The sequence below is a fragment of the Cibotium barometz genome, chromosome 54, assembly GCF_041138505.1.
Source record: "Cibotium barometz isolate CiBa-2024 chromosome 54, ASM4113850v1, whole genome shotgun sequence".
In the NCBI taxonomy this organism is placed as follows: Eukaryota; Viridiplantae; Streptophyta; class Polypodiopsida; order Cyatheales; family Cibotiaceae; genus Cibotium; species Cibotium barometz.
Window position 1 is genome coordinate 34767465 of NC_141099.1, and position 72089 is coordinate 34839553.

Below are 72089 nucleotides of genomic sequence, written 5' to 3' on the forward strand. Positions count from 1 at the left end.
TGCCTTTGTACTCGACAAAGCATATGTTCGCTCTGCTTCTTACTGCTCCAACTCACATCAGAACTCCCAAATGAGTGAAAAGATGCAGGGGGGAAGAGAGCTTGAGCTCTTGCAAGCACACACACACTCACAAAACCCTAATAGAGAACACACAAGGTGAGAGGCTGGAAATCTTCTTCTTCACTCAACACTCAACACACCATATACAAAGATAAGAGTACACATAATATGAAAAGTACTCAACCAATACATACACGGGTTCTCTAGTGTGAACCCAACTAAATGAGCTGGCGCTATAACTATGCCAGTCTCTAGAATGGCTGTCACACAGCCTATCATCCCACTGGCCGCATATCACCCATGATCTCACCAACCATGCTAGTGGTGTAAGTGTGGGGCCTATCCCCCAGGCGGGTCATCAGTGTCCACCGCCTCACTAGACGAGCTCGATATCTCAACACTCCCCCTTGAGCTCAACTCCATCTCATGTACACCAAGCGAAGCCCTGAATCTGCGAAGCTTCTTTGTACCCAATGCTTTGGTGAAGATGTCAGCTACCTGATCCTCTGTGCTGACATAAACAAGGTCAAGGTCTCCTGCCAAGACCTTCTCTCTGACGAAGTAATAGTGGACCTCTATATGCTTTGTACGAGCATGAAAGACTGGGTTCCTGGCCAATTGTATACTGCTAATGTTGTGAGAGGCTGGAAATCTTCTTCTTCTTCACTCAACACTCAACACACCATATACAAAGATAAGAGTACACATAATATGAAAAGTACTCAACCAATACATACACGGGTTCTCTATAGTGTGAACCCAACTAAATGAGCTCGCGCTATAACTATGCCAGTCTCTAGAATGGCTGTCACACAGCCTGTCATCCCACTGGCCACATATCACCCATGATCTCACCAACCATGCCAGTGGTGTAAGTGTGGGGCCTATCCCCCAGGCGGGTCATCAGTGTCCCATCGCCTCACTAGACGAGCTCGATATCTCAACAATGAGAACATAAAACCACTAGTAGATCTCGTGTCTACAGCAATACTACCAACCCAATCGACATCTGTGTACCCATGCAATTGTATCTCTCTACCAGCCTCATCGACAAGTCCATAATCAACTATGGACTTTATATACCTCAGAGGATACGTCGTTTAGCTGCATCAAAGTGTGGCTTCCTAGGGGCCTACATAAACTGACTCACAAGTCCAACAACATAGCTCAAGTCTCGCCTTGTAGGGTATATGCATGAATAGGTGGTACACTACCTACCAGATTTCAGGGTTGGGAGAGCTGGGAGGTAGCTCAGTTGGTAGCCATAGGAGTGTTGGGAATTTTAAAAGATTTCAATAAGTTTTTTATTTTATTCAAAGGAGTGGGGGCACTACCTTTGCATGTCTCACAACCATCATGAGGAGTGCCCGTTGGTTGCAGCAGCAGAGCAGGGGCCCTCGTCTGGGGGGGAAGCCTGCCCAGCATGGAAATTTGAGGAGTGCCCGCGTCGGTTGCAGCAGCAGGGGCCCTCGTCTGGGGGGGAAGCATGCTAGCGTGGAAATGCTAGAAGCTTGAGAGCAACAACAAAGCAGTCGAGAGGGAGGTCAGACAACAGGACACACAGAGGAAATGCTGCAGGCAGAACTTCCTCTCCCACTTCTTCTCCTGCTTCCTCAGGCTTTGAATCTTCTCCAGAGCCATCCCCAACTAGGAAATCTCGCAGGGTGCTAGCTTCCTCCTCTCCTTCCTCAGCTGCAGCCAAAGGAGCTATAAGAAAGGGGCATAATCCTCTTTCACCCAAATCACCTACTACACCAAGCAAGAAGTTCAACATGCAGCTGGGCTCAGATGCCACTCCAAGCACAGAGGTGAGCATCTTTACACATGTTGTTGTGCAGCCAATTTTTTTTCAGGTGCCTGGCTTGTGTGAATTTTTCTAGAGGTGTGTTGCACATGCATGCTAGGGGGTATAGGGTATTACCATGTTGTTTCAGGGGGTAATGGAGTGAGTGTCCTCACAATGTCATCCATGAAACAATGTCCCTATTGAATACCTTACAAAATAAATTTTTTGCTTCAATGATGACTCCTCACTTGTCGTGTATTGCAATAAGTGTGTTGCATACCAAAACATCCCTAGAAAAATTCAAGTTGTGGGCAAGAGTGCTTTATTGAGTTTTAGTAACACTACATTGCATATTGCATGCTGACAACACACTAGAGAATACATTTTCTACACCTTTGATACTCCCACACTTTCTATACATGCACACAAGCATTGTTAACATAAGCATACTTGTTGCCTCATGCATATATATGCATTGTTAACATAAGCATACTTGTTGCCTCATGCATATATATGGAAGGTGCATGTCCAAAGCAAGCAGGTCATACATGAAAATATGTTAGCAAAATGTGTTGGACGGATTCTAGTTGTGCTATGGAATGTTGCAGGGCAAATCGCGTTGGTACCCTCCATATGTCCAGTTTGAAAGAAAGTCAGTTTTCTGTATGACCAAAGCCCAAGCACATGAAGTCTACGGTCTTTCAGATTCTAGAGTGGATGCGCGAACATTGGGTGAGGCTAATTTTACAGATGCAGATTGGCTATCATGTTTTGATGAGGTGCCAAGAAGGGGCAGTAAAGTAAAATGCAGGACTTTGAAGCTAGAGTTGTGGCCTAGGTTCTACACCCTTTTTACTTCGGTATATCAGGAACCTCCCAGCAACTATGGGATGGAGGTGACCAAGGCATTTGCAAGAGGTTTTTTGCATGAGTGTACAAAAGGGCCAGTCAATTGGGCTTTATTTTCTGAGAGCATGATAGCAGCTATGGATGCAAAGAAGCTACAAGCAAAGAAGCACCGATGGTCTATTTTCCATGCTTCCTCTGCACCGCATACCTCCAGGTTTGAACAAGTGAAGCCTCTTGAGCAATCGGAGACAGTACAAAATATGCATGTGGACTCAGAGGCAATTGCTGTGTTGGATGGAATAATTGAGGTGCTTGAAAGGAAATATGCTCATGCCCTGTCAGAGCTCAACGAAGCTGCGAGAAAAGTTAAGAAGTAAAAAGCGGATATGCATCGAGATGAAGGGGCACAGCTCCTGGGGTTAGTAGTTTGAAAAGACAGTTGGAAGATGCACAATCTGAGTTGCAAAAGGTTGAAAATGCGTCACACCCAGCAGATGCTGGGAAGTTACAGGAGCTGAGGATGAAAGTGGACAGATTGTCACTGACCATCCAAACTGTGGATGGAGTTGTTATGGGTACTGCTCTTGCTAGTGCGGGCTGTGAAAGTCAAGAGTTTTTAGAAAATGCAAAACAAATAGAGATGCATGTGCGTGCTAAGGTGGATTTTGTGAAAGACATGCAGGCGCAAGAAGGAACAAAGTGTTCCTATCCTTGCCAACACCTAAATTACCACATGCAGATCTGGGCTTATCGGATGCGCACAATATTTGTTCTGCTTGTGGATTGGTCATGTATGATGCAGATGGTCTTTGCATGTTTATACTTCCTTGTGGTCATGCTTATCATATTTATTGTTTTGCTCACCTTGCTACAAGAAAAGAGATTTGCATGGCTATGGGATGCACGTAAATGATCTCGCCTGCTACAAGGTCTTTGATGATGCTTGGCCACATTGATGCCCCCGGTTATGCAAGGGAGTCACAAAGCACAGTACCCTCCATGCTTCCAAACACTGCTGCCAGATCGTGCTTTTCGCACAGTACGTAGCATACCGTTATGCTCTCTAACCCTTGTCTTCATTACTGTTTTTTTTTGTGTGCCTTTTTGTAAGGTGGGTGAGGGTAAGATGCATGTGGATAAATGGTACCACCTAGAGTTGTCATCTATAGCATGGCAGCTGATTCTGGTAGCAAGGTAGCTATCTTATGCTGCTTGGGAGCTACTTAGATTCGTGGTAGCTACCTGGTAGCTACCTGGAAAGGCTGTCAGCTACCCTTAAAACCTGATAGCTACCCTTTCAAGCCTGATAGCTACTCTTTGAAGACTGGTGTTAACCCTTGAAAGCTTGGTAGCTACCTTCAAAGCCTATCAGCTACCCTTAATATCCTAAAAGTTACATTTGGAATCGTGGTAGTTACCTGGTAGCTACCTTCTAGCTTTTCAGCTACCTTCCAGCTTTTCAGCTACCCTTAAAATCCTGAGAGCTTCCCCACCATGGAAGCCTGAGAGCTTCCCCATGGAAGCCTGGTAGGTACCTGGTAACTATCCTTGAAGCCTCTCATCCTTAAAAGTACCCTTTGAAGCCTGGTAGCTACCTTAGGAAGCCTAACAGCTACCATTGGAAGCTTGGTAGCTACCAAGGGATGCCTAAAAGCTACCAAGATATGCTTGAGTCTTCCATGGTAAAAGCTACCAAGGGATACGAAGATGTTAAGGCATGCTGAAAGCTACCAAGGCCTCCAAGGCAAGCTGGGAGGTTTGAAGGGAAGTATGATAGCTTCTAGTATGTAACTTTTGTAGCTGGAATCGGTAGAGCTTGTGCTAAGTTGTGGGGGTTTACTTTCAATTTGGTATGGTTTACTGTCTACTAAGGTGGGAAAATATTTTCTAATGATTGAATTTATTGCAGATAATGAGGATGCCAAAAATATTCAGCCAATGGATGAAGTTTTTTCAACACCAGGTTGTAATGTAGAAAATATACAGTTGGACACGGAACTTGAGACCGTGGTAGATTTCCGTGGAAAAAACAAGGAACCTGATCCAAAGGATGACACTATCAAGGAGAAAGAACTTGTGGACTTGGGTGTAGAAAGTCCTGTAGATAATGACATGGACAAGGAGAATCATCAAGAAGAGAGTCCTTCACTGCTACAAGCCTTTAAAATGTTGAAAAGGGGAAGAAAGAGGAAAACGAAAGGTTGTGTTCACTTTTATAATTGAATGTAGACTAATATGTTTTCACTTGCTAATGACTGTTTTCCATGCAGGAGGATCTTCTAGCCAGCATCCTCCAACTTCAAGCAATAAGGACCTAGATAAAGCTTCCAATATAATAGATGATCAACCGGACAAGGAGGAACCTACCAATATCTCTGAAGGATCGGGACGAAAAGGTGCTACTGCCAAAGTCAGAAAAAGATTGCAACGCTAAATTCTGCTAGTTCTCCCCATGAATGCATGTCAATCCCCTTTTTTGGGTTTGTCCCATCAATAGCCATTCTGGCTCTGTAGCCATTCTGGCTCTGTAGCCAAATTGTTGACATTTTCTATTTAATGAATGAAAAGAGTCCGACTATTTTGTTTCTTATATATCTCTCATTGTTATGTATTTCATGAAGTTCTTTTCCAATGTATGAAATTTATCATTGCAGACACTGTCAGTGTGGATGGACTAGCTGAAATATCTGGCAATGTCCTCACAAGCCAGAATGGTGATACACTGCAAGATAGTGATAAAGTGCATGATGGTGTAAATAAAGTCCAGGATGGTGATAAAAAGCAGGATGGTGGTGATAAAGTGCAGCATGATGGTGAAAAAGTGCAGGATGGGTGGTGATAAAGTGCAGGATGGTGATAAAAAGCAGGATGGTGGTGATAAAGTGTAGGATGATGGTGAAAAAAGTGCAAGATGGTGGTGATAAAGTGCAGGATGGTGATAAAAAGCAGGATGGTGGTGATAAAGTGCAGGATGATGGTGAAAAAGTGCAGGATGGTGGTGATAAAGTGCAGGATGGTGGTGAAAAAGTGCAGGATGGTGGTGATAAAGTGCAGGATGGTGAAAAAGTGCAAGATGTTGATACAGTGCAGGATGGTGATAAAGTCACAGAGGAGGATAATGATGTCTGGGAAAAGGCCGGTTTTTTAAGTTTTGTCCAGACATCATGCCTTGCAGCCATAGTACAGAATGCAAGGAAAACACGGGATTGTGGTGTTCCTGTGAACAATGCTGCTGACATGCTAAGACAGATTAAAGCACAGGCTGTTAGTTTTTATGATGCATTTCAGGGGAAAAGTGAGGTAAAAGGGTTAGTCAACTGCCCAACCACTGTAGTGATGGGATCCAATTAAGAATTTGGTTAGGTTTTGTCCCGGGTACCAAGGAAAAGAGTTCCAAGGCCCCCTAGCCGGAAGTTCATGCAAAAATAAAACTAGTCACACCACTTACACACCCAATATGAAATTGCCTTTTCACAGATTCAACCAGTTTTAAAACAATCCTTTAATAAAACCATAGTATCATTGATCACCATCTTCCAATTTATCCAATTGATTCTTAATTTCCCATCATTCCTTCATCAGAGTATCTATGGCATCATTGGCAATTAGAACGCTCAGGGGCCGTTTCGATAGTTCCTAGCCCATAATACTCGGCAATATAATCACTTATCAAGATGGACTCTCGTTGAAGATCAGCAAGATCAACCAACAGATCCATATAAAGAGCCATGGACTCATCCATTGAAGACCAGCAAGGTCAATCAACCAGATCCATGCCCGATTTTAGAAAACAACTCTTACTCCTTGTTCCAATATCTTCCTCGACGCACGCGTGGGTATCCTGGGCGACCCAGAGCCCGAGCACCGTATGGTCAGCACCCTCTAGGATCCTTCGCAGGTGACCTAGCGCTTCACTCATAGGCCGCTTCCTTGGCCCCTCATCCACCGTACCGAAAGCTCACCATTTTAATCGCACCTCATCACTTCAGATTCCTTCACATCACATATCATATATTCACATCTATACATATATCCACATCCACATCCACATTCACATCCATATATCCACATCTACATCCATACATCTATTTTCACATCCACATCTACATGCACATTCATGCATCCTCATCCATACATCCACATCTACATGCACATTCACATCCATACATCCACATCTATATGCGTACATTCACATCTACATGCATACATCCACATCTCTATGCATACATCCACATCCACATTCACATTCACCTCCATACATCTACATCTACATGCATACATCCACCTCCACATTCACATCCACATCTATACATCTACATCTACATGCATACATCCACCTCCACATTCACATTCACATCTATACATCTACATCTACATGCATACATCCACATCTCCATTCACATCCACATCTATACATCTACATCTATACATCCACATCACATCCACATCTATACATCTACATCTACATGCATCCATCCACATCTCCATTTACATCCACATCCATACATCTACTTCCACATGCATACATCCACATCTCCATGCATCCTCATCTATACATCCACATCTACATGCACATTCACATCCATACATCCACATCTATATGCGTACATTCACATCTACATGCATACATCCACATCTCTATGCATACATCCACATCCACATTCACATTCACCTCCATACATCTGAGATACATCTACATCTACATGCATACATCCACCTCCACATTCACATCCACATCTATACATCTACATCTACATGCATCCATCCACATCTCCATTTACATCCACATCTATACATCTACTTCTACATGCATACATCCACATCTCCATGCATACATCCACATCTCCATGCATACATCCACATCTATACATCTACTTCTACATGCATACATCCACATCTCCATGCATACATCCACCTCCACATTCACATTCACATCTATACATCTACATCTACATGCATACATCCACCTCCACATTCACATCCGATCTTTACATCTACATCTACATGCATACATCCACATCTCCATGCATACATCCACATCCACATTCACACTCACATCCATACATCTACATCTACATGCATACATCCACATCTCCATGCATACATTCACATCCACATTCACGTTCACATCCATACATCTACGTCTACATGCATACATCCACCTCCACATTCACATCCACATCTATACATCTACATCTACATGCATACATCCACATCTCCATTCACATCCACATCTATACATCTACATCTACATGCATACATCCACATCTCCATGCATACATCCACATCCACATTCACACTCACATCCATACATCTACATCTACATACACACATCCACATCTCTATGCATAATAAAATTCTTTTAATTCATCTAGGATGATAGTTCCTAGAATATGGTAGGAAATCCTCTTTTCATGCTTTGAATGAAATTATTTTATGTGTATATTTTTATAAAATTTTGCCATAGCTCCGCTACTATAACTAATAGATCTCAATTATTTTAAAAGATAGGTTAACTTTAAGGGAATGATTAGAATGATCCCTAATTGGATCATTAACCCTTAATGGATTAAATAAAAAATAATCATAAACTAAAAGCATAAAAAAAACTATTAATTTATTCTCAAGCATAGATTAATCTTGGATTAAGAAAAACCTTTATAAAAAGCTTCATTTGGATTGAGAATGGGTCATGAGTATGACCATTTCTTAAGTGAGAGAGAGAAAAAACCATTAGAATTAAACATAAATGGAAATTTATGTAATTCTTTACTATCATTAATTAATTAACTTCAATAGCATTTCAAAAACCATACCAATTAAGCTTCTCAAGCTTGAGAGGGGTTGAGAAGAGAGAATCATTGAGAAATTATAGAAAAGATCAAAATTCACTATACTTATCTTATAATTTGCTTGATTCTTTGTTCACGGTAGAGGCCCCCAACCAATCAATTGGTTTAGTATGTTGATGGAGCCACCAATGGGGATTGAAGAAAGAAAGAGTATCAAAAACTAGTGAATTATTAAAGAATTCACAGTTCTTGGCTTAGGTGGAGTAGAGTAACAATGCATAAGACACTATATTTTTTTCAACAAGGGGAGGTTATTATTTATAGGAAAATTTGAGCTCCTAACCAAACAAACTGATTCTAGAATTTTCCAAGTCAGTTTGGTTGAATTTGGACTAGATTTGGACCTAGTTTGGTTACTTTTTGATTCGGTTTGGTTCCATTTTGATTTGGTTTGGTTCAAGAGAGATGAGAGATAAAAATATCACATTATTTTTGAGTTTAAAACTCATTCAAGCATGTGAATTATGCACCTCCTTTAAAGAATTCCCCTTCCTTACATATGTGTCAAAATGGAATGATTATACCCAAAATATCTCATATTTTTAATATTGCTCATAGTTTTTTACTAATAAACCTTGTACATTTTCAACTCTTCATCTTATGTGAGCATTTAATCATTTTTGGATACCCAAAATATCTCATATTTTTAATATTTCTCATAGTTTTTTACTAATAAACCTTGTACATTTTCAACTCTTCATCTTATGTGAGCATTTACTCATTTTTGGGTATCTGCTTTTACAAATTGGATTTATCTCCTCCCTACACATGGATTGATGCTATTGGCCCATAGGAACCTTAATTGGACCATAATCCAAAGATTTCTGAAAATCTAGACCCTTAGACTAAGGTTCTTTATACCTATTTCCAATTAATTCCAATTGCACATTGGAAAATTCTTTTTGAATTTCTGTTTCATGGGAACTCATTTTAATAAGATGAGATAATTTTCTATCCAAAAATATTAAAAATTTGAATATTCTCTCTCTAGAATATTTTCGCTCTCTAGGTTAAGACAGTTATAAACAAGGTCTTTATATTTCTGAAGAGGGATTGATTACAAGGGAAGATACTAGACATCAAAAAGGGGTTGGGGGAGGAATCTTACATTCTACCCCACTTTAAAAAATGCGAGATGTCCTCATCTCGTAAACTGGGATAATTTCGCAAGATGCACGAATATGAGACTTAGAGAAAAATTTTAATAAAGATTAACCACCAAGAAAAGTCTTAAAGAGAGCAAGATTCAAAATAGGAACAAGATTTAAACTTTATTCATTCTCGAAACTTATACAGTAAAGATAGAAGAACCCTTTACACTTCCATAAGCCCGTCCATCATATGGTCACAAAAGCAGCACTCACAAGCTGCACAAGTATAGGGTAACTCATCTATGGGAATGATTCTGCTGGTTATTGCCGCACCTATCTCAGTGGTATGAGGTGATCTAACAAAAGGACCTCTGAGAGGCAAGCCAAAAATGGGGTAAAGGCATATCTTCTGATGATGAAGAAAACACGCCAGTAAGAAGACCCGCTCAGAAAACCCAAGATGCCTTGATCTCATGACGCAGTAGTATCAGGGACCCAAACCTAAGGCTTCAATAACCATGGCCAAGCGGACATTGTTACGAAAGTGCTGCTGACCCCAGGGTGTTACCCTAGTTATGTCTTGATAGGTTCGCCATTTGGTCTGCGCTATAGAAGTTCCCAAGTGAGGGAAAAGTGAGCGCTCATACTGTTCTATAAAATCTTTCTTCACAGACTCTCTTGCATCTTGAAGGTGAGAAATCATCATGGATAAAACTAATTCCTGTTGCCAAGCCATGAAGGAGATTAAGAAGAAGGGAGATCGATGGAAGTAAGATTACTGTGAGCGACAGGTAAAAGTTACGACTTATATAAAGAAAGGAGCTAGCGTAACTTAGAAGCCAACGGTATCTTGCCACTGAAGTTTTACCGTCTTTCCTTGATTTGGGTTTGGCACATAGTTCTATGAAATACATTAAGAACTTTGAGATGAGGAGGTAAAAGAAGCTTGTAGGCTAAGTCACCTACTTTCATTGAATTCAGATATAAGGCCCACAATATCTGGGAGATAACTTCTTATACTCTCCAAGAGATAAAGAACTTCTTTTGGGTCGTACTCGAATGAAAACCAAAACCTTGGTATCCAAAACACCGATTTTTACTTCTGAACTCATTGTTCTGAATCCTTAAAACAGGCGTGACTCCTGAGAAGTATTCTAGGGAGAGGGTCTTCCTTTTTTTAAATAGAATCTTTCTTTTATTTTAGAGAGGGAATAATTATAAGATCAGAAAGGGAGATTCTTACTCTTGTATACCTCGAAGGCTGGGGGAATCTTACATTCTACCCCACTTAAAAAAGTGCGAGATGTCCTCATCTCGCAAGGTAGAGGACAACTCTTTTTCTTAAGATCCAATTTTATTCTGGGGTTCCTTATATTCTGGTCAACCCAACAGAATACTGGGATAAATATCCCTTATATAAAACTCATAATTAAATAACAATTCATTCAGATCTTATCATTCATATCTTTAGCATGATAATGGTCCATTAGACCGAAAAATTTCCTTCTGAACATTCCTTCACGGGAATTTCAGTTAAGCTAGTCCTCAATTTGTCATCCCTTAACTTGATCTACCGAGTCAAGTGTTAACAGTAGCAATCTGACAACACAATCTACTAATCTCATAGGGATTTGCTGAATTCATTATCATCATTCCAGTTATATGAATATCATCACAGGGACTCATCCCATTAATCCTCATTGAGTTTTGTTCAGATTTTTATATTTCAACTAATTTCAGAAATCATCATTTTTCAATCAAAATTTTCAATCAGAATCCAAATCAATTCATCAATTCTCAAACAGAATTAAAAATCATATCAATCACATTCGAAATCATCATCTGGATAGCATTAACGCTTATAATTTCAAGTCTTAGATTTACTCGTATATACTGTCAGTAAAGAGCTGCAGTATACTCTCGGTATATACGGGTAATCATAGCCCTTGGAATTATAAGGTAAATACCATCATGTCTAGGCCTCAAGCAAGTCAGCGTTGTATATAATTGCGGTACTTCCATTTGAAGACCCAATTACCAAATTACGAATTTCAGTTTGAATATCAAATTGTATGAATTATATCACACAATTACAACCTTTTTGTGCTTCTTGATAAATTTTTGACATATTTGGTTTCTCAGTTGATCTTTATTAGCCAAATTTTTGACATATTTGGTTTCTCAGTTGATCTTTATTAGCCAAAGGCTCTGATACCAACTGTAAGATCCCTGTTCCCACCGAGCAACGGATTCAAGATACTGGCAGTGGAAGTAGCACTTCTCGCGTGGGATAGGGGTCCCACATTCGGGGCCTCGTCCACGGATATCCGGACAAAAGACTAATCCACCGGTTTTTCCAAAACCGAACCCGGAAAAACTTTCCTTATCCGGAAAGCACGGGCGATTCCACCAGGATAACTCTTTACTCTAACGTAGTCAAGACCATTACTGATCAAGTTAATCCGATTGTACCTATAAAGATACTCGGTCAGATCAAGGAAGAAACTTGCACTTGGATCATTGGGATCAACGCTTTTTTCCCCATCAAAGAGGCACAGCCGTTGATTCTTATCCATAGAACAATTACTATCCGGGATTTACTTTATCTAACGTAATAACAGAAATTGAGTCTCGATTTACGGATCCATCAGTCCAGCCTAACCCCATCCAGTCCCATGGGTTAGCCAACCGCCCAAGCCAACCGCCCAACCACTGTCGTGATGGGATCCAATTAAGAATTTGGTTAGGTTTTGTCCCGGGTACCAAGGAAAAGAGTTCCAAGGCCCCCTAGCCAAAAGTTCATGCAAAAATAAAACTAGTCACACCACTTACACACCCAATATGAAATTGCCTTTTCACAGATTCAACCAGTTTTAAAACAATCCTTTAATAAAACCATAGTATCATTGATCACCATCTTCCAATTTATCCAATTGATTCTTAATTTCCCATCATTCCTTCATCAGAGTATCTATGGCATCATTGGCAACTAGAACGCTCACGGGGCATTTCGATAGTTCCTAGCCCATAATACTCGGCAATATAATCACTTATCAAGATGGACTCTCGTTGAAGATCAGCAAGATCAACCAACAGATCCATATAAAGATCCATGGACTCATCCATTGAAGACCAGCAAGGTCAATCAACCAGATCCATGCCCGATTTCAGAAAAACAACTCTTACTCCTTGTTCCAATATCTTCCTCCACGCACGCGTGGGTATCCTGGGCGACCTTGAGCCCGAGCACCGTATGGTCAGCACCCTCTAGAATCCTTCGCAGGTGACCTAGCGCTTCACTCATAGGCCGCTTCCTTGGCCCCTCATCCACCGTACCGGAAGCTCACCATTTTAATCGCACCGAGGCTGGTCAAGACGTCGGCCGACCTTGCTACGCGAGACGTCCTCCATTGACTCTCCGTAAGCAATTGCAACTTTATCAGTTAGGTCTCCACGACCTTAATCACAAGATGGTCAAAATGCTTTCCCAGCATTCTTGACATAAAACAGTCATTTACAAACAATTTACAATACAGTTTCTATATTAATTCTCATTTTTCCACATTATCCCTCATCAATCCACATTACTTATTCCATACTCCATTTATATGTATACTCATCCCATCACATCATTTTCCATCTCATCACTTCAGATTCCTTCACATCACATATCATATATTCACATCCATACATATATCCACATCCACATCCACATTCACATCCATACATCCACATCTACATCCATACATCTATTTTCACATCCACATCTACATGCACATTCATGCATCCTCATCCATACATCCACATCCACATGCACATTCACATCCATACATCCACATCTATATGCGTACATTCACATCTACATGCATACATCCACATCTATATGCGTACATTCACATCTACATGCATACATCCACATCTCTATGCATACATCCACATCCACATTCACATTCACCTCCATACATCTACATCTACATGCATACATCCACCTCCACATTCACATCCACATCTATACATCTACATCTACATGCGTACATCCACCTCCACATTCACATCCACATCTATACATCTACATCTACATGCATACATCCACATCTCCATTCACATCCACATCTATACATCTACATCTACATGCATCCATCCACATCTTCATTTACATCCACATCTATACATCTACTTCTACATGCATACATCCACATCTCCATGCATCCTCATCCATACATCCACATCTACATGCACATTCACATCCATACATCCACATCTATATGCGTACATTCACATCTACATGCATACATCCACATCTCTATGCATACATCCACATCCACATTCACATTCACCTTCATACATCTACATCTACATGCATACATCCACCTCCACATTCACATCCACATCTATACATCTACATCTACATGCATCTACATCTATACATCTACATCTACATGCATCCATCCACATCTCCATTTACATCCACATCTATACATCTACTTCTACATGCATACATCCACATCTCCATGCATACATCCACCTCCACATTCACATTCACATCTATACATCTACATCTACATGCATACATCCACCTCCACATTCACATTCACATCCACATCTTTACATCTACATCTACATGCATACATCCACATCTCCATGCATACATCCACATCCACATTCATGTTGGAATTAGGGTTGCAGGAATGCACACACAACTTCAAGAAGATGAGGAAGCTTGAGCACAACACAGTAGTGTATTATGAGTGCCAAAAATGAAAGATGACTAGCCCTAGAAGATAATGGGCGTATATACAATGCACGGGGGAAAAAACCTCCTAGTGAGGGAAAAAGTGCCCCGGCGGTCCTAAGTGTGTTCACACACATCACTACTATAATATGGTAACAAATCCCCCCTGGAGTGATGCGGTGAACAAGAGCTAGCACTCATGTATAGGGAAGTGTCTAGCTATGTGGACGAATCCACAAAAGGGAGTAAGCCCAAAGCTTTGCGAAAAGCTTCGAACTTCTCACGAGGCAGAGCCTTTGTGAAAAGGTCTGCAAGGTTATCCTGTGTTGGCACATAAGCCAAACTGATCTCTCCTGCAGAGAGTCTCTCCCTGACATAATGGTAGTGCACCTCAATGTGCTTCGTACGAGCATGGAACACTGGGTTCCGCGCAACTGCCAATGCGCTCTGACTGTCAGTGAAGATGGTGGTGGCAGATGGCTGCCCAACACCCAAATCGGCCATAAGGCGTCTGAGCCACACACACTCAACCGTAGCTGTGAAAGCTGCCCTGTACTCAGCTTCACAACTAGAAGTGGCCACAGTAGGCTGCTTCTTGCTCAACCATGATATGCATGAGCTTCCAAGCATGAAGCAAAAACCACTCGTGGACACGCGTGTGTCATAACAACCAGCCCAGTCAGAATCTGAAAAAACATGTAAATCTGGCGGCAATGATCCCCCCTTGGGATAAAACAACCCAAGATGCCGAGTACCACTCAAATAGCGAAAGATACGCTTCACTGCCTGCCAATGCTTAATGCCTGGGCTATGCATAAATCTGCTCACCTGTGAGACTGCAAACTGAATGTCTGGCCTCGTAATGCATACATAAATGAGGCAACCAACAGCTGTCTGATAGAGTGTGACATCAAAGTGATCTCCAGCATCATGAAGACTCAACTTCAAACCTGTCTCCATTGGAGTAGCAATAGGCTTGCAGTCTTCAAGGCCAAATCTCCGCAACAATGTTTCAATATACTTTGTCTGACACAAAGCAATACCTCCATCACACTGCTTAAATTGTATCCCCAAATAATGATGCAAATGCCCCAAATCTGACATCTCAAAAGAGGCATTCAAATCAGCCTTAAAATCAGCAATATGACTCTCATTTGGTCCTGTGAGCAGCATGTCATCGACATAGAGAGCAATGATTAGATGTACACCATCCACACGTTTAACATACAAAGTGCTTTCTGTTGGACTATTCTGAAACCCATGTGCAGTCAAATATGCATGTATTTTTTCATACCAAGCTCGTGGAGCTTGCTTTAAACCATATAAAGCCTTTTTTAACCTGCACACTTTGTTTTCCTGCCCTCTTTGAACAAAACCACGAGGCTGCGATACATACACCTCCTCATGCAAATCTCCATTTAAGAACGCAGTCTTTATGTCCAGCTGATGTACATTCCAACCATTATGAGCTGCTAATGCACAGATGCTACGAACAGTGGTCATACGACATGTGGGAGCAAAAGTCTCATCAAAATCAATGCCCTTCTCTTGAGCATAACCTTTTGCAACAAGCCTAGCCTTATGGCGATCCACTGTGCCATCAGGCTTACGCTTCAATTTGTATACCCACTTAGTGCCAATGGCCTTCTTGCCAAGGGGCAAGTCACATAAAGACCATGTACTATTCTTCATAATAGCATCGTATTCTGCTTGCATAGCAGCCATCCAATTTTCTGAACTTTGTGCCTCATCAAATGAAACAGGCTCACTTTCATCGCACATACTAGAAACAGCCAATGCATAACAATCTGACGCATAAGAGGCACCATGAGAGCCAGAACGAGTGCGACTAGACAAAGGGGCATCCAACTTGCTGTCACGCAAAGTCTGCACCAGCCATCTAGGCATGTTCCTAGAGCCCTCAATCTCTTGTCTCTCATCCTCAAGTGCATCATGCACATCTGCATCAGATATAGGCTGATCTGTGCCATCATTTAAAACCTGCATAGGCTGAAAAACTACCTCATGAGGTATTGCACTTGACTGTGCACCACTGAAAAGAGGCAACAATGTATCATAGACATCACGTGAGCTGATATCTGTCTCCTTAGTACATGAAACCAAGGGTGAACTGCATCTTCCACAAATATAACATCACGGCTAACCAAAATGCGCTTTGTCTGTGGATGATACAAACGATAGCCTTTGCTCTCAGCACTATATCCAACAAAAATACATTTGACAGCTTTGTCATCCAATTTTCTGCGATGTTGCACAGGCACTAATGCATATGCCAGGCAACCAAAAACACGTAAATGGCCAACAGATGGCTTGCGGCTATGCCAAGCCTCATATGGAGTGACAACCTGTAATGCTTTGGTGGGACACCTGTTTAGTACATAAGTGGCACACATGACAGCCTCAAGCCAAAAACCATGTGGTAGACTTTGACTCTTAACCATACATCTTGCCATTTCCATGAGAGACCTGTTTTTTCTCTCAGCCACACCATTTTGCTGTGGTGTATACGGCACTGTACATTGGTGTTTTATCCCACGCTCAGCCAGAAATGCATTAAATTCTGAAGACATATACTCCCCCCCTCGATCTGAACGGAGGGTGCCCATCTTACTTTCTGACACATTTTCAGCCATAACCAAAAACTGTTTGAAGCACAAAAACACTTCGGACTTTGCCTTCAAAGGATATACCCATGCATGCCTGGTAAAATCATCAATGAAAGTCACGAAGTAAAGGTAGTTTCCAAATGATGGAGTTTGCATGGGACCACAAACATCACTGTGAACAAGCTGCAATCTGCGTTCAGCTCTCACTGATCCATCTTTGGGAAAGGAAGCACGCTGCATTTTACCCAATATGCAGCCCTCACAAACATGCTTGACAGGTGCCTCAAGCTTAGGCAAAGAAGACACCATTTCAGATTTCTGCAGGCGCAGCAAACTTGCAAAATTCAGATGACCAAAACGTGCATGCCACAGTTTTGCATTTGAAATAGCCTACGTATCCATAATAGCACATGCTGAATCCTCTACACATTTGCCATCCATATTGAGCTTATACAGCCCTCGACATAGTGAACCAGATGCTACAATGATGTCACCACAAGAGAGATCATGAACAGTACATCTGTCATCCACAAATTTTACAACCAAACCTGTTTTGGCAAATGCGGAGACTGACAGCAGATTCTTTTTGATCCCTGGCACATACAATGCATCAAAAAGTGTAAAGGTGTTGCAATTTGCAACATTCAGCACAATCTGTCCAACTCCTTTAACGGGATAAGAGGAGTTATTGGCACAAGTGACAGTATTTCCTGTGGGAGCAGACTCAAGGAAAGTGAATAAACTGCGCTGCGAGGTGATATGCTTAGTGGCACCACTGTCAAAGTACCATACATCTGAATCTACTGCAGACATACATGTGTCATGCAAAGATGGGTCATAACTGCACTGCGCATTGAATGCCCATTCTGTATCTTGAACAACATTAGCAGATTCATTGTTAGAAGGAGAGGCATCCGCAACAGCCATACCAGCCTCTTTCTTCTTAGCCTCTTTCGCAGCCAGCTTAGGACACGCTTTGATGACATGATCATTTCCCTTACAGTACTTGCAAAATGTCTTCTGTTTGTCACCCTTCTTCTCATCTTTGTCTTCCTTCTTTGGTTGCGCAGCATTTGCAGATTTCTGCTTACTAGAAGAAAAGCCAGCTTTACCTTTCCCGCTTCTCTGACTAGCAACGAAAGCTTGATCTGCGACACGCATAATATTCCTGTTTTGCCTTGACTGGTCTTCTTGCAGCAAAACAGAAACTAACTCCTCAAATGATAAGGCATTGGGATTGCCTTTCATCATCAAGCGAAGAGTGGAAGCAAAACCCTGATAAGAATCTGGTAGACCATTCAAAACAGTCTGCACAAGTGAACTGTCTGACAGGATTTCATCTGCAGAAATAAGCTGCTCTTTGAAATCCTTGATCTTTGTCAAAAAGCTATCCATAGAATCACCTTCGTTCATATGCTCACTCTCCAACTGTTTTCGGAGGTAAGCAACACGAGCCTCATTTCTTGCCTGATACAATGTGGCAAGTACATCCCAAGCATCCTTAGAAGTCCTGCAGGAGCGAATATGTGGGATAATGGTACGTTTGACAGACAGCGCAATCAAGGCATGAGCCTGCGCATCTCTACCATCCCAACGAATCTGCTCTGCTGAAAGTGGTGGTTCTCGAACAGCTGCTACAGCACTTGTGCCTGCACCATCATCAACAGTACCTGTTTCTGATGTGTTTGCAGCATTCCCAGCCACAATAGGACGTGCATCAATACCCTGCACAATGTTCCATAACCCCTTTGCTACCAATACATGTCGCATCATATATGCCCACAATGGATAGTTGGTGCCATCCAACTTATCCTCAGCAGCCAACATGCGGAATACATCATTGTTGTCAGCCATGGCCAATGACTGTACTACTAGATGTAAATGTTGTCTGTAAGAGGTAAACCTGTATAAAATCGACCTGTGCTATGTAGCACAGCCCAAAACAGACGAATGGGCACCTGTCCTGCAGATTTTAATCTTGACAGAAAATCTGCACAGTAGGACGATTTTGCCTGCGCAGTACTTGGAATGCAAAAACGGAGGGCGAAATGACTTCAGATCAAAATTCTGAAACGGAGGACGCTCGTGAAACCTCGTCGCAATCGGAGGAGATGAAGCGGCAGGTGCCGGTGATGCTGCCCGGGAGGAGGAAGCCTGCTCTGATACCAATTGTTGGAATTAGGGTTGCAGGAATGCACACACAACTTCAAGAAGATGAGGAAGCTTGAGCACAACACAGTAGTGTATTATGAGTGCCAAAAATGAAAGATGACTAGCCCTAGAAGATAATGGGCGTATATACAATGCACGGGGGAAAAAACCTCCTAGTGAGGGAAAAAGTGCCCCGGCGGTCCTAAGTGTGTTCACACACATCACTACTATAATATGGTAACAATTCACACTCACATCCATACATCTACATCTACATGCATACATCCACATCTCCATGCATACATTCACATCCACATTCACATTCACATCCATACATCTACGTCTACATGCATACATCCACCTCCACATTCACATCCACATCTATACATCTACATCTACATGCATACATCCACATCTCCATTCACATCCACATCTATACATCTACATCTACATGCATACATCCACATCTCCATGCATACATCCACATCCACATTCACACTCACATCCATACATCTACGTCTACATACACACATCCACATCTCTATGCATAATAAAATTCTTTTAGTCATCTAGGATGATAGTTCCTATAATATGGTAGGAAATCCTCTTTTCATGCTTTGAATGAAACTATTTTATGTGTATATTTTTATAAAATTTTGCCATAGCTCCGCTACTATAACTAATAGATCTCAATTATTTTAAAAGATAAGTTAACTTTAAGGGAATGATTAGAATGATCCCTAATTGGATCATTAACCCTTAATGGATTAAATAAAAAATAATCATAAACTAAAAGCATAAAGAAAACTATTAATTTATTCCCAAGCATAGATTAATCTTAGATTAAGAAAAAGCTTTATGAAAAGCTTCATTTGGATTGAGAATGGGTCATGAGTATGACCATTTCTTAAGTGAGAGAGATAAAAAACCATTAGAATTAAACATAAATAGAAATTTATGTAATTCTTTACTATCATTAATTAATTAACTTCAATAGCATTTCAAAAACCATACCAATTAAGCTTCTCAAGCTTGAGAGGGGTTGAGAAGAGAGAATCATTGAGAAATTATAGAAAAGATCAAAATTCACTGTACTTATCTTATAATTTGCTGGATTCTTTGTTCACGGTAGAGGCCCCCAACCAATCAATTGGTTTAGTATGTTGATGGAGCCACCAATGGGGATTGAAGAAAGAGAGAGTATCAAAAACTAGTGAATTATTAAAGAATTCACAGTTCTTGGCTTAGGTGGAGTAGAGTAACAATGCATAAGACACTATATTTTTTTCAACAAGGGGAGGTTTCTATTTATAGGAAAAATTGAGCTCCTAACCAAACAAACTGATTCTAGAATTTTCCAAGTCAGTTTGGTTGAATTTGGACTAGATTTGGATCTAGTTTGGTTACTTTTTGATTCGGTTTGGTTCCATTTTAATTTGGTTTGGTTCAAGAGAGATGAGAGATAAAAATATCACATTATTTTTGAGTTTAAAACTCATTCAAGCATGTGAATTATGCACCTCCTTTAAAGAATTCCCCTTCCTTACATATGTGTCAAAATGGAATGATTATACCCAAAATATCTCATATTTTTAATATTGCTCATAGTTTTTTACTAATAAACCTTGTACATTTTCAACTCTTCATCTTATGTGAGCATTTACTCATTTTTGGATACCCAAAATATCTCATATTTTTAATATTGCTCATAGTTTTTTACTAATAAACCTTGTACATTTTCAACTCTTCATCTTATGTGAGCATTTACTCATTTTTGGGTATCTTCTTTTACAAATTGGATTTATCTCCTACCTACACATGGATTGATGCTATTGGCCCATAGGAACCTTAATTGGACCATAATCCAAAGATTTCTGAAAATCTAGACCCTTAGACTAAGGTTCTTTATACCTATTTCCAATTAATTCCAATTGCACATTGGAAAATTCTTTTTGAATTTCTGTTTCATGGGAACTTATTTTAATAAGATGAGATAATTTTCTATCCAAAAATATTAAAAATTTGAATATTCTCTCTCTAGAATATTTTCTCTCTCTAGGTTAAGACAGTTTTATAAACAAGGTCTTTATATTTCTGAAGAGGGATTGATTACAGGGGAAGATACTAGACATCAAAAAGGGGTTGGGGGAGGAATCTTACAGCAAAGAACTATGTGTTCAAGGAGCATTATGAGGCACAAGACACAGCTTCAGTGGAGGGTGATGTAAGTGCCCATATTGCTGTTGATCAAAAAGCATCAGAGTTGTTTGAAAAGCATGAGAGTAATCAGAGAATTGAACTGAGAGATGATATCGAATCGATTGCAGCAGGTAGTGTGAGACATCCTAATGCAAATATGTATCGCGCCTGGGAGGATCCAACCAGCCCTTCATTTTAATTACGGCCAGATTTAATTTTGGATCTCAATGGAGTGCTACTCACAACAGTTGACTGCAGATATGCACAAACCCCCCCCCATTGGAATATGCTTGAAGTGACAGATATGGGTGGCAGAAACTGTTAGGGCAAAAGCATGATGCTGAGAGGTTTGTGCATTGGTGCTTGGAACGCTTTGATGTCTTTATATGGACTTGTGCTAACAAGGTCAATGCAAACAGAATTTTTATGTGCTTTATGCCTTTTCATGTCCACTGGTTCAAAGGCATGCTTACGCAAGAGTTCTGCACAAAGGAGACTAAGTTCCAGAGAATTACCAAGAAACCAGTGTTTTATAAGAAGTTGACCGTGTTTTGGGAGGCTTATCCTCAGTATTCACCAACAAACACTATCATGGTGGATGATAGCGAGTATAAAACTTTATGGAATCCTCAAGGAACGGCATGTATAGTAAAGAAAATGGAAGATCAAGACCCTGGGGAAATGCAGGATTATCTTACGACAGTCCTCAGAGGGTGGCTTGATACATGGCTTGGTGTCGAGGATCGCGTCACCTATACTATAGATACGCCGCTACCAATCATGAAAGATGATGACAGCATAGCTGTGCGAAGGAGGTGGATGGACGAACATATGAACAAACTGTGGTATAGCGAGACTTGTGATCAGCCCATTATGTTCCCAACAAACTAAATGTAAATTTTTATTATGGAGTCCACTTTGGTACCTTGTATATGTTGTAGAAGTGTTCTAACCGACATAATGCGATGGCCATTTTTGCACTCTTGCAAAGCTGTAGACTGGATATATAAGTTATTGTCTTGATTACAGGTATCATTTAGTCTACATTTGAAACACTGGTATAATGTAAAGTTTTTCAATTTCTTCTATAATGTTTTTGCACTACTAAATTTGAAACATTAGTATAATTTGTAGACTGCTACCTTGGTGCTACCTAGGTGTTTGCAGGCTACTACCAAGTGCTACCAAGTTCCTGCTGCTAGGTACTGGTATACTGGTGGGTGATAGATTTATTTCCAGATGCTGCTAGGTTAGTATGCAGATGCTTGGTTTATTCCCAGGTGCTGCCAGGCTAGTATGCAAGTGCTACCATACTACTACCTGCTTGATACCATATCACTATCTTCTGCTATCTTGGTGCTACCTAGATGCTTGTAGCCTACTACCAAGTGCTACCAAGGTCCTCCTGCTAGGTACTGGTATAGTGGTATACTTTAGAAGCTCATTAATTGTGCATCTTGAGCAATATGGTCATGCCACATCATAAGACCCATAGTGTAAAAGAATACCTTGACATGTATGGAATGTGCCTGGTAAGATTTACCATGTACCACAATTTGAGCATCCCTAAGAAAGATCAAGCAAGTTTAATTATCATTCATAGACACCCACAGGCCTGGTGTGGCTCTTGGTGACCCTTGCCTGCAAGAGATCAGCATGAGTAGACGAGGATCCAAAAAAAACAAGTATGTCCAAAAGAAACAGCTTGAATTATTTTCAGCAAGCTATACATCAAAGGGAGTGGTATTGTAAATAGCCTCATATGCTTCTGGGGAAATCAGAAATCTCATCCCACGTCCTTGAACCTTTTCCATTGGGAACTTGATGGATCTTACAAGGTGGGATGGCAAAATAGCTTCAGGCTTGCGCCGTAATAGCTTATACTCATAGGGATTTCCTTCCGCTTGTTTGTACCATATTCCCTTGACAACAAATGAACCAGCCAAGGCAAACATTCCCCTAGCCATCTGTTAGCTTAGTATCAGATTTTTGCTTCTGAGCTGTGCATTTCAAGATATAAAAATCTGCAAGCTCCTCATTGTCATGAGGAGCTATGACAGCAAAATTGTCACCAATGCAAAGTGCATCACTCAAAGCATCATGGTGTCCTTCGTATGCAAAATCTTCAACTTCATTAGCATCTCTGACATCTTCTGAAGGTTCAAGGGTAACATACTCCCACTTCTTGACATGTGACTTCCTAGAGCACCTCCTCCAAAGGCCTTGCATACAAGAATTGCAAAATCATGATAGCTGCCTGGTAACTGGTCTTACTTTGGATGCATATGTGGCAGCAGCCCCATCACACATGGTTTGTCTTAAAAAGGCAACCACATCCTCTGCACATTGTAATTTTCTATAGTCTAGCTTAAGCTTCTCTTGAGTCAAATGTCTTTTGATAACAGCACGTGCACCATCATGTTCACCCTTCCCATGACCAGATCCCGAGAAATGATGTGTCATCTTTAACCCTGTGAGAGTCCCATACCGGGAAATAAAGTAGAAAGGCCTCTTTGCCTTAAACTGTGAGGCTGCCCCGTCTGACCACACCCAATGCTCCTTGAGGGATAAGCCTAGCTCTTTCAACCATCCACCATGATGGAGCATGAAGCAATGTTGAACAAAAAGAGTATCATGAGTTTTATCATCAGAAATGTAAAAATGATAATACTTTTGAAGACTTCCTGCAATCTGCACATATGTGATATGGACAAATATTGTAACTTGGCAAGAAAACCAATGCATTGATTGAATCTCATTTTGTTCTTTGAATGTATAATTTTCAGCAAAGTCTACAGCTGAAACAACCACATCGTCAGGAAATACACGTAGACACTCTTTAAATTGCTCAGCTTGCCATCTGTAGATAAAGTTGTGCTTTATGAACTTTTGTAAGTGATCCCTAAAGAGGTCAAATAGTTCCCCAGGTTGCATCTCCTTGTGGGAGAGAACTTTCTTTTCTTTTTCTTGCCAGAATCTATTTCACCAACTTGAATGTCTTCAAAAATCTTCACCGTTATTGTGCGTACGCTACTTGATTCCTCCATAGGACATGTCGAAAGCTTCTTTGTCAGGGTCCACAAGATGGGCACTCTCCCATCAAACACTTCAAAGCAAAGAAGTCTAAATTGCTAGGCTTCAAACACAATACTGATTCCCACAAATTTGTAAGGCTTGAGTAAGTTTGTGTGTGAGCTGTACATTTTTCTCCAACACCACAAATGTTACATTGACATATACACTCTTTTCCATGCACACCTAGACCAGCTTGGCGTAAATGGTTGATAGCATCTCGTAAGAATGACATCTGGACATGTGTGATGCAACAACAACTGTACCGATCTCGAAGCTTGCGTACAAAATAAGGCTTCAGCTTTTCAAATGCTCTTTGGTGAATCTGTACCTCTGGATGACTCTGTTTGAAAGCAAGAAAGAATTCTACCTGCAATAAATCAGGACAAGAAATCAGCCTATGAACAACATATATAGCTTATAGAAGTCAAAGAACTAGAACTAACTTGGTAATTTAGAAATTTTTCATGCCAGAAATAAACAATAGCTTTTAGGTTAAAGGTTTGGAACAATAGCTACCATGTTAAGAGTGGTAGCTATTTGGTTAGAGTGGACACCACCAAGTAGATAAGGTAGCAACCATGTTAAGAGTGGAAGCTACTAGGTGAACAATGGTGGCTTTTAGGGACAGAAAGGTAACTACCAGCTTTGGAACAGTAGCTGCCATTTTAAGAGTGGTAACTACCTATTAAGAGTGAAAGCCACTAGGTAGGTAAGGTAGCAATCATGTTAAGAGTGGAAGCTACTAGGTTGACAATAGTGGCTTTTAAAGATAGAAAGGTAACTACCAGCTTTGGAACAGTAGCTGCCATATTAACAGTGGTAGCTACCTATATAGAGTGAGAGCCACCAGCAGCTAGGTAAGGTAGCAACCATGTTAAGAGTGGAAGCTACCAGGTTGACAATGGTAACTACCAGGTTTGGAACAACAATGGTAGCTACCTGTATAGAGTGAAAGCCAGTAGTAGGTAGGTAAGGTAGCAACCATATTAAGAGTGGAAGCTACCAGGTTGACAATGGTGACTTTTAGGGATAGAAAGGTAACTACCAGCTTTGGAACAGTAGCTGCAATGTAAACAGTGGTGGCTACCTTAACTCTTAGCATGTTACCTATCATCAAGATACCACCTGAATCACTCCCAGCCTCATGCCTGTGAGCTCCAAGCTTGGTAACTGAGCTCCAAGCCTGGGAGTCACCACTCTTAGCATAGTACCTACCATGAAGATACCACTCTTATCAGCTCCCAGGCTTGGAGTTCATTGGTATGATAGAAATCCTAACCTGATGCTTCTAGCTAGCCTAATAACATATCAGCTTGAGCAAAACCTTTGCTACCAATCTGTGAGCCTACCACCACCTTCGTGGCTTCCTTTGCTAGCCACCTTTACGAGGATGAAACTGTAATTGAAAGTGGTACCTATTTATCTACAAGGGTTACCATGGTAGACTAGTATTACACACACTATGAAGCTGGTGCCTAACTTCAGCCCTGCACTACCGACCAATGTACAACCAAGAGGTAATTAGGGACATTTAAAAAGTATGGCATAACAAGGAAGACAAACCTAAGGTTGTTCAAGCAAATGCACCGGATGCTTCTCATACAGCTTTCATCCAACACGCTCTCGACATACATCCTTTTTGTTCGGCGACACACGTGTATTGTTTGTCCAATATGCAATGACTAAATCTTTCACTTCCTCTGTGATTATACTTCTATGTTGTTGTTGTCGCTCACACAAATGCAATGGCAACTGTGAGTCATGTTGCTTCATTTGAGATCTAGCTGCATAAAAATTCCTTCGATGAACTCCAAGTAGCCTTGATGCAGCTGCTATATTTGGTTTTCTACTTGTGGAATTCATGACCATCATGATACTTGCCCATTTAACAAACAATTCCCTAGAGCTTTTTGGTCTTTTGACAGCCTTGAGGGTATTGTGTAATCCATGGAGCAAGATCTTATGATCCTGTGTGGATTCCTTAGCTTTGTGACAATTAAGAGATGCACAATTAAATTGCACATCTCTTAAAGCTTGATGGTTGAGTATACTTGTGACGATCTCACCCTTTGCTTTATTATCAAGACCCTGTGTGTAATCCGTGAAACACTTAATCACTTTTGAAGTAATCACCTTCTGTTTTGTGATGCTGAGCCTGAGTTGTTTCACTGGTGACTTCCTTGACTTTAACTTCTCACGATAAGCACCCTTCCGGCCTGTTTCATACTCCCTGATTAATTTTGATTTGCATGGTGCACACTTGAAGGAGCCAACACATGTACATAAGCTGCTTTGAACATCTTCTGCTTGTGCAATTGGAACTATTTCCATGTTGAAAAAACTCCTTTTGATCAGTTCAACAAGTCGACTGTGCTCACTTTGTGGATAGCATGAGGCTCTTAAGAGAGTCAGACTTGTCCATCAAAACTTCGAAGACACTGTAAGATGAGATGAAGGTAGCTATCCACAAGCCCCGTATGCAGCTACTACAATGCTTCTAATTTCTGAGAAGGGCTGCTTGAAACATTGTCTATTTTTTTGATCTGGCGGCGGGCTGCGGACTGGTGGCTTGGGCTACCCTGGCTTGGCTGGTGCCTTGGCCGAGCCTTGGCTTGTTGGGCCCTCAGTTAAGAAATCCAGGAAACCTGCAATGCCAAAACACACACAGACATGAAGTCACCGTGGAGGCTTGTTTAAAGTAAAGAGAGAGAGAGAGAGAGAGAGAGAGAGAGAGAGAGAGAGAGAGAGAGATTCTTCTATAGAGGGGAAGGCTTACCACCAGCAAAATCACAAGACACACACACATATGAAGTCGCCATCGAAGGTTGTTCATGGCAAAGAGAGAGAGAGAGAGAGAGAGAGAGAGAGAGATTCTACTATAGAGGGTAAGCCTTACCATCAATCACAAGACACACACAGACATGAAGTCACCATGGAAGCTTGTTCACAGCAGAGAGAGAGAGAGAGAGAGAGAGAGAGAGAGGACGTAAGGAGTACCGAAAAACAGTTCTTTTTCTTTTTCTTTTTCTTTTTCTTTTTTTAAACATCCCACTTTTTGCTTTGTAACCGAAAAACGGTTCTTCTTCTTTTTCTTTTTTTAAACAACCCACTTTTTGCTTTGTATTAGATGGTTACTATTAGATGGTTACTATCAGTGTACTAGCTGTGTCTTGGACATAGGTATTAAGTCTACCTATTTATGCATACACCCTGTAATGGTCATGTAGATCAAACTACCCACTATGCGCCTGTATGTAGTGGGGTCCTTGAAAAGCTCACCTGTATCTATAGAGAGCTTTGTGTTCTACTCCAATAGCACTGAAATAGGCTTAGAGCCTGCAATACCGTATTTGGATAACATGTCCAAACCATACTACCTCTGCAATAGCAAAATGCCATGAGGTGATTTCACCACCTCTATGCCCAAGAAATACCGCAGCTCAACCAAATCCTTCATCTCAAACTTCTACTTCAAAAGCATCCTAACATCATGTATGTCTGCATATCACCAGTGATAATCAAGTCATCCATATAGATGACTAATAGCACAATCCCTCTATCTATCTTTTTCACATGTAGTGAAAAATATTCATTGGATATTTAAAATCCAATGGTAACAAGATACTCCACGATTTTGTTTGACCATGCCATACAAGGCTGCTTCGAGCCATACAAGGCTTTGCATAACCTGCACACAAAATCTAGATGTGCATCACTCTCATAACTTGGTGGCTGCATCATGTACACTGCTTCTTGCAAATCACCATGCAAGAAAGCATTCTTTACATCCATTTGATGTAGAGACCAACCCTTCACTGCAGCCATAGCAATGACAGCTCTCACAGTTGCCATTCTTGCAACCGGGCTAAATGTCTCCTCATAGTCTATGCCATAAGTATGCGTATAGCCCTTGGCAACCAATCTTGCCTTCTACCTGCTCACTGAACCATCAGCATTGTGCTTGACTTTATACACCCACTTACATCTAATTGCCTTCTTTTCCTTAGGCAAAGACATTAACTCCCATGTTGCATTTGCATCCACCAATGCTGCCATCTCCTCATCCATGGCCTCTTCCCATTTCTTATTTCCAATTGCTAACTCAAAGCAAGTGGGCTCAATCTCCTGTATTGCTTTTACCATGTAAGCATAATGATGGGTTGTATATCCATCATATCTCAACCTATCAATAGGGTATCTAACCCTCATAGACCTGCGTACACTTGGATCATTGCTGGTGTCCTCAAAACAGCCCTGGTTCTCCTTACACCAAGAGTAATCACAGACTGAATGCCAAGCTCCTCATCAAGGCTTTGCTCAAAGCCACTAGAGTCACCATCCACATATGCATAACCTGCTGCTGACAGATCAGGCATAAAAGGTTGATCTACCTTTTCCTTTCCTTTCTGTGATACATGTGTACCTGCATCATTCCTTAACCTACTTGACCAAGGGCTAACATTGGATACACTGCTCGAGGACTCCCCACGTCCACTTAGCACCTATGATTGCTGCTCTACATGTGGTGCAACATCAGCACTTCTTACATTTGCATCTTCTATTGCCTTCAGTACTGGTGCATACCAGCTACTCAACATCTAATCAAAGACAACATCTCTGCTTACTCACATCTCAGGAGTGGTAGGGTTATAGCATCTATAATCTTTTTTCTCCATAGCATAACTAGTGAAGATGCATTTCTCTACCTTTGGATCCAACTTTGTTCTCACTTCATCCCTCAGGAACATGTACATATGCAATACACCCAAACACTTTCAAGTGAGACACATCCGGTCTTATGCCTGTAAACTTATGTTTAGGAGTCATACTATGAATAGCTGCCAGTGGGTGTCCTGTTCATAATGTACACAGGAGTGTACACAGGAGTGTACACAGGAGTTGCTATTGCTTCTGCCCAAAAGTAATGTGGCATATTCTTTTCAGCCCCCATCAAGGCACGTGCCACTTCTGCAATGTGCCTGTTTTTCCTTTCTTCAACACCATTCTATTTGCGGAGTGTACCTGCACCTAAACTGCCTCTTGATTCCCTGCTTTCTCAAGAAATCACTGAACTCATTGGAGAAATATTCTCCCCCACCATTCGATCTTAGGCATTTTATTTGCATGCATTTTTCCTTCTCGACCAAGGCTTTAAATCTCCGAAAGTGAGCAAACACCTCACTTCTCTCCGTCATGAAATAAACCCACACTTTCCTAGTGTGGTCATCAATGAATGTAACATAGTACCTGCAATTGTTACAGTCTTGGTTAGTCCCCATACATCTGAATGTATGACATCCAATGGCCTTGCACTGACATGATTTTCATGTGGGAAAGCATGTTTGGCCTGCTTTTTACCAAGTTGGCAGGCTTCACATACCTTATGCATACCGTCAACCTTAAACTTTGGCAAACCTACAACAATATTTTGGGCCTGCATAGACTTAAGTCATTGTACATTCACATGACCAATGTGCTTGTGCCATATGTCAATATCTACAATGACACATGTTCCATGCGCAAACATGGCTGCCTTTATCTCAAGCATATTCACATCCAAAAGTAAACATCCTGCTATTTCTGTTACCCTTTGCAACCAAGCGACACTTATTTTTGAAGTCTTCCACAAAACATCCTTGAGGATTAAACCTCACTTGCAGACCCTGCTCAACCATCTGTCCAACAGAAACCAGGTTCTTTGTAATATTTGAAACATGAAGTACATCAGCCAAGTACTTCATTTTTCAATCCTTCATAGATAATGGCACTTTACCAACATGCGCAATGGGATGCGCAGTATCATCACCTATTTCTACATAACCTGGTTTTTCCATTTTCTGCATATCTCTAAACCACTCAGCATGATTGATCATGTGGTTAGAGGCACCATAATCTACATACCATATATCTTGAGATCCTGACACATCCCCTGTTATGGAACTAAGCATGTGCTACGTCACAAACAGCTGCTCACTTTTATCATCACCTCCATGTTTGCGAGATGATGCATAGTTGCCTTGCTGCAACTTCCCACTTTTAATGTCACTCTTCTTTTTGTAGCAGTCCTTTGCCATGTGTCCTCGTTTGCCATAGTAATAGCACTCTATTCTATTTGCATTTTGATTTCTTTGCCAACCACCCCGGCCTCTTTGGCTCCCTCTGCCTCTACACTGGCCTCTTCCACTTGTGTATAATTGCTGTTGTGAATCATTGGATAATTGTTGTCCAAAATTCTGATTTCCTTGTCAGCCTCGACCACGGCCTCTACCTCTGCCTCTACGTGATTTGGTGTAGAAGGCCTATTCCGATGTGTTCTTGCTTTGTGAAGAAGAATCCTCACCTAAAGCCTTTTCTTCTATGATCAGCATAGATATCAAGTCTTTAAAGTTGGGAATATTCTCCCTAACTGCAATGGAGGTCTTGAATGGCTTGTACTCTTTACCAAGCCCATTTAGACAGACACTCACCCAATCATCATCCTCCACGGATACATTGATAGACCCGAGGGATTTAACAATGCCCTTGATCTTTAAGACATATTCATTGATGGATATGCTTTTCTTTTCCATAGTATGCAACTCTTTCTTTAACTGTAACTTCCTTGCCTTTGTGTTAGTTTGGAACATCTGAACCAGATTCTGCCATGCAACTACTGGAGTCTTGTATGTGTCCTATCATAGTTTCTGTGACACTAATTGAAAGCTAGTACATGACTTTTCTTGTACCCTAATTCCAATCCTTGAATGCCTTTATATCTGCAGGAGTGGAATTCTCCTCAGATAACTATGGGAGGCTTCATTGTCTCCTTCTACATAATCCTAAAATCCGTTACCCATTAGGAAATTGGTCATTCTGAACTTCCAAGCATGGAAGTTATTCTTATCCAGCTTCTCACTAACAATCTGATTAATTCCATCAGACATTTTTTCCTGTAGTAATCAAATAACCTGCAAACAGACAACTTCTATATGTAACTTGTAATATAGCAATATCTCCTGTAAACTGCTGCAGAGCAACTTGTAATATAGCAATATCTCCTGTAAAACTACTCTGCAGAGCAACTTGTAATATAGCAGTATCTCCTGTAACTGCTGCAGAGCAGCAACGGTACCTCAGCACAGTCTATATGTCAGCAAATGTGTCCAGAGTACATGTACATACACCAAGTATCAACAATACATGAGCAAACCCTGTTTGCACTTCCAAAACGCACTGCTGCACTGCAATAACCAGATTTTGAGCAGAAATAGTTCTCTACTAGAACTTCCAAAAAACTATCGAAAATACCCTGTCGTGATAAAACGGGGCCCATAACTTGCCCGAAACGCAAATTTGGTTGAAAAAAGGTATACTATCCTACTTGCCCTCTTGTAGTTCCGCTCCCGCGAAGACAGCTTCTCAATCGGAGATGTGTAGCTCCCAGAGATATTGAGGGGGTGTTGTACCTGAACCAAAAAGGAGAAAGAGATGATGGTGCTCTTACCCATGTAGTACCTCTCTCGCGAAGAGAAGACAGCTCCTCAAAGGGAGATGTATAGTTCCCAGAGCTACTGAGGGGCTGTTGTACCTAAACCAAGAAGGAGAAAGAGATGATGGTGCTCTTACCCGTGTAGTACCGCTTCCTTCCTTGCTTGTTCTTGCCTCCTTAGCTCTCACATGAACCAGGCTCTGATACCATAAAGAGAATTTGGGGGAGAGGGAGAGTTTCAAATCCTAGCAAGCAAACACACACACACACAAGAGCAACCAAGACACAAGAGAGAGATAGATAGCTGAATTTTCTTCTATCTTCTTCTTCTCTACTCAACCAACATAACATAAAGATAAGAGTACACACTATATGGGTTAGTAATCAACTACTACAACATACAAGGGTCGGTCCCTAATATGAACCCGACTAAATGAGCTGGCGCTATATCTATGCCAGTCTCTAGTAAAATGATGCTTGTATTTGATGGTACCACTGAGGGACCCCAGACCTAGAGGCGAGAGAGCCTAAACCACGGTGCATGGACATACCACTATCCACAAAACTGCTCCTATCACTCCAACTCATTCTCAGCAAAGCCTTGCATCAAGGCTTCGCAATTTTATCCTAGGAAACACACAGGTGCTGTAGAACCATAGCCCAGGGTGAGAAATATGGATCAATCTCAAGAAAGTGCAACCACTCCACCTGTAGACCCTAGAGTGGAAGTCGGATAAGGCGAGAGCCATCAAACCCAGATCCAGCTACCATACTAGAGAGCCATACCTGTCTTCGGAGGTAGGAGACTCATTTTGAGCCCTGAAAATCTTGCCAAACCAAGAACCAAGTCCTTATTCCCATAGGCCTAAGGCATCACACCAAATATAATGGGTCTTGCAAGGCTTATCACACCACAACAAGGCCCGCTAGCCTATCAGCAGTACTACCCACCTCAAGGGGTACACCCAGTGTACCAAGAAGGGACCGTGTGTACCACAACCAGGTCCTCCCAGAGGACAAATACCCCCACTTGACTACTATCCGGCCGATCCCCCTCCTCCATAATCTATTCCCCAATCTGCACCACCTACACCAACCATGACAAGGTTGAGACCTAAAATGTTAAGAATTGCCATCGAAATGGGGAGGGGGGTAGCTCTGCTCTGCTGACAAGGTTGAGACCTAAAATGTTAAGAATTGCCATCGAAATGGGGAGAGGGGTAGCTGCTGTGCTGGCATTAAACCCCCTGCACCAGTTCAACCTAGGTAGGAACGAACCAAACCAGCAAGCATCTCAAATTTGATCACAAAGTTTGGTGGGACAAGTGATCCCATTACTCACCTGGAGATGTTTAATTAGATCTACGAAGCATTTGACCATATAGACGATCAAACCAAGATAAGCGCCTTTGGCCTCACCTTGGATAGCAAAGTGAGCCAATGGTTTAGATCCCTGAAAGTGAAAGATAAAGATTCCTTCGAGGCTCTAAAAAGAAGCTTTCAAGGTGGGGTAGTCTCATCAAGGTACCCGATGGAGCACTGTTGAACAGCTCAATAATGTCAAACAGAATGAGGGTGAAACCATCAAAGATTACATAAACAGAGTCAAATATCTCCACTCATGTTATAATACCACAGACAAGTTATCTGATGAGAGACTAATTGAGAGATTTCTAAAAGGACTCAAAGATATTTCCCTACACAACTCCTTATTTGCTTTGGGTCACACCTCTTTTGAACAATGTTGAAAGAACGGTAGAGGGAGAGGAGACACACACACAGGAGCAAACCCTAATGTATATTGCAAACCCTAACCATAGAGGGAAGCCATCTCCCTTCTCACACAATGCATAATGCCATAATCCATAATACACACCACACTAAGAGTTGTGTCCACACACATCTAACCCTAGCTAATGTCCACACACTATGACCAGCTGGACACGCGGTCATTTATGTCTCACACATGTTCCTACCTAACATGCTAGCACATAGCATAGCTGGCTCACACTGACATCGAGCTTGAATCTCAACAGCCCCTCTCAAGCTCATGATGTACTACCGATGAAGATGTAGATGAGCTTGGGATATCAAGGCTCTCAACACTCCCCCTCAAGCTCATCCCATGTACTCCCAACATAGTACGGAAGTACTCAAACTTCTCCCTGCTAAGTGGCTTTGTAAAGATGTCTGCCACCTGCTCATCAGTCTTCACATACTGAAGATCAACTGTACCATCCAGCACCTTCTCTCGGACAAAGTGATAATGGACCTCTATGTGTTTGGTCCTCGCATGAAACACTGGATTCTTTGCCAACTGTATACTGCTCATGTTGTCACAATGAATGACAACTTTGCCTTCAATAGGCTCACACAAATTTGTCAAGAGATTCTTTAACCAAACTGCCTCACAAGTAGCAATGGCTGCACCCCTGTATTCAGCCTCTGTACTGGATAAAGCAACTGTAGGTTGCTTCTTGCTACTCCAACTCACCACGGCACTTCCAAGTGTAAAAGCATAACCACTAGTAGACCTCCTGTCATATGAGCTACCTGCCCAATCAGCATCTGTGTAGCCATGTATATCCAAGCTTTTACCACTCTCATAAAGTAGACCATAATGTGCAGTGGTCTTCACATATCTCATAATACGTCTCACTGCATCCAAATGTGGTTTTCTAGGGCTCTGCATAAACTGGCTGACTAGCCCCACAGCATAACTCAAATCCGGGCGTGTGATAGTCATGTAAATGAGACTACCAACCATCTTCCTGTACATAGATGGATCATCCAATTCCTCGCCATAATCAGCCCGCAACTTCACATTTTGCTCCAAAGATGTACTCATAGGCTTACACCCTGTCATGCCATACTTTGCCAACATATCCAATGCATATTGGCACTGTACTAACCATGTACCTGCATGATCTTTGACCACTTCAATTCCAAGGAAGTATCTCAACTCACCAAGATCTTTCATGTCAAATTGCCCACTCAAAGCTTTCTTGACATGCATCACATCTGCACCATGATCACCTGTGATAATCAAGTCATCCACATAGATGACAAGTAAAACAATCCCATGCTCTGTCTTCTTCACATAGAGTGAAGAATCTGTTGTAGAAATCTGAAAACCAAGTGAGATAAGATATCTGCTCATCTTATCACTCCAAGCACGAGGTGCTTGTTTCAAACCATATAATGCCTTTTTCAATTTGCATACATGAGTGGGATATCTTGGGTGTACATACCCTTCTGGCTGTGCCATATACACTTCCTCTTGTAGATCTCTATTTAGAAATGCATTTTTGACATCCATTTGATGCATTTCCCGTCCACTAGCTGCAGCCATAGCAATGACTGCTCTCACTGTTCCCATCTTTGCCACTAGACTGAACGTCTCATCATAGTCCAAACCTTGGGTTTGTGCATAACCCTTTGCTACCAATCTTGCTTTATGTCTTTCAATAGAGCCATCAGATTTGCACTTCACTTTGTAAACCCATTTACATCCAATATTATTCTTGTCCTATGTATCATTATGAACCAAGTCCCATGTATCATTATGAACCAATGCGTCCATTTCAACATCCATTGCTTTCTCCCATACATGCTCTCCAATAGCCTCTGTATAGCATGTAGGTTCCACATGCTTCACCATAGATGTCATATATGCATAGTGCATAGCAAAATCTCGATATGTCAACCTGTCAACAGGATATCTGACCCTCTGGGATCTCCGCAATGCATGCGGGTCACTCTGTACACCTGTAACTCTAGCATGTGGTGGCACATATCTATCCTGCCTAGCACCAGTAAAACAGGTATGCCAAGCTCCTCATCCAAACTCTCCGAACTAGATGACTCATAGCCTTTGATTCCAATTCCTTCGACCTTCTTCTTTCCTTTATCCATAGTGCTCACACTCTCATGCCTCAAACGTCCTGACCATGGACGTACACTGCTACTCTCAGCTTCTGCTGCGCTGGCCCAGACATAGTAGTAGGACTAGAACTTGCTTGTGGCAAGTTCACAGGCACATCAGCCTCAAGTGACTCAATGACTCCCTCATCTTTTGCTTTGTACCAACTAGCAAGCTCATCAAACACCACATCTCGTGAGATGACCACTTGTCTAGTTTGTGGATTGTAACATTTGTATGCCTTACGATCCTGTGCATATCCAACAAATACACACTTCTTTGCCTACTTCCTTCTTCTTTCATGAGGCACATGTACATAAGCTATGCATCCAAAAACTTTGAGATGTCCAATGTCTAGCCTGTAACCTGTAAGCCGCATCTCTGGCGTGCTTCCATGAATGGCTGCTGTAGGTGTTTTGTTCAGTATATACACTGTAGTAGCACATGCTTCTGCCCAATAGTAATCTGGCTTGCTCTTTTCATTGAGCATCGCCCTAGCCACTTCACATATGACTCTATTCTTTCTCTCAGCCACACCATTTTGCTGAGGTGTATACCTGAAAGTCAATTGTCTTCTTATTCCATGCTTCCTCAAGAAATGCTCAAAAGACTTTGAGGTGCATTCACACCACCTCCATCTGTTCTCAAACATTTAATCCAACAGCCATATTGCTTTTCTGTAAAAGCTTTGAAATCCATGAACTTTTTCAACACTTCACTCTTCTCTCTGAGAAAGTATATCCATGTCATCCTACTGAAATCATCTATGAATGTCACATAGTATAAACTACCTTTGATAGATGGGTTTTGTGCAGGACCCCATACATCACTATGTACTATCTCAAGTGGCCTGCAACTCATATTTCCTTCTCTAGGAAACCTCAACCTTGCCTGCTTTCCAAACTGACAGGCTTCACAAACATGCATATGTCCATCATACTTGAATCTAGGCAATCCACTGACAATGCCTCTTGTTTGCATGTTCTTTAATCTCTGTATATTGACATGTCCAATCCTCTTATGCCACATATCAATGTCCTATACCACATTCCTACTTTTAGAGAACATGGCTGATTTTAACTCGGGAATTCTAGCATCCAGCTTAAACAATCTGCCTTCTTTCTTGCCTTTAGCAATGACTCTACATCCATGTTTGAAGTCCTCAACAAAGCAACCATGCTCGTTGAAACGAACCTGTAATCCCTGTTCCACCATTTGAGGCCAAGCTTTTTGTGATCGAAGGCACATACAATACATCAAACATAGACTTTGTTTGACCATTGTGCATAACCAATGGTACACTTCCAACATGTGTAATGGCATGCTGAGTATCATCTCCTCTTTCCACATAGCCTTTCACATCCATAGGCTTCATATGCTCAAACCATTGACCATGACATGTCATATGGTTTGATGCTCCAGAATCCATATACCAAGTATCATCATTCTCAGCATTTGTCATCATCGATCCAACAACATGTTTCATGGTGGCGAACAAATGATTTGCAGTGCCATCATTACTGCTTGATGCATAATTTCCACCACCATGTTGTGCATAATTTCCACCATAATGACCAACACGTTGTGCTCTACCCCCTCTCAAATCATTCTGTTTGCGGAAACAATCTCTCGCCATATGACCATATTTCCCACAATAATGGCATTCAACATCTTGCATAGATGTTTGTTTTCCTTTGCCAATGTCCTCGACCACGGGGGTTACCTCTACCTCTCTGAGGTGTATATCCACGACCACCTCGAGCACCATATGTGGGCTGAAAATTCTGTTGTGGTGACCTGTCCTGCCATCCACGACCATTACCACCACGTCCACGTGATGTGAATCTCCCCCTGCCTCGAAAACCTCTCTGCGAATAGAAAGCTTGATTTCTGCCATTGTCATCATGGCTAGTAGATGCATCCAGAAATGAATCACTGAGTTTGATTTCCTCAACAAGTAAGAGTGAAACCAACTCATCAAAGTCTGGTAAACCTGTACTCCTCACTGAGATAGATGTATCAAAAGATTTATATTCCTTGCCAAGACCACGCAAGGTAATATCCACCAAATCATCATCAGGCATGGGGGCATTTATTGTTGCCAATGCATCTGCAAACTTCTTTATTTCTTGCACATAATCATGGATGCTCCTTTTATTCCGCTTCACATTATGTATCTGCTGTCGCAATTGAGACTTGCGAGCACTCGTGTCTGTATCAATTGAGACTTGCGAGCACTCGTGTCTGTATCAAACATCTTTACCAAAGTATCCCATGCATCTTTGGGATTCTCAGCATCCTGTATGTGTATGAGCACAGCATCAGAAATACATATAGACGGATAATGCAGCACTTTGAATGCTCTTTCTGACCATTGCTTATGAGCCTGCTCTGCTATGTAGGTTGTCGGGGTAGCTCTGGCTTTGGCTCAGCACCTGTAATGAGATTCCAAAACCCTTTTCCTTTCAAGAAACTTTTTATCCTGTACTTCCATGCCTGGAAGTTCTTCCTATCTAGCTTTTCACCAACAATCTGTACTCGATTATCCGACATGTTTGCTCAATGCAAAACACCTTTCGCATAATTCCAAATCTGTAAATGAGCCTTCCTCAGCTCAACCACACTCCAATGAATGTTCCAGATACTCCAATGTAGCCACAAATCTTCAAATTTGATGTAGAAAATCAACTTGTATGCATTCAAAATGAACTGGCTCACGCAGTCCGAGATACCCTGTTATGATGCGCTTTCCACGGCTCCAAATCATAATGTAGTGATGCAATCAAGTATGAGAAACTTGAATTGACACCTAAACAACCTCAATGTTGAATATCAACACCATCTGACATGTGTACATATTAATTTTTGAAAACCCCTTTCTCTGTTTTGGGAAAAACCAGAAAAACCAAAAAAAAACCAGTAGTAAAATGGCTCTAATTTCTTCAATATTTGTCCAAATTGAGCAACTAGGCATTCATTAGCTTAGAAATAGTGTCCATAAACTCCATGTAAAAGTAATTTGTCCAATTGTATACGACCAAGGATTAATTGCTCAATTAAAATTGCTCTGTTTCTCTTCAACCAGTGGACAGCCTGTTTAATCAGCTCATTCCCAGCTCAATTAAGCATAATTGATCAATCCAATCACATAGCCCTCTTCTCTAATGTGTGTAGCAACCAATTGCTAAAGAAATTGTGAAATATATCAAGCAACCAATGAGAATTTGATCTCCTCGCTTCAAAAATGTCAAAATTTTACCCTGTTTCTCTGTAGGAGCTTGGCCGCCTGCTCTACAGGGATTTGGGAGTGTTTAAGTTGGTAATTGGTGAGGTAATTAAGTCCCCAACACACTTGGGTATGTACACAAGGTGGATACATTGATGGATACCACCACCACTAAGCTTCTTACCCTTTCGTACCCACCTCAAAACCCCATCAAAATCCTTGAACTCCATTATGGAGCCCTCCAACTTAACCTCCTCTAGCATAACATATTTTTGGCAAAGCCAAATCTCTTTCAACAACCCAATCATCCTCTTCACCCTCCAAATCCATCCTCTTACTGCTGCTGCCAACCTCCTCAATTGGACCCATATCCTGGAGCGTGTACAAGCTCCATCATGCCTCAGTCAAGCTCACCATGCCACCTTGCCTTTTTCCATTTCCTTATGCTTCCTCAAAGTGTCTTAATTCCCTAGCCTGGATGGAAGGGGAGGGTGGCCAAAATCTACATCATCTACAAGGCATTTCAAAGCACCCGAACCATACTCCCCCCACAGCCTCTTAATTTTGTAAAACCATGTCTACCATTATCTAGAGATCATCACTGCCACTGCTATCATGCAAATTGATGAATCACATGTGACCTTTCCCCAAGATTTCACAGTAGAAGAGTCCCGCCAAACCAAAATCATTTTCTTCTCTAAAAAACCCCACCCTCAAGAAACTCTTCGAGTATTATGAGTGCATATAGTGGATGCTAGCCTGGAAACTCCAAACCGTCAAAGACATGATGGAGACAGTGTTTTGGATGAGCTATAAAGCTTTCCACTGCTCCCCCCAATACCCCAATTTTAGGTATGGTTTTGTCTGCACCTACTTCCTCTACTACCGCCACTAAGCTTCATTTTTCTAGTTTCAAGGATAGATTTTGAATTAGGGAGGGGGCTATATTAACCACAATGGTTAACATTACTCCTACTATTTTTATATCAAAAGTGTAGTTGTAATTCATTATACATGCTTTAATGTTAAATTGTGTTAAGTGCTTTATGTAAAAAGATATAGGATGATTGAGCTTATCACGTGTGTAATGCCAGCCACCATGAGCTAGAAAGCTAGGTGTATATAGAGCTAGAGAACTAGTTTTGGGCCCCCGATTGTCAAATGGTTAGCCAGCCATTGTAAAAAGTGATCTCTTGTTTATAAGTGACTTGAAGAAATATGAAAGGATATAATCCCATTATTACATGTAAGTCTTGTTCTTCTTCTCTCTCTCTTGCTCTCTTGTGTGGTGATGGTTGTGAGCTTGTGTGTCTATGCATGATTGCTTACTTGATTGTTGGTGTGTGCTTGTAGGTGATCTCGAGGGGGTCACTTACTGTAAGATGTCTATATCACGTGAATTCAAGGGCCCTTTTAAAACCCCTATGTAAGCATTTTTAAGTAACTCTTAGTATCCCCTTTGTATTGTTTTACAAAATTGAAAATTCCATTTCTGTAAATGATTTTTTTTTAAAGAGAACTTAAAAAATATCTTTTTGTAGGAGGCACATACGAGCACATTTCAACTATTTAGGTAGTGTTACTACCCGACCTTAATCTTAGATGTGGATTGGGCGAGGGTGGAGTGCATGGATCTCAAGATGGAGGGCACTTGGATAGCCCATATTTTCCCCTTGATTTGGGACCACACATATAGAAAATTATAAGCTAATTTAGTAGTAGATTTGGGATGTCTAAAGCTTTAAGGGAAGCCATATCACACCTCCATTGGATGTACAATTTGCTAGATACACTTTATTTTGTGTTCAGTGGTCTGGCAGTCTAGAGTTTTGGACAGCCATGTTTCACCGTGCAATTTGGGACCACACTAAATAAAATAGTGAGCCAATTTAGGAGTAGATTTGGGATACCGAGAGCTTTGAGGGAAGCCATACCACACCTCCATTATTGGATGCATGATTTCCTAGATACATTCTATTTTGTGTTCAATGGTCTGGAAGTTCAGAGTTTTGGACAACCCATAGTTTCATCCATGATTTGGAACCACACATAAAGAAAATCATGAGCTGATTTAGTAGTAGATTTGGATGTCGGGAGCTTTAAGGGAAACCATACCATACCTCCATTGGATGCACTATTTTCTAGATACACTCTATTTTGATATTGGTGGTTTGGTAGTTAGTTTTTAGGACAGCCCATGTTTTGACTTGCGATTTCGGAGTACACGTAAAGAAAATTATGAGCTGTAGATTTAGGATATTGGGAGCTTTGAGGCAAACCATACCACACCTCCATTGGACACACGATTTGCTACATATACTCTATTTTATGTTTGGTGGTCGTGCAGTTCAGATTTTCGGACACCACATGTGAAGAAAATCATGAGACCATTTAGTACTAGATTTGGAATGTCAGGAGCTTTAAGGGAAGCCATACAACACCTCCATTGGATCACCTCCATTGGATGCACAGTTTTCTAGATACACTCTATTTTGTGTTTGGTGGTGTTAAAACCCTAAGATCTCTCTGGATAATTGCTATGCATAAACATGCATAAATCAGGCATAAACTCATTCACCCGACTAGCCGCGAGCCCATGGGATACACACATGAATTATAATGAAGTACATCATACCTTTACCTTGATGTCCCATACCAACAAGAGGTATAACTCCAATCCAATAGCATGTAGCTGTAGTGGAAAATGGTAGGTGAGTAGTTATGATCCTCTACACAAGAGAGCATAACATAACCTAGCCTCAAGATAACATCAAGAGACCATAGCCTTGGCCTCAAGATAACATAGCCTTGGCCTCCCTTGTGAGTGTGCCCCCTGCCCCTATTATATAGGGGGGCCCTCAAGTGACTCTTGACTCTCCATCTCCCATGTGTGACCCTTGGATGCCTGACTCTAACCTTAACCCTTAAGGTTAGTCCTAACCCATGATCCACTAGAGCTTGTTCCCATGCTCCCATGCTCACAAACCTAATGTGGGTTAGCCTCCTAGTATATGCACACATAATGTGCATATAACATACTTCCCCTCTCTCAAAACATTGCACTCTTCTAATGAAAAGAAGGAGAACTGCGCTGAACAATCTCAACCGACTCCCAAGTCAAATCCTCTATTTCCGTATCTTTCCACCTAATTTTAACCTCAGGGAGTAGTCAACTAGAAAGTTTCCTTTCCTTGAATTCAAGTACCTTATCAGGTTCATGTGGAACATAGAATAATTCTTTGACTTCAACGAGTTATTGAGGAGTAATTGTGTTATCCTCACCTCCCAGTTTCCCTTTCAATCTATTGATATAAAAGACTGTATGAACTCTAACATGTAGAGGTAGTTTAAGTTCATACGCAACCGTGCCAATCCAATGTATAAATCCAAATGGACCACAATATTTAGGAGATAAATTTAAGCATTTTCCTATTGACAAAGTCTGAAAATCTTTAGGAACTTTTAAATAAACCAACGCTCCTGGTTCAAAAGACCAAATTGAGCATCCTCTATCAGCATAGAACCGTGCCCTATCCTGAGTAATCCTGATAGAATCCCGAGCTTCGGTCAGCATTTCTCGCATATCACGTACGAAATCCCTCGATGCATCAAGCTCGATGTCCTTAAGACCGACATCAATAGGTGCCCTGGGTTGATACCCATACATAAGCATGAATGGACTAAAACCAATAGCCATATGTTTAAAACTATTATAGGCAAATTCCATCATTGGAATATATTTTTTCCAATTTGATGCTTTTCCAGAGACATATGCACAAAGCATATCCTCTACAATCTGATTCATATGCTCTGTTTTCCCATCAGACTGCGGATGATCAGACAAATTCATACTCAAAGTAGTTTCCTCGTTGTTGTAAACCATTCAAAATAAAGTAGGAAAACATGACATTATACAGCAGGAACCAGGGATTCATCGGCGCCCCAATGTACCCACATGTGCACATGGAATTATTGACATCCCGAGTTACCCATATCAACATAGAGAGTCATTAACGTCTCGATGAGTCACAACATCCGTAAACCATCAGGTTGACTGTATAAATCACCTAAAGTACGAAAGTAGAGAAAGAAATGCCAACAAAGGAAAAATCCAAATTTCCTTAATCCGAACACAACAAGATAAACTCATTGAACTCTAAAGAAACATATTTCAACAAGTGAAAATGCCGACGAGATTACACTCATCAATACATGCAGGCTATAGATAAAAGAAGTTTATCTAGAGAATGCCTACATTATAACTTCAAGTAAATTCAAAAAATGAGATTGTCTTTGAATGTTGAGGTCAACATGCTAAGTGATGTAAGCAAAGCAACAATCCATACCACACCTCCATTGGATGCATGTCCTTGATAGTCTCATTGAAATGCTCAACTCTTTTATTGCTTAATTGAATATAATGGTCTAAGGCTTCCTCTCTAGCTAGCTGCAACTCTTAAAGATCCAACAATCTCTCTTTATACACATCCAAACCATTATCTTGATGCTTTAGAAGAAACTGTAAATTGGCTTCAATGGGCATCATAGTTTCTTTTCTAAAAACAAGATGATATGGTGAAAAGTCAGTAGAGACAATTTGACAGTTGTCTTGTAATCCCACAATGCTAAAGAAACATGCAAATCCCAATGCTTGGGATGCTCCTCCAGACACTTAATCAGCATAGTACACAACTCTCCATTGAATCTCTCTACTAGCCCATTTGCACCATGGATAGTAAGGAGTAGAGAACCTATGTGTGATATGTAACTTCTACATGAGCTTCTATACAACCTCTCCTCTGAATCCAGGCCCCTGGTCTGTCAACAGCACCAAATGGCATGCCAAATCTGGTACATATGTCTTTAAATACAAATTTGGCCACCTCTTTAGCAGTTACATTCTTCACACATCTAGCTTCAGCCCACTAGCTTCAACATCTGGTTAGATAGTCTACTTCAGTCAAAATATAGGTCTTTCCCCTAGCAGTAGTGGGGGCAGAGGACCAATTACATCCAATCCCTATTTCTCAAAAGCCCCATATGATACAATATTTTTTCTCAACTCATATTGGAAATCCTTCCTGCCTTGTTTCTAATAGGGTTCACAACTGCTACACCAATGATACACATCTCTTCTCAAATTGGGCCTCAAACTGGGCCATACATACCCAGCTATTAAAATCTTCCTCAGTGTTAGCTTCAGAGAAAAATACCCTCCACAGACCCCTTCATGGCAAGATGCCATAATGGCCAAGATCTCCTCCTTGTTTGGAACTCTCCTCAGAATCAAGTCCTTAGCTTTTATATATAATTGATCATTCAAAAGAGTGTACTATAAAGCTTTCCTTATAAAACCATATTTATGCCTCTTGGATAAATCTGTAGGTATAAGACCTATGTGTAAATAATCTTCAATTTTCTGCGAATTCTCTTTTCCAACATAGGTAGGATGGGCAACAATGATGGCATATATATATCTAGGTTCTTACCCAACCCTTCCTTTGCTAATGCATATGAAACTTGATTTTGCTCCCTCTTTACATGTTGTATCTGCACTTACTGAAATTTATGCAACATCCTCCTTATCTGAAAATTCCACTCTTTCAACTGTTGAAATATACAAGTGAATAGGGTGTGTGCAAGAACAAGCCCTTAGCAAGAGGCTGTAAAAGAGAATCTATAAATGAGTGGGAAGCTATGAAAAGGTGAGAGATATCTATACTAGGAGAGAATAAAGGGTAGCATGAGAAGATTTAGGATGTGTGGAGATATTCTGGGAAGAGGTGGAGAGAATCGAGCAAAAGAGGTGGAGTGAATCAAGGGGAGATCAGTGGGATTAGATGCTTGGATGTAAATTCTATAAATTGAGGCATTGGCCTAATGAGAATTTGCTGGTTTTTGATTATCTATGCCCACATTAAGCTATCAGTTAATTACTCACTAATCTCATCTTAATCATCATCTAATCTCTTTGTTAATGATGTTGATTCTAGCATTTGATCCACCATAGCTCATCACATTGCTGCAAATTTAACACGATATCAGAGCCTAGCTTAGAATCCATCAAATTTATGATCCCATTATCTTGCTAATCACCTAGTTAATAATGATTAGGAAAAAATCAAATTTTTAGCTCTTCTTCAAAATAATACTCTCAATGTCTATCATCTAAAGATCTATCAAGTCATATGTGAAGCATCTTGAGTATTTAGTCTTTTGATACCATCCAAGCTGAACTTGCACTCCTAAAGGCCTTTTTGTAAGGCTAAACTCTCTCTAATAATCCACATATGCCCCACTGACCTTTCCTCTCATCTTTTGGACTCGTCCAAGATATCTTTTGTCTTCTTCTTCCTCTGTAGAGAGCTTGGATTTCATGTCCTTACACTTTTTGTGTTCTTCTCCTCTTACGAAGAATATAGCGGAATCCAAACCTATTCCAAAAAGGTTCTCATTCAACATAGCTTGGGATTTCTCTTACTTAGATTAGTATATTCCTTGATAAACCCTTGTGAGACTGTCCTTTGATTGATAGCGTTGGATTCCCATTTATTTGGCTCACTAGTGTAGTCTCAAACATACACTTACCGCCATCAATGGAAACAATTGGGCTCACTTTCACTTGTTCATCCAAAAGAGAGTCTAGAACATGTCTAATCTCACTCATGGAGGCTTCATGGTCGCTATCCTCCTCCTCTGCTGCATGCGTCAAATCTTCTTCCTTGGAATCAAATTCTAGCTTATCCATTTTTGCAAATGCATCTGTAAATCCATTTTTCCAAGGCTTTGACCACCACTATGCCTTCTCCTTATCCTTATCTTTTGGCTTCATATGCAAACTCTCACAAATATCTTGAGCACTCTCCAATCCCTTCTTCAAAGCATTGATGATCTTCTCATCATCAGTGAAAATGCCACCATAGTCACCTAGATCAGATTTTGGCATTGATTCCTTGTAATTCAGCTCTATCATACATGATCCTACTTTTTGTGAGCCCTTGTGAACAAAGGACCATCCTCCTTGCACTCAAACTGAGAAAGCCTGTTTAAAATTCCAACAATATGCAACATGTCCATCAAGTTATATGAACATTCTTGGCACAGCATGCTCTCGATCTTGCTAAAGAAGATTTTAGCTGCATCGGACCCTGTTAGATGTAAAGGGAATTTCAAGACTCAATAGAAATCCGTGAAGTACTTGATCAACAAAACAACAAAATGACATGACAATTGCACATCTAAGAAGGCCTCCTTGCTGATGAAAATTGTACTCAGTGTATAATTGCAATGTTGAGTGATCCAAGACCTCCAAATTTGAAAGCCAAAGGAAACTTTTCTTGCAAGATGAAATTGCTCCACAAAACTCAAGTGTGGAGACAAGAAGATGTTGATATAATCCCTAGCAACTTCAAGATAATCTTGTGTCCCTAGCATACTCTGCTCTTTTCTAGCCTTTCCATTGTTTACCGGCTCTCCCAAAAACCATTGGACTTGCCTGCTACATATTCTTTGAGCTCCCACCCAATTTTGATGATCATCTCGCCTGATATCTCCCTCCCTTAGCATGTTCTTGTAAATGGGAAAAGCATCATACACAATGAGCACATGATTCAAGGTAATCCACACATCACCAATAGCCAATTGACTCTTGGGTTGATCGAGAAAATTTATAAGCTTTTTTCCATTGTGTACAGAGTCTTGGTCGTGAAGCTCAATGATGTCATTGTCCACCATTCTTGCTGAAAGTGGCCATCCCTTCCAAACAATCCCAAATCTACTACATGATGTATCTACATAATTAGAAAGCATCAGCTTTCATTGTCTACTATTGCCATTGGAGACATGCCCAATTATCACACCAACTGCAGGCCTTAGCTTCTCATTTCACAAGCTTGAAATGACATCCCACTACCTACAAAACAAACAATCAATCAAAACTATTGCATGTACAGTAAATTGCTAGAACCAAGCGTGATAGGGCTATGTGTACAGGGTTGGCAAAAAACACTCTTGCATGGCTGCCAACAACACAATTCTAAAATGCATCAACAATTTGATCATAGCATTTTTGTCCCTCTCCAACTTTGATCATACAAGTTGTCATAGAGTCATGATCATCTGTTTTATATCCATCAAATCCCACAAGTGTGTCATCCTTTGTGTTCCACCTATAGTAAGAAAACAAGAGTAAATATAAGAGTGCATGAAATCCTTTGGAATTTCAAAGAAAGAATTGGATCAATAAAATGGTTTCAAGTTTCTTGGACTTGATATGCTTACTTTCTTTGCTTCTTCATAGCAGTCTCATCTTCCACCAAGATAAAGATAATATTTGACACGATCCCATGCTTCTCTTTCTCCGTTTTATAAATTCTAGTGATGGCATCAAAGATATAGCCGTGTAGGCCCAGTATAAACTGAGTGGCCTCTCTTTGTCCGTGCATTATTGAAGATAGAGAAGGGCCATTAAGGTTATAACTCAAGAAGTCATGTAGCCTTGAGCCTCCCCACATCTTTGCAACCTCAAATATAGCCTTTGTGTTTGTGCTATATCTTTGACTAGCATTTGACCTTAGCATGTTCTGAGAAACATACTGTAGGAAGTGCCATAAGCTGATCTTGCCACCAACTTTCCCAATCTATGTGCTTTGACTATATTGTTACAAGATTGACGTACATCCTTAAATTCAATTTATGGACTCTATGTTGGCTTCTTTTAAACTTCAAACCTTGACAAGAAAAATTGCTACATGAGCCTTTTACCACTATAGCCTCACAAAAGGTCTCTTGCTTGCTTTTTTGTAACTATAGTCATCTCCCTAAGCTCAGCTCTTGGGAGATAATCTAGTCTCCTTCCAGAATTTGTACCCCTAGTCCCTCTCTTATTATGAACCTTGTTTTCTCTATACACTCTCATTCTAAAATCACCATGCTTAGGTAGCTCTTTACAATAGTGGCATCAAAAGACTTCAAATGGTTTTCCATCACTTGATATGCATAGATAGTAAATGTGCCTAAAGCATCCAATCACCTCAAACACACTATCTCCATCATGTAGTGTTGTCTTGGTATGGGGTTCAGCAAACAAACACTCTCCACCCGAAAGGTCATCCAATAGAGGCTTTATCTTGATGTCCTTGTTGTTCACTTTGATCTCATCACTCCATAAAACCCAACACAGCAAATTGACATACACCAAAGTTCCTTGACTTTTTTTCATGGTTATCAAAAGAAGAGAAAGGATTCATACTTGAGCTTGCATTTTTTGTTGAAACCATGTACTGGCTAAGAGGCCTTCTCTTTGGATCATGCTCCTTCTTGTCCTTTTGAGGGCACACTGGAAATCTTGTGAGCAATGGCTTTGAACTTGCCTCCTTCTTCTCAATTGCCTTCATGTGAGCATTTCCCTTTGTGTGCTAATAGAGAATGTGTAAGATCCCTGACCCCACTGCGTAACGAATTTGGGGATGCTAGCAGCAGAAGAAGCACTTCTTGCGTGGGGCAGGGTCCCACACTCGGGGCCTCGCCCACAAATATCCAGACAAGAGACTAATCCATCAGTTCTTCCAAAACCGAACTCGGAATAACTTCCCTTGCCCGGAAGGCACGAGCGATTCCTCCATGATAACTTTTCTCTAACGTAGTCAAAAGCCTGAACTAACTGAACTGATCTGACCGCACACGTAAGTCCCATAGTAAGATCAGGGAAAAGATTGTACTTGGATCATAGAGACCAACGCTTTTTTTCTCATTCAGAGGCACAGCTGTTGATTCATTTCCATAGAACAATTTTTATCCAGGATTTACCTCATCTATCGTACTATACAGAAATTGAGTCTCGATTTACGGATCCATTAGTCCAGCCTAGCCCCATCCAGTCCCATGGGTTAGCCAACCGCCCAACCACTGTAGTGATGGGATCCAATTAGGAATTTGGTTAGGTTTTGTCTCGGGTACCTAGGGAAAAGAGTTCCCAGGCCCCCTAGCCGGATATTCATGCAAACATAAAACTAGTCACACCACTTACACACCCAATATGAACTTGCCTTTTTCACAGATTCAACAATCTTTAAAACAATCATTTAATGAAACCATAGTGTTACTGATCATAATCCTTTAATTATCCAATTGAATCCTTATTTCCAAACATTCCTTCATCGGTGTACCTATGGCATCATTGGCACCAGAACGCTCACCACCTTTTCACTTAGGGGCCTTTTCAATAGTCCCTAGCTCATAGTACTGGGCAATATAATCACATAAAACATATCCAGATGGAATCTCTGTGAAGATCAGCAAGATCAACCAACAGATCCATATAAAAGAGCCTTGGACTCATCCGTTGAGGACCACCAAGGTCAATCAACCAGATCCATGCCCGAATTCAAAAAACAACTCTTACTCCTTGCTCCAATATCTTCCCCGACATACTTGTGGGTATCTTCGGTGACCCAGAGCCCGAGCACCATATGGTCAACACCCTCTAGGATCCCTCGCAGGTCACCTAGCGCTTCACTCATAGGCAGCTTCCTTGGTCCCTCATCAACTGTACCGGAAGCTCACCATTTAAATCAAACCGAGGCTGGTCAAGACCTTGGCCGACCTTGCTACGCGAGACGTCCTCGGATGACTCTCCGGCATCAGCAGTTGCAACTTTAACAGATAGGTCTCCACGACCTCATTCACAAGACGGTCAAAATGCTTTCCCAGCATTCTTGACATAAAACAGTCATTTAAAAAGAGATTTCACATACAAATACAGTTCCAACAATATTTCCATCTTTTCTCATTACTCCACATCCTTTCACATTAGTCCCCATCTTTTCTCATCTTCTCACAATTTTATTTTCTTCATCGATCCCTATCACATCACATCATTCCCACATCAAATCACATCCAATCGCATCATCCACGCATCCATCCACATCCATCCACATCCATCCACATCAATCCACACATCCATCCACATCAATCCGCATTATCCACACATCAATCCATGTCATCCATACGTCCATCCACATCAATCCACATCATTCACTCATCATACACAAACCAATTCACATCGATTTATTCATCAATCCACATCATCCATACATCCATCCACATCAATCCACATGTCAATCCACATCATCCATACATCCATCCACATCATCCACATCATCCATACATCCATCCACATCAATCCTTACATCCATCCACATCAATCCGCATTATCCACACATCAATCCACGTCATCCATACGTCCATCCACATCAATCCACATCATTCACTCATCATACACACACTAATCCACATCATCCACATTGATTTATATCATCCACTCATCAATCCACATCATCCACATCAATATAAAATAATCCATACATCCATCCACATCAATCCACACGTCAATCCCACATCATCCATACATCCATCCACATCAATCCACACATCCATCCACATCAATCCACATCATTCACTCATCATACACACACCAATCCACATTCATTTCATAAGCATTCCCATTCTCATCTAATCACATCTTTTTCTATCTCATCACTTATTTCCTCATTTATCCTCATCAGATCTCATCCACTTGCATCTACCCATATATCTTTATTACTTCACATACATTAACATCTATCCAGTTTACATCGCATCTTATCACATTCATTTCACATCATATCTCATTCTTTCACATTCCGATTCACATGCTAACACATTCATTCATGTCCCTTATCGTTCATTCACATCCCGATTCACATCACATCGCATCCATTCACATCCCTTATCATTCATTCATATCTCGATTCATATACTATCACATTCATTCACATCCTATATCATTCATTGACATCCCTTGTCATTCATATCTATCCAATTTACATCACATCTCATCGCCTCAATTCTCGATCATATCCATCACATTTACATTTACATTAATTCTCCCACATACATCCACATCCATACTTATCACATACACGTCCACATCTATCCTTTCACAAACATCCATACTTATCACATACACGTCCACATCTATCCTTTCACAAACATCCACATCCATACTTATCACATACACATCCACATCTATCCTTTCACATACATCCACATCCATCCTTTTACATACATACCTCTACATCCATTCTTTCACATACATCCTCACATACATCCACTTCTATTCTTCACATACATGCACATCCATACTTATCACATACACATCCACATCTATCCTTTCACATACATCCACATCCATACTTACAAATACACATCCACATCTATCCTTTCACATACATCCACATCCATCCTTTTACATACATACATCTACATCCATTCTTTCACATACATCCACTTTTATTCTTCACATTTATCTGATTCACATAACATCTATCCATCTATTCATTCACATCTGTCTGATTCGCATCCCATCTCATCACACCTATTTACCTCTCATTCTCATCACACCTATTTACCTCTCATTCTCATCACTTCTATCCCCATCACATCCATTTAAAGAATGTAAGAGAATTCTTATTTTTGATATAAAGATTCTTTACACATCTATTTATGCATAAGAATAACTTCAGTGGGAAATAACACTTTTATAAAAATCCGTTTATGCATCTAATTATGCATGAATTCAATTTTAAGGAGAATAACACTTTTGAAATAAAAATAAATCTTTTATGCATCTTTCTTTGCATAAATTCAATTTTAATGAGCATAACTCATTTGAAATAAAAATAAATTTCTTTATGCATCTTTCTATGCGCATAAAATCGAAATTGATGAGAATAACTCTTTTGAAATTAAAAAAAGTTTCTTTATGCCTCTTTCTATGCATAAAATCAAAATTGATGAGAATAACTCTTTTGAATTAAAAATAAAATTTTTTATGCTCTATGCATAAAATCAAAATTGATGAGAATAACTCTTTTGAATTAAAAAATAAATTTCTTTATACATAAAATCAAAATTGATGAGAATAACTCTTTTGAAATTTAAAAAAAATTCTTTATGCATCTTTCTATGCATAAAATCAAAATTGATGAGAATAACTCTTTTGAAATAAAAATAAATTTCTTTATGCATCTTTCTATGCATAAAATCAAAATTGATGAGAAATACTCCTTTGAAATAAAAATAAATTTATTTATGCCTCTTTCTTTGCATAAAGTCAAAATTGATGAGAATAACTCTTTTGAAATAAAAATAAATTTCTTTAGGCATCTTTTTATGCATAAAATCAAAATTTGATGAAAGTAATGCTTTTACAATAAAAAAAAATCTTTTATGCATCTATTTATGCATAAATTTAATTTTAATGAAAGTGAAAATCTTTTATGTATCTCTTTATGCATAAAAATCCATTTTGATGAAAGTAACACTTTTTTCATCGAAATATTTCCAATATTCATCTTTCTATGCATAGTAATTAATTTTAATGGAAATAACACTTTTGTAATAAAAATATTTCTACTATGCATTTTTCTATGCCTAGAATGAAAATAACACTTTTAGAATACACCAACAGTGGGGATTACTCTTTTTTAATAATAAAAGATAAAACTAATTTCACAAAATTTAAGAAAATTTTTCCATAACCTCCTTTTGTATGGCTGACCATTTTTCAATTTTTCCTATTCTTAAGTTACTTAAAAATTATCCCCAAATGGTTTAAAGCATTCTAAACTAATCAAACTCCACTTTTAAAAGAGAAACAATATGAAAAGTTTAATTCCAACAATTAGATTCTTATCTAGGATAAAGAAAGGCTGAATTTAAGAAGAAGAGAGGGGGAAAGCCTTTCCAGCAAGGCATAGGATCATTTTACATTTTAAAACAAAACAAAAATTAGAAAACCATTTAAAGGAATAAGAAAAAATAGGATTTCTAACTTACATGAATTTCTGGGAGCTTTCCTTTGGCTTGATGGTTTGAGGGATCTACTTTTGTTTGCAACAAGAGTGGCCACCAATTCTTTAGAAGAGGGAATGGTCAAAAACTAATTAATTATTAATAAATTCACAGTTTTTGGCTCTAGGGAGGAGTAGAGTAACAGTGCATAAAACACTATTACCCATTTACAAAGGAGGAGGCTTCATTTATAGGAAAAAGTGAGCCTCTTACAAAGCAAACTGATTCTAGAATTTTCCTTATCAGTTTGATCAATTTTTGACCAATTTTAGGTCAGTTTAGCTTACTTTTTGGATCTAGTTGAAGAAGGAGAGAGGAGAGATGAAAATATCTCATTATTTGTGAGTTTAGCTTACTTTTTGGATCTAGTTGAAGAAGGAGAGAGGAGAGATGAAAATATCTCATTATTTGTGAGTTTAAAACTCACCCACACATGTAAAATAGGTGCCTCCTTCATGAGGGGAATTCCCCCACACTGAGGTGTCAAAAATGCATCATTTCTCTAAATATCTCTTCTTTTTTAACTAATATCCTTGTCCTTAGTCAACTCTTCATCTTATGTGCGTATTTACTCATTTTTGGGAGATTTTCTTTATTTATTAAATTTATCTCCTCTCTACATTTGGATTAATCTAATCAGTCCCTCAGAACCTTAATCTAATTTTTTAAAAAAATCTGGACCCTTAGGATAAGGTCTTTTGATGGAACAGGTTATAATTGATATCTAATGCACCTTCTGAAAATCTTTTTAAACTTCTGTTTTGGGGGAATTTATTTTAATAAGAAGAGATATTTTTCCATCCAAAAATATCTAAAATTTGAATAATCTCTCTCTAGAATATTTTCTCTCTCTAGGCCAAAACAGGGTAAAACAGGATCTTTCTTTTATTTCAAAGACGGGAATAATTATAAGATCAGAAGGGGAGGTTCTTACACCTGTACACCTCAAAAGCCGGATGGAGGAATCTTACATCCTACCCCACTTAAAAAACGCAAGGTGTCCTCATCTCGCAAAATTAAAGGAGAACTCTTTTCCTTAAGATCCAACTGATTCTAGGGTTCCTTATATAGTCTGGTGAACGTAACAGAATCCTGGGGGATAAAGATCCCTTATATAAAATTTATCATCAGATAATAATTCACCCAGATCGTAACATTCAAATCCTTATCACAATAATGGTCCATTAGATCGAAATTTCTATCTGAACAGTCCGTCATGGAAATTTTCAAATTTTTTGATTTTTAATTTGACATCCCTTAACTTGATCCACTGGGTCAAGTGTTAATAGCAGCAATCTGCCAGCACAATCCACTAATCTCATAGTGATTTACTGAAGTCATTAACGCCATTTCAGCTACGAACATCATCACAGGGACTCATCCCATTCGTCCTCATTGAGGTTTTGCTCAGTTTAATACATTTCAATCAAAATTCAAGAATCATCATTTTTCAATCAGAATCCAAATCAACTCATCAGTTCTCAATCAGAATTTAAAATCATATCAACCACATTCAAATTCATCATCTAGATAGTAGTAATGCATATAATTGCAAGTCTTAGATTTACTTGTATATACTGCCAAGCAGTAAAGAGCTGCAGTTATACCCTTGGTATATACGGGTAGTCACGGTCCTTGGAACTATAAGGTAAATTCCATCATATCTAGGCCTCAAGCAAGTCAGGGATTGCATACAATTCCGGTACTTCCACCTGAAGACCCAATTACCAATTTACAAATTTCAATTTGATTATCAATTTGAATGAATTTTATCACACAATTACAACCCTTTACTGCTTCTTCATAAATTTTTGACATTTTTGGCTTCTTGGTTGATCCACATTAGCCAAATTGCTCTGATACCAGCTGTAAGATCCCTGACCCCACTATGCAACGAATTTGGGGGTGCTAGCAACGGAAGTAGCACTTCTTGCACAGGACAGGGTCCCACATTCAAGGCCTCACCCACGGATATCTAGACAAGAGGCTAATCCATCGGTTCTTCCAAAATCGAACTCAGAAAAGCTTCCCATGCCTGGAAAGCACAGGCGATTCCTCCACGATAACTTTTCTCTAACGTAGTCAAAAGCCTGAACTAATTGAACTGATCTGACCAAACACGTAAGTCCCATAGTCAAATAAGGGAAAAGATTGTACTTGGATCATAGAGACCAATGCTTTTTGAGAGGCACAGTCCTTGATTCATTTCCATATAACAATTTTTATCCAGGATTTACCTCATCTATCGTACTATACAGAAATTGAGTCTCGATTTATGGATCCATCAGTCCAGCCTAACCCCATCAGTCCCATGGATTAGCCAACTGCCCAACCACTGTAGTGATGGGATCCGGTTAGGAATTTGGTTAGGTTTTGTCTCGGGTACCTAGGGAAAAGAGTTCCCAGGCCCCCTAACCGGATATTCATGCAAACATAAAACTAGTCACCACTTACACACCCAATATGAACTTGCCTTTTTCACAGTTTCAACAATCTTTAAAACAATCATATAATGAAACCATAGTGTTACTGATCATAATCCTTTAATTATCTAGTTGAATCCTTATTTCCAAACATTCCTTCATCGGTGTACCTATGGCATCATTGTATCATCCACATCGATTTAAATCATCCACTCATCAATCCACATCATTCACATCAATCCACATCATTCACATCAATCCACATCAATCCACATCAATCCACATCATTCACATCAATCCACATCATCCATACATCTGTCCACATCAATCCACATCATCCATACATTCATCCACATCAATCAACACATCCATCCACATCATTCACTCATCATACACACACCAATCCACATCATTCACATCAATCCACATTAATTTCATAAGCATTCCCATTCTCATCTAATCACATCTTTTTCTATCTCATCACTTATTTCCTTATTTATCCTCATCAGATCTCATCCACTTGCATCTACCCATATATCTCATCACTTCACATACATTAACATCTATCCAATTTACATCGCATCTTATCACATTTATTTCACATCACATCTCATTCATTCACATCCCGATTCACATGCTAACGCATTCATTCACGTCCCTTATCGTTCATTCACATCCCGATTCACATCACATCGCATCCATTCACATCACATCCATTAACATCCCTTATCATTCATTCATATCCCGATTCATATACTATCACATTCATTCACATCCTATATCATTCATTGACATCCCTTATCATTCATATCTATCCAACTTACATCACATCTCATCGCCTCAATTCTCGATCATATCTATCCAACTTACATCCCATCTTCATTGACATCCCTTATCATTCATATCTATCCAACTTACATCACATCTCATCGCCTCAATTCTCGATCATATCCATCACATTTACATCCACATATATTCTCCCACATACATCCACAACCATACTTATCACATACACATTCACATCTATCCTTTCACATACATCCACATCCATACTTATCACATACACATCCACATCTATCCTTTCATATACATCCACATCCATCCGTTTACATACATACATCTATATCACTTCTTTCACATACATCCACTTCTATTCTTCACATACATCCACATTTATACTTATCACATACACATCCACATCTATCCTTTCACATACATCCACATCCATACTTATCACATACACATCCACATCTATCCTTTCACATACATCCACATCCATCCTTTCACATACATACATCTACATCCATTCTTTTACATACATCCACTTCTATTCTTCACATTTATCTGATTCACATCACATCTATCCATCTATTCATTCACATCTATGTGATTCGCATCCCATCTCATCACACCTATTTACCTCTCATTTTCATCACTTCTATTCCCATCACATCCATTTATAGAATATAAGAGAATTCTTATTTTTTATATAAAGAATCTTTACACATCTATTTATGCATAAGAACAACTTCAGTGGTGGGAAATAACACTTTTATAAAAATTTGTTTATGCATCTAATTATGCATAAATTCAATTTGAAGGAGAATAACACTTTCGAAATAAAAATAAATCTTTTATGCATCTTTCTATGCATAAATTCAATTTTAATGAGAATAACTCATTTGAAATTAAAAAAAATTATTTATGCATCTTTCTATGCATAAAATCAAAATTGATGAGAATAACTCTTTTGAAATAAAAATAAATTTCTTTATGCCTCTTTCTATGCATAAAATCAAAATTAATGAGAACAACTCTTTTGAATTAAAAATAAATTTCTTTATACATCTTTCTATATGCATAAAATCAAAATTGATGAGCATAACTCTTTTGAATTTAAAAAAAATTCTTTATCCATCTTTCTATGCATAAAATCAAAATTGATGAGAGTGTACAGTAATAGTGCATAAAACACAATTAACCATTTACAAAGGGGGAGGATTCATTTATAGGAAAAAGTGAGCCTCTAACCAAGCAAACTAATTCTAGAATTTTCCAGATCAGTTTGGTCAATTTTTGGCCATTTTTAGGTCAGTTTAGCTTACTTTTTGGATCTAGTTGAAGCAGGAGAGAGGAGAGATGAAAATATCTCATTATTTGTGAGTTTAAAACTCACACACACATGTGAAATATGTGCCTCCTTCATGAGGGGAATTCCACCATAGTGAGGTGTCAAAAATGCATCATTTCTCTAATTTTAACTAATATCCTTGTCCTTAGTCAACTCTTCATCTTATGTGAGTATTTACTCATTTTTGGGGGATTTTCCTTATTTCTTCAATTTATCTCCTCCCTACATTTGGATTAATCTAATTGGCCCTCAAAACCTAATCTAATTTTTTTTTTGAAAATCTGGACCCTTAGGATAAGTCCTTTTGAACAGATTATAATTGATTTCTAATGCACCTTCTAAAAAACTTTTTGAACTTTTGTTTTCGGGGAATTTATTTTAATAAGAAGAGATATTTTTCCATCCAAAAATATCTAAAAATTGAATAACCTCTCTCTAGAATATTTTCTCTCTCTAGGAAAAATAGGATCTTTCTTTTATTTCAGAGAGGGGAGTAATTATAAGATGGGAAGGGGAGTTTCTTACACCTGCACACCTCAAAAACGAGAGGGAGGAATCTTAAATCCTACCCCACTTAAAAAATGCGAGATGTCCTCATCTCGCAAAATTAGAGGAGAACTCTTTTCCTTTAGATCCAACTGATTCTGGGGTTCCTTATAGTCTGGTGAACCCAATAGAATCCTGGGATAAAGATCCCTTATATAAAATTCATCATCAGATAATAACTCACCCAGATCATAACATTCAAATTCTTATCACAATAATGGTCCATTACACTTAAATTTCTATCTGAACAGTTCGTCATGGAAATTTTTAAATTTTCATATTTTTAATTTGACACCCCTTAACTTGATCTACTGGGTCAAGTGTTAACAACAGCAATCAGCCAGCACAATCCACTAATCTCATATTGATTTGCTGAAGTCATTAACATCATTTCAGCTACGAACATCATCACAGGGACTCCTCCCATTCATCCTCATGCTCAGTTTAATACATTTCAATAAAAATTTAGGAATCATCATTTTTCAATCAAAATCCAAATCTTTTCATCAATTAGAATTTAAAATCATATCAACCACATTCAAATTCATCATCTAGATAGTATTAATGCTTATAATTTCAAGTCTTAGATTTACTCGTATATACTGCCAGTAAAGAGCTACAGTTATATCCTCGGTACATATGGGTAGTCACGGTCCTTGGAACTATAAGGTAAATTCCATCATATCTAGGCCTCAAGCAAGTCAGGGATTCCATACAATTGCGGTACTTCCATCTGAAGACCCAATTACCAATTTACGAATTTCAGTTTGAATATCAATTTGAATGAATTTTATCACACAATTACAACCCTTTACTGCTTCTTCATAAATTTTTGACATTTTTGGCTTCTCGGTTGATCCTCATTAGCCAAATTGCTGTGATACCAGAGCTGTAAGATCCATGACCCCAGTGCGCAATGAATTTGGGGGTGCTAGCAACGGAAGTAGCACTTCTTGTGCGGGGCAAGGTCCCACACTCGGGGCCTCGCCCACGGATATCCAGACAAGAGACTAATCCATCAGTTTTTCCAAAATCGAACTCGAAAAAACTTCCCTTGCCCGAAAAGCACGGGCGATTCCTCGAGGATAACTTTTCTCTAACGTAGTCAAAAGCCTAAACTAACTCAACTCATCTGACCGAACACGTAAGTCCCATAGTCATATCAGGGAAAAGGATTGTACTTGGATCATAGAGACCAACGCTTTTTTCCTCATTGAGAGGCACAGCCATTGATTCATTTCCATAGAACAATTTTTATCCAGGATTCACCTCATCTATCGTACTATACAGAAATCGAGTCTCGATTTACGGATCCATCAATCCAGCGTAACCCCATCCAGTCCCATGGGTTAGCCAACTACCCAACAACTGTAGTGATGGGATCCAATTAGGAATTTGGTTAGGTTTTGTCCCGGGTACCAGGGAAAAGAGTTTTCAGGCCCCCTAGCCGGATATTCATGCAAACATAAAACTAGTCACACCACTTACACACCCAATATGAACTTGCCTTTTTCACAAATTCAACAATCTTTAGAACAATCATTTAATGAAACCATAGTGTTACTGATCATATTCCTTTAATTATCCAGTTGAATCCTTATTTGTAATCATCGGTGTACCTATGGCATCATTGGCAACCAGAACGCTCACCATCTGTTCACTCAGGGGCCTTTTCAATAGTTCCTAGCTCATAGTACCTGGCAATATAATCACATAAAAATATCCAGATGGAATCACCATTGAGGATCAGCAAGATCAACCAACAGATCCATATAAAAGAGCCATGGACTCATCCGTTTGAGGACCAGCAAGGTCAATCAACCAGATCCATGCCCGAATTCAGAAAACAAATCTTACTCCTTGCTCCAATATCTTTCGCGACGTACTTGTGGGTATCTTCGACGTACTTGTGGGTATCTTCGACGACCCAGAGCCCGAGCACCATGTATGGTTAGCACCCTCTAGGATCCTTCGCAGGTCACCTAGCACTTCACTCATAGGCCGCTTCCTTAGTCCCTCATCCACTGTACCGGAGGCTTTACTTGTCTTCCATTATTTTTCGCAGCTTTTGTTTCTACCGCACCCAAGGACGTGCGCGATTTAGGAAGGGGGGAATGTTCCATGGGAACACTCATGAGAACACGGATTATGGAAGGAGGCCGGAAGCAATTAATGCGAGAGAGCGGGATTGTAGCCATGGGAACATAAAGACGCACATAATTTTTCCATATTTTTATGCCGAAGTGCAATGTAAATCGTTTTAGGCCAATGTGGGTTCTAAATGAGAGTTCTAAGTGTATTAAGCAAAGCTCACTTATTGGGTTGTCCGCCCATGTGTGAAAGAGGCCTAGGGTTAGTGACATCTCTATAAAAGAGATGTTAGCTAAAGAAAGAGGACTTTTTGGGCCATTCTCATAAGCTATTGATTGAAGCTCTTGAGCTCTCAAGCTATGGCAACTCTCTAACTCTCTCTATTGTACTCTAATGAGCATCAAGCTCCATTAATCAATGAGTAAAGCTCCACTTCTTTCTCTTAATCTCTTTTAGCATCATTGAAGTAGATTAATCTATGATTAGTTGAATGCTTCTTTCTTTCTCTTGTGTATGCATGCTTGTAGTGTGTGTGTGTGTGTAGTCTCCACTGATGCAAGCTCTTGCCCACTTCATTGGCAATGAGCTATTCATGGATAGACTCTCTCTATGAGCTTGTGGGTTTGTGAATGTTACATTCTATGCTAGCTTAAGCTTGTGGGTTAGTAGATGCACGCTTATAGATTTGCTTGCATTAGGGAAAGCTAAGATTTAATCAATGTTTGAATGGGATTAAGAGCCACACATTGCTTGTTCTCTTGATTAGTGTAGTGGATTCAAGGGATTAAGAGATTGATTGAGGTGTTTGAATGGTTGAATCGTCAAGTGGTGGTTCGTGTATGTGAGCTCTCCCTCAAGGGATAAGCCTTCATGCACTAATCGGGTCAAGTCCTCAAATTGACATTGTGTTTCTCAACACATTTGTTGATCGGTAGTACTCTATGAGCACTATATTGCACGGAATTTGATTAGTTTAGAATGATTTTAACCATTTAGGGATAATTTTTAAGTAACTTAAGAATAGGAAAATTTGAAAAATGGTCAGCCATACAAAGGAGGTTATGGCAAAATTTTCTTAAATTTTGTGAAATAAGTTTTATCTTTTATTATTCAAAAAGAGTAACCCCCACCGTTTGAGTATTCTAAAAGTGTTATTTTCATTCTAGGCATGGAAAAATGCATAGTAGAAATATTTTTATTACAAAAGTGTTATTTCCATTAAAATTAATTTCTATGTATAGAAAGATGCATATTGGGAATATTTACATTATAAAAGTGTTACTTTCATCAAAATTGATTTTTATGCATAAATAGATGCATAAAAGATTTTCTTTTATTATAAAATGATTACTTTCATTAAAATTGAATTTATGCATAAATAGATGCATAAAAGAATTTTTTTTATTATAAAAGCATTACTTTCATCAAATTTTGATTTTTTGCATAGAAAGATGCATAAAGATTTTTTTTATTTCAAAAGAGTTATTCTCATCAATTTTGATTTTATGCATAGAAAGATGCATAAAGAATTTTTTTTAAAATTTAAAAGAGTTATTCTCATCAATTTTGATTTTATGCATAGAAAGACGCATAAAGAAATTTATTTTTATTTCAAAAGAGTTATTCTCATCAATTTTGATTTTTTGCATAGAAAGATGCATAAAGAATTTTTTTTAATTTCAAATCAGTTATTCTCATAAATTTTGATTTTATGCATAGAAAGATGCATAAAGAAATTTATTTTTATTTCAAAAGAGTTATTCTCATCAATTTTGATTTTATGCATAGAAAGAGGCATAAAGAAATTTATTTTTATTTCAAAAGAGTTATTCTCATCAATTTTGAATTTTTTGCATAGAAAGATGCATAAGGAGTTTATTTTTATTTCAAAAGAGGTATTCTCATCAATTTTTATTTTATGCATAGAAAGATGCATAAAGAAATTTATTTTTTAATCCAAAAGAGTTATTCTCATCAATTTTGATTTTATGCATAGAAAGATGCATAAAGAAATTTATTTTTAATTCAAAAGAGTTATTCTCATCAATTTTTATTTTATGCATAAATAGAAAGAGGCATAAAGAAATTTATTTTTATTTCAAAAGAGTTATTCTCATCAATTTTGATTTTATGCATAAAGAATTTTATTTTTATTTCAAAAGAGTTATTCTCATTAAAATTTAATTTATGCATAGAAAGATGCATAAAAGATTTATTTTTATCTCGAAAGTGTTATTCTCCTTAAAATTGAATTTATGCATAATTAGATGTATAAACGGATTTTTAGAAAAGTGTTATTTCCCACTGAAGTTGTTCTTATGCATAAATAGATGTGTAAAGAATCTTTATATCAAAAATAATATTTCTCTTACACTCTATAAATGGATGTGATGGGAATAGAAGTGATGAGAATGAGAGGTAAATAGGTGTGATGAGATGGGATGCGAATCAAATAGATGTGAATGAATAGATGGATAGATGTGTTGTGAATCAAATAAATGTGAAGAATAGAAGTGGATGTATGTGAAAGAATAGAAGTGGATGTATGTGAAGAATAGAAGTGGATGTATATGAAAGAATGGATGTAGATGTATGTATGTAAAAGGATGGATGTGGATGTATGTGAAAGGATAGATGTGGATGTGTATGTGATAAGTATGGATGTGGATGTATGTGAAAGGATAGATGTGGATGTGTATGTGATAAGTATGGATGTGGACGTATGTTTAGAATAGAAGTGGATGTATGTGAAGAATAGAAGTGGATGTATGTGAAAGAATGGATGTAGATGTATGTATGTAAAAGGATGGATGTGGATGTATGTGAAAGGATAGATGTGGATGTGTATGTGATAAGTATGGACGTGGATGTATGTGAAAGGATAGATGTGGATGTGTATGTGATAAGTATGGATGTGGATGTATTTGGGAGAATATATGTGGATGTAAATGTGATGGATATGATCGAGAATTGAGGCGATGAGATGTGATGTAGATTGGATAGATATGAATGATAAGGGATGTGAATGAATGATATAGGATGTTAACGAATGTGATAGTATATGAATCAGGGTATGAATGAATGATAAGGGATATGAATGGATGTAATGTGATGTGAATCGGGATGTGAATGAACGATAAGGGACGTGAATGAATGTGTTAGCATGTGAATCGGGATGTGAATGAATGAGATGTGATGTGAAATGAATGTGATAAGATGCGATGTAAACTGGATAGATGTTAATGTATGTGAAGTGATGAGAGATATGGGTAGATGCAAGTGGATGAGATCTAATGAGGATAAATGAGGAAATAAGTGATGAGATAGAAAAAGATGTGATTAGATGAGAATGGGAATGCTTGTGAAATGAATGTGGATCGATGTGGATGATGTGGATTGGTGTGTGTATGATGAGTGAATGATGTGGATGGATGTATGAATGATGTGGATTGAGGTGTGGATTGATGTGGACGGATGTATGGATGATGTGGATTGATGTGGATGATGTGGATTGATGAGTGGATGATATAAATCGATGTGGATGATGTGGATTGGTGTGTGTATGATGAGTGAATGATGTGGATTAATGTGGATGGACGTATGGATGACGTGGATTGATGTGTGGATAATGCGAATTGATGTGGATGGATGTGTGGATTGATGTGGATGGATATATGGATGATGTGGATTGATGTGGATGATGTGGATGGATGTAGGGATGATATGGATTGACGTGTGGATTGATGTGGACGGATGTATGGATGATGTGGATTGATGTGGATGATGTGGATTGATGAGTGGATGATATAAATCGATGTGGATGATGTGGATTAGTGTGTGTATGATGAGTGAATGATGTGGATTGATGTGGATGGACGTATGGATGACATGGATTGATGTGTGGATAATGCGGATTTATGTGGATGGATGTGTGGATTGATGTGGATGGATGTATGGATGATGTGGATGATGTGGATGGATGTATGGATGATATGGACTGATGCGTGGATGATGCGATTGGATGTGATTTGATGTGGGAATGATGTGATGTGATAGGGATCGATGAAGAAAATAAAATTGTGGGAAGATGAGAAAAGATGGGGACTAATGTGAAAGCATCGGAGGACATCTCGCGTAGCAAGGTCGACCGAGATCTTGACCAGCCTCGGTTTGATTTAAATGGTGAGTTTTCGATACAGTGGATGAGAGACCAAGGAAGCGGCCTATGAGTGAAGTGCTAGGTGACCTACGAAGGATCCTAGAGGGTGTTGACCATACGGTGCTCGGCGGGCTCTGGGTCGCCGATGATACAAGTACGTCCGGGAAGATATTGGAGCAAGGAGTAAGAGTTGTTATCTGAATTCAGGCATGGATCTGGTTGATTGACCTTGCTGGTCCCCTCAATGGTGGGTGAGTCCATGGCTCTTTTATATGGATTTGTTGGTTGATCTTGCTGATCTTGAACAGAGATTCCATTTGGATATTTTTATGTGATTATATTGCCGGGTACTATGAGCTAGGAACTATTGAAAAGGCCCGTGAGTGAGTGAACAGGTGGTGAGCGTTCTAGTTTTGCCAATGATGCCATAGCTACACCGATGAAGGAATGTTTGGAAATAAGGATTCAACTGGATAATTAAAGGATTATGATCAGTAACACTATGGTTTCATTAAATGATTGTTTTAAAGATTGTTGAAACTGTGAAAAAGGTAAGTTCATATTGGGTGTGTAAGTGGTGTGACTAGTTTTATGTTTGCATGAATATCCAGCTAGGGGGCTTGGGAACTCTTTTCCCTGGTACCCGGGACAAAACCTAACCAAACTCCTCATTGGATCCCATCACTATAATGGTTGGGTGGTTGGCTAACCCATGGGACTGGATGGGGTTAGGCTGGACTATTGGATCAGTAAATCGAGACTCAATTTCTGTATAGTACGATAGATGAGTTAAATCTTGGATAAAAATTGTTCTATGGAAATGAATCAATGGCTGTGCCTCTCAATGAGAAAAAAAGTGTTGGTCTCTATGATCCAAGTACAATATTTTTCCTGATCTGACTATGGGACTTATGTGTTCGGTCATATGAGTTCAGTTAGTTCAAGCTTTTGACTACGTTAGAGAAAAGTTATCCTGGAGGAATCGCCTATGCTTTCCGGGCAAGGGAAGTTTTTCCGAGTTCGGTTTTGGAAGAACCGATGGATTAGTCTCTTGTGTGGATATCCATGGGTGAGGCCCCAAGTGTGGGACCCTGCCACGTGCAAGAAGTGCTACTTCCGCTGCTAGCACCCCTAAATTCGTTGCGCAGTGGGGTCAGGGATCTTACAGCTGGTATCGGAGCAATTTGGCTAATGAGGATCAACCGAGAAGCCAAAAATGTCAAAAGTTTATGAAGAAGCAGTAAAGGGTTGTAATTGTGTGATAAAATTCGTTCAAATTGATATTCAAACTGAAATTCAGATGGAAGTATCGGAATTGTATGGAATCTCTGACTTGCTTGAGGCCTAGATATGATGGAATTTACCATATAGTTCCAAGGACCGTGACTACCCGTATATACCAAGGGTATAACTGGCAGCTCTTTACTGGCAGTATATACGAGTAAATCTAAGACTTGAAATTATAAGCATTAATACTATCTAGATGATGAATTTGAATGTGGTTGATATGATTTTAAATTCTGATTGAGAACTAATGAGTTGATTTGGATTATGATTGAAAAATGATGATTCCTGAATTTTGATTGAAATGTATTAAACTGAGCAAAACCTCAATGAGGATGAATGGAACGAGTCCCTGTGATGATGTTCGTAGCTGAAATGATGTTAATGACTTCAACAAATCACTACGAGATTAGTGGATTGTGCTGGTGGCAGATTGCTGCTGTTAACACTTGACCCAGTGGATCAAGTTAAGGGGTGTCAAATTAAAAATCAAAAAAATTAAAAATTTCCATGATGACAGACTGTTTAGATAGAAATCTCGGTCTAATGGACCATTATTGTGATAAGGATTTGAATGTTACGATCTAGGTGAGTTATTATTTGATGATGAATTTTATATAAGGGATGTTTATCCCAGGATTCTATTGGGTTCACCAGACTATAAGGAACCCCAGAATCAGTTGGATCTTAAGGAAAAGAGCTCTCCTCTAATTTTGCGAGATGAGGACATCTCGCGTTTTTTAAGTCGGGTAGGATGTAAGATTCCTCCATCCAGCTTTTGAGGTGTGCAAGTGTAAGAACCTCCCCTTCTGATCTTATAATTATTCCCCTCTCTGAAATAAAAGAAAGATCCTGTTTTGGCCTAGAGAGAGAAAATATTCTAGAGAGAGATTATTCAGTTTTTAGATATTTTTGGATGAAAAAATATCTCTTCTTATTAAAATAAATTTCCCCGAAACAGAAGTTCAAAAAGATTTTCAGAAGGTGCATTAGAAATCAACTATAATCTATTCAAAAGGTCCAGATTTTCAAAAAAAATTAGATTAAGGTTCTGAGGGGCCAATTAGATTAATCCAAATGTAGGGAAGAGATAAATGAAAATAAAGAAAATCCCCCCAAAATGAGTAAATACTCACATAAGATGAAGAGTTGACTAAGGACAAGGATATTAGTTAAAAAAGAAGAGATATTTAGAGAAATGATGCATTTTTGACACCTCAGTGTGGGGGAATTCCCCTCATGAAGGAGGCACCTATTTCATATGTGTGGGTGAGTTTTACTCACAAATAATGAGATATTTTTGTCTCTCCTCTCTCTTGCTTCAACTTGATCCAAAAAGTAAGCTAAACTGACCTAAAAATGGTCAAAAATTGACTAAACTGATCTGGAAAATTCTAGAATCAGTTTGCTTGGTTAGAGGCTCACTTTTTCCTATAAATGAAGCCTCCCCCTTTGTAAATGGTTAATAGTATTTTATGCACTGTTACTCTACTCCTCTCCCCAGAGCCAAAAACTGTGAATTTATTAATAATTCATTAGTTTTTTACCATTCCCTCTTCTAAAGAATCGGTGGCCACTCTTGTTTTGCAAACAAGAGTAGATCCCTCAAACCATCAAGCCAAAGGAAAGCTCCCAAAAATTCATGTAAGTTAGAAATCCTACTTTTTCTTATTCCTTTTAATGGTTTTCTAATTTTTGTTTTGTTTTAAAATATAAAATGATACTATGCCTTGCTAGAAAGGCTTCCGCCCTCTGTTCTTCTTAAATTCAGCCTTTCTTTATCCTAAATAAGAATCTAATTGTTGGAATTAAACTTTTCATATTGTTTCTCTTTTAAAAGTGGAAGTTGATTAGTTTAGAATGCTTTAAAAGTGGAAGTTGATTAGTTTAGAATGCTTTAAACCATTTGGGGATAATTTTTAAGTAACTTAAGAATAGGAAAAATTGAAAAATGGTCAACCATACAAAGGAGGTTATGGCAAAATTTTCTTAAATTTTGTGAAATAAGTTTTATCTTTTATTATTCAAAAAGAGTAATCCCCACCATTTGTGTATTCTAAAAGTGTTATTTTCATTCTAGGCATAGAAAAATGCATGGTAGAAATATTTTTATTACAAAAGTGTTATTTCCATTAAAATTAATTTCTATGCATAGAAAGATGCATATTGAGAATATTTTGATTATAAAAGTGTTACTTTCATAAAAATTATTTTTATGCATAAATAGATGCATAGAAGACTTTTTTTATTATAAAAGAGTTACTTTCATTAAAATTGAATTTATGCATAAATAGATGTATAAAAGAATTTTTTTATTATAAAAGCGTTACTTTCATCAAATTTTGATTTTATGCATAGAAAGATGCATAAAGAATTTTTTTTATTTCAAGAGAGTTATTCTCATCAATTTTGATTTTATGCATAGAAAAAGGCATAAATAAATTTTTTTTATTTCAAAAGAGTTATTCTCATCAATTTTGATTTTATGCATAGAAAGATGCATAAAGAAATTTATTTTTATTTCAAAAGAGTTATTCTCATCAATTTTGATTTTATGCATAGAAAGATGCACAAAGAAATTTATTTTTATTTCGAAAGAGTTATTCTCATCAATTTTGATTTTATGCATAGAAAGATGCACAAAGAAATTTATTTTTATTTCGAAAGAGTTATTCTCATCAATTTTGATTTTATGCATAGAAAGAGTCAAAAAGAAATTTATTTTTATTTTGAAAGAGTTATTCTCATCAATTTGAATTTTATGCATAGAAAGAGCCATAAAGAAAAAAATTTTAATTTCAAAAGAGTTATTCTCATCAATTTTGATTTTATGCATAGAAAGATGCATAAAGAAATTTATTTTTTAATTAAAAAGAGTTATTCTCATCAATTTTGATTTTATGCATAGAAAAATGCATAAAGAAATTTATTTTTAATTTTAAAGAGTTATTCTCATCAATTTTGATTTTATGCATAGAAAGAGGCATAAAGAAGTTTATTTTTATTTCAAAAGCAAAGAAAGATGCATAAAGAAATTTTTGTTATTTCAAAAAAGTTATTCTCATTAAAATCGAAAATATACATAGAAAGATGCATAAAAGATTTATTTTTATTTTGAAAGTGTTATTCTCGTAAAAATTGAATTTATGCATAATTAGATGCAAAAATTGATTTTTATAAAAGTGTTATTTCCCACTGAAGTTGTTCTTATGCATAAATAGATGTGTAAAGAATCTTTATATCAAAAATAAGAATTCTCTTACATTCTATAAATGGATGTGATGGGAATGAGATGCGAATCAGATAGATGTGAATGAATAGATGGATAGATGTGATATGAATCAGATAAATGTGAAGAATAGAAGTGGATGTATGTGAAGAAAAGAAGTGGATGTATGTGAAAGAATGGATGTAGATGTATGTATGTAAAAGGATGGATGTGGATGTATGTGAAAGGATAGATGTGGATGTGTATGTGATAACTATGTATGTGGATGTATGTGAAAGGATAGATGTGGATGTGTATGTGATAAGTATGGATGTGGATGTATGTGGGAGAATATATGTGGATGTAAATGTGATGGATATGATCGAGAATTGAGGCGATGAGATGTGATGTGAATTGGATAGATATGAATGATAAGAGATGTGAATGAATGTGATAGTATATGAATTGGGATATGAATCTACACGCACATCACACCAGCACATAGCACAACTGGCACACGCTGACATTGAGCTTGAATCTCAACAGCCCCTCTCAAGCTCATGATGTACTACCATAGATGAAGATGTAGATGAGCTTGGGCTATCAAAGCTCCCAACACTCCCCCTCAAGCTCATCCCACGTACTCCCAACATAGTACGGAAGTTTGAAAGACACCATTCAAGAATTTGTGTAACAAAAATGTAGAAGATATAGCTTGAAAACTATGCCATTTCCAATCAAGCATTCTTGGTGATATGCTTAGTACAAACAACAACCAAGGATTACTTTGATGAGATCACACAATAATTGGTTTTATAGCACCCTACCTCAAAACTATGAAAAATCACAAAGCAAGGCTATAATACTATAGAGGATATTGTGGATGACCTATAGATTGATGGTGTGCATCAAAGACAACCAATACTAGCATTGTAAGGGGGCCAATTTACATGCTCTTAAAGTGTAAGTACCTTATATAATGAATTTTACTTTGCTAATTAAAATATCCCTTTAAAATTTTAAGGTAAATTTACATAAATGTATTTACAAAAGGGGTTTTTTAATTGATTTTGGAAAAAAACCTGTAAGTCTAAAAAGAGAAAGGGGTCATTTTATTCATGAAAAATTCACAAGGGTTTTTAAAATACTCCTTGAGCGCATGTGATACATAGGGTTTCTTAGTAGTGAAGCCCCTAAGCCCCTAAGCCCCTTGTTCTCTCATTTAATCATCTTCCTCTCTCATACTTAACCCTCTTCCTCTCTCCCTCTTTTGTAGCTACCATAGCCCTCTCCCTGTGTTTTTGTTGTTGCCCACTTTCTCTATCACTCAACCCTCTTCCAATTCTCTTGTTGCCCCCCTCCCCCTCCCTCTCTCTCTCTCTCTCTCTCTCTCTCTCTCTCGTTATTATTAAAGATATCATAGCCCTCTCCCTATGTTTCTCTTTCTACCCTCTTTCTCTCTCTCTCTCACTCAGCCCTCTTCCTTTCTCTCCTTCTCTATCATAGCCCTCTCCCTAAGTTTCTCTTGTTGCCCTCTTTCTCTCTCTCTCTCTCTCTCTCTCTCTCTCTCTCTCTCTCTCTCTCTCTCTCTCTTTCACACACGCACACACACTCACTCACTCTCACATACTCACACGCACACATGTAGACATGCATTTGTTGAAATGTCAAGCTCGTATACAGCTGGAGGATAGCACATGGGTGCTGACAGAGTGACAGTATGGTAGATAGATATCATGTGGTGTGTTTATGACCGCGTCCAGCTGGTCATGTGTGGTGTGGACATTACATTAGGTTTACTTTGTAGTGTGGACATAACACTATGTTGTGTTCTCCTCTGTGTGTGTGATGGAGATGGTGACTATGGCTTCTCTCCTTCTTTATGATTGATGGATATGGATTAGGGTTTGCTTCTCTTGTGTGTGTTCCTTCCTGCTTCTGTTTTTTATCATGGTATCAGAGCCAAGAGCTCATTAGCTCTGTTGTGTGAGTGAGTGAGAGAAGAGGGAAGAAGAAGAAAAAGCTATGAAGGAAGCCATTGGAGCTTGGAGCAAAGGAGAAGCTGTGGAACACACATCGGCATCAGATCTGAGAGCTAAGGAACATTGGTAAGTGTAGCAAGACCCCCTCTGCGGATTGCAGGTATCAAGAGCAAGTGTAAGAGAAGATTAAAGGTGCAAAAGCAAGCAGAAAATTTTTGTTTTGAAGCTTTAATGGAAAGCTTATGAAGGAGTGTGTCTTGGCAAATGTATTGGATCAAATGCAAAGCAAACACTGAGGCTTTCATGTATTGTGAATGAACACATGTATTAGCAACTTTGGGGCAAGTCATTGCATGGAAAATTGATGCATTACAGGCAATTTGTGAAGAAAAAAATTCTGGTTTTTTGGACTCTACAAAAACAAAGAACATATGCCCAGTGGAGGATCGAATGCGGAAGATTGAAGCAAAATTGAGTCAAACCCTAATCCACTTTTAGTGAGAGGTGGTACCTGACAGATGCAGAAAAAGGCAAACCAGGGAGCTACAAAAATTGGTGGTTCTCATTCACCTTGAAGAATTTGGAGCAATGTGTTGGGAAGCCAATGAAAGTTGAATCATTGAATTTAGACAAGATTTGAAGGATTTAGAGCATAATCTTGACTGGTTTACTGGCGAGAAAAAAACCAGAAAATTTTTTGTGAAGGAGTATCATTTGGTTTCAACTTTGATCGAGTGTACATTGTTGGTGAATCATTGTGGGATGTTAATGCACACAATTTGCAAGCATTTGATGTGATTTGGAGAGATTTGAAGCTTTACAGGTCCGGCATACAACTTGTCAAAGGGGTACATCTACTATATTTTTGCAACAATGGGAGATGGTCCGATACAGATTGTTGGAGAGAAGCTTGGCCGCACTAACTTTCAAGTGTGGAAGTTTCGAATGAAGAGTTTTTTGAAAGGCAAAGGTTTATGGAGTCTTGTCTCGGATGAAGACCCGGAGCCATACCTACCTCCTCAACCAAATAATGCTCAGTTGGTGGCTCACAAGCAATGGGTAGAGCGGTCTTCGAAAGTGTTGCATTATTTTTTAATATGTGTAACAGATGCCTTGCTTATTCACATCCAAGATGCAGATACACCGAAAGAAGCATGGGGTATATTGTGCCGAATGTATGAGACAGACACACTGGTGCAAGGAAAATACAACTAAAGCAACAGATTCACAGTGTAACACGAAGGAATCAGAGTATACATGAGTATGTTCAGGAAATCAAGGGTTATGCAGATTCCTTGTCATCAATCCATGCCCCAATGGATGATGATGATTTG

The 72089-nt window shown here is 39.1% G+C and overlaps 1 pseudogene; it reads right to left on the reverse strand.

Annotated features, from left to right (window-relative positions):
- Positions 1-23591: 23591 nt before the first annotated feature.
- Positions 23592-45786, reverse strand: LOC147608082 (uncharacterized; annotated as a pseudogene).
- Positions 45787-72089: the final 26303 nt, after the last annotated feature.